Source organism: Triturus cristatus, chromosome 8 (assembly GCF_964204655.1).
Source record: "Triturus cristatus chromosome 8, aTriCri1.1, whole genome shotgun sequence".
NCBI lineage: Eukaryota > Metazoa > Chordata > Amphibia > Caudata > Salamandridae > Triturus > Triturus cristatus.
Genome location: NC_140591.1, coordinates 596,453,822 through 596,525,910, shown reverse-complemented (window position 1 = coordinate 596,525,910; position 72,089 = coordinate 596,453,822).

The window sequence follows — 72,089 nt, the reverse complement described above, 5'->3', positions numbered from 1 at the left end:
TACCATGGTTGTAAGTTTTCAATCTAAATTTCCACTGGCTAGTAAAACTTCACGGGGTCATTTTTACCTTTCTTACGGATCATGATCCTGATGTGGTCTTTTTAACAGAAACCTGACTCAATGAGGCTTCAGGGCCGGAGGTCATCCCCCTTTGCCCCCTTCCTATAGGATCCAGAGAATGATCCGGAAATATAAAAAAGGAGGAGCTATTGCTGTAATGTTTAAAGAATCTTTAGTGGCAAAATAGATAAGCTGACAATCCCTGAGTGTGAACCTCTTCTTTTTTCATTGTTTCTAAATTAGAATTTCACTTTGTTGGGAGCTTTACTTTATCGCCCCCCCCACCCCCTCCCCCCGTCAATGCAGCTAATTGGAGCTCTATCATATCCGAAGTTCTATCATTGCCCATTCTTAAACTTTCTAACTTTACTATATTGGGTGATTTCAGCATCATTTTGATACAGTAGATTGTAGCATGGCTTCGCCTGTTATAGAGGACCTAGCAGCTCTTAATGTTCAACTCATCACAAACTTCCTAACTCATGCCACTGGCCATGTTTTGGATCCTATATTTCCCAACCATAGTGATTTACAGACTGACCATCCTATCCCTTTAACATGGACTGATCATTTTGCAGTCCCGTTCTCCCGGTCCCATCAATCAGAACCCCAAATGAGAGAGATTACAAAGACATCTTGAAAGGTCGTGTTTTTTAATACTGTTTTTAACTTGTTAATTTCTACGTTTTACTGCCTGCTCAAAGTGTTACTTTTATTGTGGGGGGATTTAAAAATTGCTGCTCATTTCTGCACCTTGCACCTTGACTCGGAGTGTGTTATACTCCATTTCCAGTTTAAACTCTTTGGGGGCCTGTTTGATCTAGTGGCCATTGTGCTTGGGCCACGCGCTTTCCCCGGTCAGCGCTCTAGTCGCTGCACGCCCTCCTGACACCAGCCTACTTAATGGCCACAGTTCAGGCACTAAGCGGACGCACTAAGCAGGCGCGCCGATGGCGCACCTAAGGCAAACCCGTCCACGTCTCAGTCGCGGCCGGGACCAGTCATGCTGCCCGTGTGGATTCTGCAGTGAGGGAGACACTCCAGTTTTCTGGCGAGTCTTTAAGATCTCTTTGCACTACTCCCTGCCCCTCACATTGCAGCTGAGACCCGTCCTTTCACCCTGATTTTGTCTGTTCAGTGTATGGCTTAAGGCTTCTTCATGATCCCCTAGCTAGGGAGCGTAGTACTTTATTAGGGTCCCCCTTTACCATTCGGGCCGTCCTCATCAATGCTAGATCTCTCAAGAAGCATCACGCTGATGTGTTCAATCTGGGTCTAGATAACTCTTTGGACTTGTTGTTCATTACAGAAACATGGGTGGATGTGACATCTAGTCCAATTGTCGCGTTGGCCACCCCTGCAGGTTATAAGCTCTCTAGATTGGACCGTTCAGTTGGTAGAGGGGGGTGGAGTAGCCATTTTGTCCAGGGATAAGTGGGCTCTTCACAAGGAAGATACTAGTTCTTGGGGCCATTGCGAAGTCTTGGACTTCAGTATCCTCTTGTCTGCTCATTTTACTCTGGGCGGGTCCCTTATCTACCGACCCCCCGGACTGGCTGGTACCTTTCTCAAATCCTGTGCTGACGCTGTCGTTGGGCGGGCGCTTCGTTTCGCTCATTACTTGGTTTTAGGAGATGTGAACATCCACCTTGATCAGTGAGATGCTAAAGACTCTTGTGACTTTCTAGATTCTCTTCAGCTGGCCCAACTTTCCCAATGGGTTTCTCATCCTACCCATCAAGGAGGCCATATTTTGGATCCTATTTGTTCTAATTTTCCCTTGCAGGTGGCTGAGCCTCTGCCAGTCCCCTGGTCTGATCATGTTCTTACATGCTTCTCTTGGAAGGTTTCACCAGTCAGTCGGCCGGGCTGCTGCAATCGCCCACCGGCTTTTGGAAAAATTAATCCGCTTTGGTTAAAAAATTCCTTGGCAGCTGCTCATCTCCCCCTCCCGCAGGATCTTGAGGGGAGGTTGTTTGGGTTTAACAAGTGGATTTCGATCTCTCTGGCGGCTCTAGCCTCTCCATGTTCACCCAGGCTTGCCAGAGAGTCAAATCCCTGAAACATGAGTGTAAAAAATTGAAACGGGTGTGGTTCTCCGGCAACTACTGTCCTTTGGTGAAGCATGCACTTAGGATCAAACAAAAGAGTTATTATGCTGCCATTACCCTGGCCAAAAGGCAATACTATTCCCTCCGGATTGATCAGGTAAAAAACAATTAAAAAGAAATCTTTTCGATAGACCAGAATTTTTTCTCCCAGAGCAGAGACTTGCGCAGAGCCAGCCTCAGAGGCCTGGTGTAATGCCCTCTCCAAGTTATTTTGGGATAAGATCTGTAAGATTCAGGCGGCTTTCTCTTCTTGCCTAAGCAGCCCTATGGCCTCTGTGCCCCCTGCTCTATTGCCATCTGAGTCTTCCCATGCTTTGATCACGTTTTCCCCTGTGGATCTGACCTACACTCTCAAAATTCTCAGAGGTCTGAAATCAGGCTCGCCTTCTGACCCCTGCGGGGCCAGATTGCTGGCGTCGGCTGCTGAGATCATTAACCCAGAGGTTAATATGATTGTCGAGATGTCTCTCCGGGAAGCCTTTGTCCCGGAGGGATGGAAGAAGGCGAAAATTCTCCCTCTGCTGAAAAAGCCCTCACTGGATCCTTCGATTCTTGGTAATTATCGTCCTATTTCTCTTCTCAGTCTGACTAAGGTGTGTGAGAAGGTTGTGACCAGGCAACTCACTGAGTTTGTCGAGGGTGCTGTCTTATTACACCCGGCCCCGTCAGGGTTTCGTGCATCTTACAGCAGGGAGCCTGCGTTGGTTGAGGTCTCCGAGGCGATTCGGAAGTGTCTGGACGCTGGCCGGAGGGCAGCATTGATTATGCTGGACCTCTCGGCAGCATTCGACACAGTGCCCCACGCCCTGCTTCTGGCTCGGCTCTCTGCGATCGGCATTTCTGGCACTGCCTGGGGCTGGCTCCGATCCTTCCCGGAGGGCAGGATGCAGCAGGTCTGGATGCTGCCGTACTCATCTGCACCTCTTCCAGTGACTACGGGTGTTCCACAGGGTTTATCCCTTAGCCCCCTCCTTTCTAACATCTATGTCACCCCTCTGATTTATTTGGCAGAGGGGTTAGGGGCTAGGGTGATGGCCTATGCAGATGACACCCAACTCCTGTTCACCTGGGGCAGGGAAGATGCCTCGGTCTCTTCTGTCCAACATTGTTTGTCCTCAGTGTTTCATTGGCTTGCTGCGGCACAGCTTAAGTGCAACGAGGAAAAATCTGAGATTCTTCTGTATGGCAAATTCCCGGATAACTTTAGAGAGGTGCTGTGGCCATCTGGTTTTCCCCTACCTACCTCAAAGGGCAACTCTGCTAAGAATCTGGGGGTGTGGTTCAAGGACAACCTACTATTCTCCACCCAGATCAAGAGGCTGGCAGGCACCTGTTTTGCAATGCTGAAAATGCAGAGGAAGTTCCTTCCTCTCCTTCCTAGATCTGCGAAGGAAACGGTTGTCCGTGCTTTGATCCTCTCTCGCCTAGACTACGTCAATGCGTTGTACGTTGGTACTCCGGGCTATCTTCTATATAAGCTTCAAGTCGTAAAATTTGTCCGCTAGGCATCTGCTGGACCTCTCCAGCAGAAGCAGCTTGCGTTCCCACCTGCGAACATTGCACTGGCTTCCTATTGAGGCGTGGGTCAATTTTAAAATTCTCACCATCGCCCACAGTGCCCTCTATGGCCGTGGGCCTATTTATTTACAGAAGAGGTTTTCCTTCTATGTCCCGGATCGTCATTTGCGGTCTTCCTCACAACCTTTGGCCTGGACCCCACGTTTCACTCGCCAGAGGCTGGGAGGGAGTTCCCTTACCCTGAAGGATGCACGGGCTTGAAATGCCCTTCCACTAGCTTTACGCTGTATTCACGATTCTGTGGACTTTAAGAGAAAGTTGAAAACCTTTCTCTTTTAGCTTCAGTTTTTAGAGATTCATAACTCTTTCCTGATCGCGCCGGGACACTCTTTGGAGTAGTTGTGCGCGCTAGAAAAGCAAATAACATAACATAACATCTTTGGGTAGGAGCTGGTCCAAGCTTAATTTACCGGCCCTTAATTCTCTACTAAAAGCCAATTGCCCCACATTTATCATCCAGTAGAATCTCACACTTAAGACTCCTGGATCAGATCCTCACTCAAAGGCTTAGTTCTCACTACTAGCAAAAACGCCATCAAATTCTCCCTCCTGCCCCATGGTACAATGATTTATTGTACCAACTTGAAAAATTGTGTAACGGTTTGGAAAGAGGATGGTGGAAAATCCACAGTCATGAGGACAAACTAAGATAAAAAGTGGCTCTAAAATATTAGTTGAGACATCATTTAGATCATTGCTTGAAGCTAGTAGATCAGGCTCTCTACTTGACTGCGCCCCCCTCAATATAGGGCAAGCATGCTCTACCAGTTACAAAGCATTTTGCGCAACTATTAAATTCCTCCTTGACAGAAGACATTGTTCCTCTAGCATGGAAGCTTGCGCTGGTTACAACTCTATTAAAAAAAACTATTTGGACTCTCTTATGTGGCCAAACTATAGGCCTGTATCACTCATACCAACATTGGCTAAGGTGTTGGAAAAACATGTCAGCCTGCAACTCTCATCCTACATTGAACTAAATGGTCTCCTGCACCCTTCTCAATCAGGCTACAGGTCTGGTCACAGTACTGAATTAGCCGTTTTCGGCATTAAGGAATACCTACACTGTCAGCTAAACAAAGGTGGCAGAGTAGCACTGATCGTTTGACCTTGGTGCTGCATTTGACACTGTGAACCCCTCCACTCTGCTGTCCACACTAGGTGATATGGGGCTGGGGGTGCAGCCTTGGCTTGGCTGAGCTCTTTTTTATATGATTGCACCTTTCAGGTACATTCACATGATCATAGTTCTAAACCACATCACTTAGTGTCCAGGGTGCGGCAGAGTTCTACCTAAAGCCCTCTTCTCTTCAACCTCTATGTGAGACCATAATCTGAGATTGTAGAATCCCAATTGCTTACATTGTTTTTGTACGCAGATGATAACCAAATTATGAATTCCTTATCATCACAGGATAACCACAAGGCAGAATCTCTTAACACCTGTCTTGCCCAAGGTTCATCTTGCATGAATAATAATTCATTAAAATTGAATTGGGACAACATGGAGGTTCTGTTGGTGGGCAGCGAACCCTACCTTTGGGGCCTCAGCTTTGACCACCTATCCTGGGTATCACTCCCTTGCTGGTCCATGTGGTAAAAAATGTGGGGGTATGGTTCGCTGCTACTTGTTTCGTTATCCTTAAGTGGTTAAGGAAAATCCTGATATGCCTTCTGGCCACTGCTCAAAGAACAGTATTACAGACTTTGGTAATCTCCAGACTGGATGATCTCTGCTTAAATGGCTTAAGACTGTACAAAATGCTGCAGCACAGCTCCTCTTTTATCTACTTAGATTCACCACAGTCAGTATGTTACACACTCTTCACTGGTTGTCAATTGAATGTCGGGTTCAATTCAAAGACGTATGCTACATGCATAAGTGTCTTTCCAACACAGGGCTCATGCACCTGTGGTGTCCTGGTATACACCTAAACACCCACTCAGCTCTAGCCTTCAGGAGCTGGCTGTGGTTCCCAGAATTTACACGCCAAGGCATTTCTGGGACCAACATTTGTGGCACACCTCGCCACAATCATTGAGAGCGTGCAAATTACTTCCAGCTTTCCGCTAATTACTTAAAAACATGGGGCCATATCAGCAACGCCCACATCGCTGGCCGTGCTTAGCGATAATTTTATCGCTGGCTATCTCTGCTTTTATCGCCCTGGTAGCGCGTTGTCATCAACGCGCTGCTCCAGGGCGATAAAAATTCCAGAGATAGCGATATTTTCGCAGTTTTGCAGGGAACATCGCTGGTTTTCCAGCGATGTTCCCTGCAATAGGGCGATAACCTTGCTGATACGACCCTGTGGTCGTATCAGCATAATCCACCCCCAATGTTAGAGGTGGCTTAGTTTCTCCAAAAACTAACGTCTGCTAAAATGCAAGGGCATCCTTGCTGATAGCGCAAAGACGTGTTATTGCTCTCCTGACATGTAGTGTATGTCAGGAACGCCCACTTTGCATCTCATTAGAGATACAAAGGTAGGCGTAGTGTAAGAGGGTGCTAACATGCGAATACGCATGTTAGCACCCTCTTGCAGATAGGGCGTTGGTTTTCTCCGCTTTTCTGGCTTTTAAAGCCAGAAAAGCAGAGATAAAGCCCTTGATGATATGCCCCATGGATTTTTTACACCTCTTCTTAATAGTCATCCTTGGCTTCAGTAATACTGATACTGATTGGTTTAGTGAGGAGGCCAGCACGGGGGAACCTTTTTAGGTAGCCATGTTCTTTACAAATCAAGAAAATAAATGTACCAGCACAAATTACACTATGTATTATCTGGCGACATTTGTTCAGGGAACAAAATGCTAGGTCAGCCGAAATGTATCTCCATCTTGTAGTGTCAAGTAGGCTGCATTACTTGACCACTCATCAATGGCCTAAGTCTTCATCAGGGTATGGCGCATGCCAGCTTACTGTCTTTTAAGTGACTGACAATTTTGGATCACTCTTCCCTTTATTGAGAAGTTAACCCATAATCTGCATGACTCTTTCAACTGTTCCCCATTTCCACTCCCAATACAAGGAAACAGGCCAGCCATGTATCTACGTCAACAAGATATATTGTAAATCTACACGTTTTTTTCTGTTCAGGAGACCCATGCAGTTCAGAGATAAGCCAATTTCACAAGCACTGCTTCAGGTCTGTACTTTGTTCCTAGCCTTCATTTCTTTCTGTGAATAATCAAAGCAGGGAAGCGCGAAAACTTTCCCAGAGAATAAAGAAAAGAACTCCTGCGTTTCCATCATTCCAGGAATAAAAAACGAATTAGAGCGTTTCCATATGCCTCTTCACACACTACCACACACTGATGCTATTCATATTTCATGAGTTTTTCATCCCCATTTCTGAGGTTCTGCCAAGCTTTTAAGCTATCCTCTTCATGAATGTTATCAACAAAACTTCAATAAAAGAACTCGAGCATCGGAGCACTGCACGGTGCAGAAATATTACTGCACACCTCCGCACTCCGTAAAAAATTAAATGCCAACACCATGTCCTTGTGCTTCGATTCTTGCGCGAAAAATCTTTATAAAAATGCTGATTTTAACTCATAAAACTGTAAAAGAGACACAAACCAGATGCGCTGTATCTACAGATGAATGTCTAAAATGTGTTAAGAAAATAGCAGAAAAGGGCTGCACTATTCTTCGTAAATCCTTTTGGGTATATTCAAGAATTTTAACTCATCAAATGCCAGGTGGAAGTGACATCATGCATCATGCACTCCCTGATGCCCCCTCATCCCCCGGAAAAATGTATTGTCGAGTTTGAAAAAATCTTTGCAATATTGTAAAATGTACATAACAGGATGCAATACTTTAAACATTCACAAGTTCTAGCCACATTTCACCTATAAAAATACGTACATACATAATATGTTCCTTATGTAAAAACGTTTTAAAAACCAAGCTACCCCATAGCAACATTTCCTGCGTCCAGTATAAAATGATGACCAAAAGCCTTTTCCATAACCCTTATAGCAACTTGTTTGATAAGTGGTTTCAAAAACGTCTTTGAGTTATATATAAGATATGGACATATAACGAGTAAATAAGGAGTAAACACGAAAGGTTATCTTGACATGCATGTTAAAGGTTAGGTTTTCAAACATGTCACTGCTGTGTTGTATTGTATCGTTTAACACTAAGGGGCATATCAGCAGCGAGGCGATATAAAATTATCGCCGCTTTTGCGTCCGTTTTCGGGCGAAAAGCGGCGATAATTTTATCGCCTAATTAGCAAGGTCACGCTATCGCGTGAAACCTTGCATTAGCGCCCAGATTCTTAACGCCCAGCTTCGCATCTCTAATGAGATGCAAAGTGGGCGTTCCTATCCTGACATGACAGGAGAAATGTCGCTAAGCGACATTTCTCCAATCATCAAGCCCCACGCTATGAAGCATAGCGGCAAGAAAAGTAGCGGCAACCCCTGTTATCGCTACTTTCCATACGTCTGCTTCAGGACTGACTTAGCCATGATATCCTATGGAAGGTGGATATCATGGCTAAGTATGTGAGGCCCTATCATCAAGCTAACACCAAACTTCGTGAGATTATCGCTGGGTTTCCAGCGATAATCTCACGTTTGGCAGTTAGCGCTAGGATTTTTATCGCTTTTGAGATAAGCTTTGCTAATAACACGCTATCTCAGCGATAAAAATCCACGTTAACCGGCGATAATTATCCTAGTGCTAAGTGCGCTTAGCGAAAAGTATCGCCGGTTGTTGCTGATATGCCCCTAACTCTCATTAAAAATAAATACATCCTTAGTTCTGGACAGCATACCTCATTTACATTTGTTTTAGCTGTTTTTCATCCACTACTACCCATGAACATGTATAAACTTTAACCTGTGTACTTTGATTTTGAGTCAGCACCTCGATACCCTAGCGGGTGATTGGCAGTGCTTTATAAATCCTGTTTGATTAATTGATTGATGAGTTCATTAAAACCCCAGCATTGTTAGGGCGGTTTTTCCAAAGCACAAACGGTGTTGAAAGGTAGATGATTTTGTCTACAATAGCCACCCAAAGCTTCAATTGTCTCTGTAAGGTTACGTGTTTGACTCAAATGCTGGCTGTATAAAGAAACGAGCTTTTGCAATGCAACAGGTCTTGCATTTGCGAGATTTTGAGCTATTGGTATTGTATATGACAATGCCTTTTATTTATGTGTTTTGAAAACCTGCAAGCAACGACTATAAGTACAAAGTGCACATAAATAATAAGATTTGTCTTTTACAATGCCAATAGGATGTTTCGAAAATGCGCGACCTATTGCAATGCAAATGCTTGTTTGGTTAGGCTATAACTGTTAGATTAAAAAATAAGGTCACTTTTATAAACGGCTCACTTTCAAGCACTGATGACAACTTAAGCTGTGTAGTTACATTTCACACCATATGAAGCAGCAACTGAACAGTAAATTATGAATGGCCTGGCATACGTTTGCCTATAGAGCATTTGCATATATTTGCGTATGTATACGCAAATATTTCAATTCTGTTCAGAAACTGGAAAAGACTTTAGTGAGGAGTGGAAGGCAACAGAGGACAGAGGCTCAAAACCCATGGGACTGAATGTGCGGCAGAAGTCGGGGGCTGGGAACAGAAGTAGGAGTGGAGGGCTGGAGTAGCTGAAGCTAGGAGGCAGAGGCCAGGGTGTTCCAATGAGACCCCGAGGGGTGAAACGCCCCACCTGCTATTAATTCTGAAGGTCTGATTAGCTGGATAGATTCTGCCCTGCTGCTGGGGAAGTAGTCCCCTATCATCATTGGGGCAGCGCTTAGTAGTCAGGCCAAGCACTGGAACCCCGGAGCTGGCATGGCCACTAGGGGCTGTAGACGCTGAATTGGATTCTATATCCCACCCAAAGACCCCTTCCTGCTCTGTTTATAATACTGCTTGGACCCCGCACTCTTCCTGTGACAGTGTAAGAGGAAGGGAGCTCCGGTGTCAAGCAGGCAGCCCCGAGATCCGACCCCATGATGAGTGCGGGCGGACTGCAGAAATGAGGATTTCTGATAAGGGATGACCTGCAAATATAAATAATTGTGTAGCTGGTGTGCTGGGTTCACTGGCACATAATAGCAACACAATGACAATAAAACAAACTGAAGAAAAACAAAGCCATAACAATGGCAGGCGCAATCACACCATGCCACCCACTTGCATCCAGTTGGACGTGGGTGTCACCTCGGAATGCCTGCAAGGAGGAAAGTACCAGGATGCCTATTTGATGTGGGAGGAGGTGTTTTCAAGAACTCCAAGTAATAGAGAGAAAACAAGCCATAAGCAAGATGCAACGCTACTTCAGGCTTGAACTTGTCAGCCAAAGCCAGCATCCCCTCAAAGATGTTCATCAATCACAGGCATAGCTATGATTTGTAGCCGGCCCGTGACAGAAGTGATTTGCTTGGAAGGTGATTAGGTCTGGCTAAAGGCAGACAATGTTATTGATGCGTTGATTACAGAAAATAGACAAAACATCCGCTGTTTTGGGCAAATGAACGGGTCATTCTTCATGACAGCCTCCGACTGCTAAGACGAGCCCTTTATCAAGGTGAGCCACAACGTGGACTACGTAGCTGTCTTTTAGCATTTTTTTAAAGCGAAGAACACCCTTAGTTCAGGTTTCTATATTTATTTACGACTTTCATAAAGCACCGTACTTCACCATGGCGACTCCAGAGCACCAAAAAAGAAAACAATGGGTTAATTGTTTCAGAAAAAGCTCATATAGTGAATAAGTCAAAGACAGAAATGTCTTAAAGATTATGAACAATCACAATCTTATTTGGTGTTGCATGTACCTGACACCTCGGGCCGAGCAGGACGAAGCCAGGTATTCCACGGGAGTGTGCGAGCATGGAAATACTATAGCTCACTACCCCCCTCTCGGACCCATGACGCAAACAATACCATTGTACTGAGCGTTACTAGCCCCTGAATTATAGGATGGCTTTTTGCGGTATAAGAGTAAGTTTTACCGTTTAATAACACCACTGGTTAGGGTGCACCTTAGCGTGTGCATACCGCCGTGGTGTTCCCCATGGTCCTGACGAATGCTTAGCCAACTAGGCATGTTAAGCAGAAACATGTTGACCTACCCGTAATTAGGACGAGCCTTGTCCCACCTAATTGGCCGGCTCTTGTCCGACTCACTTGTTTTTATTCGGTTTTTGGTTTGCCAAGATTAAATTGGTTATTGGTTAAAACCATTTACCTTTTAAATTTTCACTTCCCGTTCTTTCACAACCAGCTCCGCTGTAATTCAGGCGTTGCAGCACACCAGAGAGGCATTCGGCCTCTCTGGTGGGAACCCGATGATGAAGCATGTCACCAACTAGGTTGGTGAGTGAGGGTTCTTTTAAAACACTATTTTGGTTTTTGCCCACGCTGTTTCTCTTAGTTTGCTCCTTACCCAGTTCACTCTTTTGTTGTTGACTTATTATGAACCAGGGGGATCAAGAGTGATTTTCCCTCACCCTCTTGTTGTTATTGTGGTGTTGTGTTGTATGTACCTGACCATGTACAAAATGGTCAACAATCACATGCAGGTTTTGCCCTCTTTAGAATAGATCACATGTTTCTCATTTTGAATTCTTGTTCCAAGCTCCCGTTTTAATGTTTGAATCAAGTTTTACTCATGCAAAACTGGGTGTCACGCACGCACGCATCCTGGGGGTCTCCTGGATTCAGCGTTGTCTATGACCCAGCAAGTAAACGCTGTTGCCTCCTCCTGCTTCAACACCCTCCGCATGCCCTGCAAAATCTATGATGGATCCCCACCTGAACCATAAGGACGGTCACACAGGCTCTCGTCAGCAGCAGGCTGGACTACGGCAATGCTCTCTACGCAGGAACCTCAGCCAAACTCCTGTAACGACTACAACGCATACAGAATGCCTCTGCACGCCTCATCCTCGACATCCCCCTCCACATCACCGCCCACCTGAAAGACCTGCACTGGCTTCCCGTCAACAAGAGGATCACCTTCAAGCTCCTCACCCACGCTCACAAAGCACTCCACAACACCGGACCAGCTTACCTCAATGAACGACTCACCTTCTACACCCAGAACCGCCGCTTCGCTTCGCTGACTTCACCCTCGCTACTTTCCCCCGCATCCGATGAGCAACTGCCGGCAGCAGATCCTTTTCCCACTTCGCCGCAAAAACCAGAAACACCCTGCCCATCTCCCTGCAATAGACCCAGGACCTACTGGCCTTCAGGAGACTCCTCAAGACCTGTCTGTTCGAGCAGTAGCAACACCCCACCCCCTCCAGCGCCTTGAGACCCTCACGGGTGAGTAGTGCGCTCTACAAATGAACTGACTGATTGATTGATTGATTGATTGATTGTCCACTCTACACTGAGAAATAAAAAGGAATAAACAAAGTAAGATTGGTTACTTTTGGTAGAAAATACCCAACTGTTTTAAAGCTAAAATATTGTTGGTTATGGCTTGTATAATTCAGTGAAAAATAATGCTGCTTTGAGATTTTCCTCTTTATGTCACACGTCAATGGGGTAAAGCTTTCGTACTTCAGATAAAAAATAAAACCCTATCACGCTAGCCAGGAGGAAACATATATCTTTTCTTGCTGTTTTCTAGTTTAATTGTGTTGTTATAATGTTCTCAGTTTTACTGCATGCTTTCATTTGCACTACTTTAATTAAAGCCATACTTCGGAACCCAGTGTCACGTGACAATCTAAGTAGTGTGTTTGGGATCTACCTATACATAATTTCGAAATTTAGCGCCCTCGGTTCGAGCAAATTAAAGACAGGAGGGTCCGATAAATATTTTCACGAGAACACAGGATTTGTACATGTGTGCAAGCCGAGTTAGCATGCAAGAGCCACAGGACATAGATTCAGTATTAGATCACGTTTCCTTCTCAAAAGTATCTCTAAAGTTGTGTAAAGCTGCGGGAAGGAAAGTCTGGAGATGTTTCCTGCTGTCGAGCCCTGCGGTGTTATTGTTTCTCCAAGAAAGTCACCATGTTCATTGCTGATGGTCTGTAAAGCAAAAGCCGACCCAGATACCAGCCGAAAAGTGCCACCAGGTACAGATCTACAGAGAGAGGCACCAACTTCCACTTCCCAGTTCACAAACAATTTTTTGGGGTAAAAGCACCAAATGCTCTGCTTTCACTTTAATGGTGTGCACGCCCCTATCTTCACACACGGCTGCTGTAAGCTGAATAAGGCAGCCGTGTCTAAAGAAAGGGATGGGGCCATTATGTAAGTGAAATCATGGGATGGGGGCTTTCACTGAAAGAAAAAAAAGTTGATTTGACTATTTTTTGCAGATTTATATAGCGCGAACTCGACTCAAAGCACTAGTTACATTACATAAGGACACATCTATTTTTTTGGGGTAGGCACAGGGAGATTAAGTGATTTGACCAGAATCTCAGGATAGTGAGTTGACGCCGAGGCTCGAACCCAGTTCCCCAGCTCTAAAGTCAGCAGTTCTTGGTATAAGACCACATGCTCTCTCCGTTGACATTAGAGAATACTGTGCCCTATTAAAAAATGCCCAAAAATATAAAAGCTTTGCCGTGCTTTCACAAAGCGCGGCACCCGTGCACATAAATAAATGGTAGCAGCATGGCGGCCTGTAAAGCGGGTGCCATGGCGAAAAAATAAAAATAAAGTAATCCCAAAGTTAAACTGATGCAGCCCTACAGTGTAACTAAACTGTAGTTGGTCGGTGCTGCTTCCTATGAAACGGAAGTGATGTTTCGGGAGCAAAGCCAATAAGGAGCAAGGAATGCAGAGCAACGAGGGAGGGAACCAATAGCAAGCAGCAGGCGGGATTTTACTCCGTATGCGGATTACTCTAAGTCTTCCAGACAGGGCATGTGCGCTGCCTAAGCTCGACCTAAAAAGGTTTACTTTTTTTGTCCATCGATTTGTGATATTAGCTACTTGCCTTTTTGAATATTTAAAGTAAATACTGCAAAAAAGGGAACAACAGCCTGGCATCAAAGCACCCTTATGTGAGGCCATTAAGAATTTAAAAAAATCAGTTAGCTCAACATTTAGGAAGGTGGGTTTTCGCAGAGGTATTATTGTTCACAGCAATAATCATTGATAGATGACCATCTGGCATAACAAGGCCATCTAGCTTTTTCTATAGTGATGGATGGTCCACAGTGTCAAAAGCTGACTTAAAGTCATCATAACAAACCTAGAGTGGACTGTGGATGGAGGACATTCGTACAATGTACTCTAAGCTAAATAAATGATGTTAGATGCTAATTCAAGTTCTAAAGGCTGCTTGTTCCATCTGAATTGATTTATATTCCTTGGACCACACATCAAGAAGACCATTAACAAGCTTGTAAAGGCTTTGGAGTAAGCATGTAATGAAGGTAATTAGCCTACAAGAAGTTGAATCTTCCAAGTTCCCATATTCATGTATTGGTGTAATTATTGAGTTAAACCATGTTTGTGGGAACTCTAGGCTGACACTAACTGTCACGACCCTTCAGTGAGCACTCCCGCTTGTCCCCCTTATCCTTATCCTCCTCCTAGAGTTAGCTCATGCATGTACGTTTCTACACCGTACCCAGCATGTACTCTAATTGTAGTTCAAACATGCATGTTATTTCTATGTATGTTGCCCTCTGATATTGTAAGCACTCCCTGGTGGTGGCCAAAAGACTGCATTGCCTATTTTCTATGTATCAATCCGTGGTGGTAGTGCTAGCACCATATATTGTTCATTTCTTGTGTATTATCTTTTTTTTCTTGTTTTCCTTTTTCTAAATATGAAAAATGCAAGTCAGGCACTGTTTTCATGTTCGCAATGTAAACACTGGTTATCACATGCAATTACATGTGCATGCATGACTAAACTGACACGTTGCAGAAGCAGGCACCAATAGTAGCACTTTGCCACCACACCCTGCATGTGCGGCTGATCGGACACTCTACTATACTTAGTCACTCAACCCAGGGGGAAGCGATTGGCCTCATCGAGTCTCCACTTACCTGGGCATTCTTGGTTCCTTGTCAGCAACGGCTTCCTGGATTTGGCATCCTGTTGTTTGGCAACATCTCTCCGATGTCCATCTTGGCTGCTGGCTTCATCGTCAGCACTACCTGCCTCACGACGTCCTCATTGGCTGGCGATTCCAGCAGTGGCGGTCGGCCTAGGTAAGAGTGGTGAGGCGGGGCAAGGTTGGGGTCAGGTAAGTCGGCATATGACTGAAGGTGTAAAATTGAATAAAAAAAATAAAACCACTTACTTTGTGCTCACTGCATCACCGACTCAGCAATGCGGCAAGTGCAAGGTAAGGGGTTTTATTATTTTTTAAGTTTAATAAGCCTTATTAAAATAAATTATACCATACAGCATTGGGCAAAACAGAACAATATTTAAGGACAATTAGATTATATGGAATGAAATATGCCATAAAATATAGTAGAAAGCAGTTTACAAAATTTTAGGGTTTATAAGAAAAACAGAAATAGGGGGAGGTAGGGAAAAAGAGGGGAGAATAAAATATATTCTACAACTGAGAATCAAATAACCATAAATATGTATCAATGCAATTGGAATATAGGTTCATATGTGCAAATTGGATTACAACAATAAATATTTTAGAAAAAGAAAAAGAGAAAAATAAATTATGGGATAACTGAACATTGGAGATCTTATTTAAGTAAACAGTTAATGGTAACCAAAATATATCCCTATTACTCCGTGGATTATGATATGATGCGAAAGCAGTATCCAACCTATGATAATGACATAAGTTGTTCCAACAGGATTTGAATGAGAGTTTGTTTCAGCATTTTCAATTAAGTTCAATCTGCTGAAAAGCTAACGCTAACATAAGGTGGAAGAGTCCCCGCTCATGAGATAGCAACCCAAGTGACTCTAATAGACTACCTATGAAAAGAATGGTATTTGACATGTGACTGTGGAGACTAAAAATAGTTGAAACCTTAGACCAAATTTGTGACCAAAATGAGGCTACATGAGGGCAAGAAAAAATGAAGTGATATAAATCAGCAAGGGGATTATCACAGGACCAGCAAGTTTTGTTATTAGTGTGTATAAAAGTAGCAATAGAGAAAGGGGTACAAATACGTAAAGAACATAGGGGCATATTAACAAGGAACAGGGAAAATTAACACTAAGGGCGCTTAGCGTTAATTTTTTTAACGCCCGCTGTCGCTGGATAATATCGCCTGGTTATCGCATTATTAACAACGCTAACCGCCTAGGCGATAAAAAATCCAGCAATAGCGGCATTTTGGGAGGTTATCGCTGGTAATGCAGCAATAAAACTACAAGGATAGGGATATCCTTGTTGATAGCCCATGGTGGATTTAGCCATGTAATCCACCTCCCATTGGATTACATGGCTAAGTCTGAAAATTCGCAGACGTAAAAAAGCAGCGTTAACCGTGGTTAGCGCTGCTTTTTTTGTCTCTAACAGGGTTAGCATGAAGCTTGATAATAGGAGAAATGTTGCTTAGCGACATTTCTCCTATTATTTTGCTCTGGAACGCCCACTTTGCATCTCATTAGAGATGCAAAGGGAAGTGTAGTGAAAAAGGGTGCTAACATACGATTTTGCATGTTAGCACCCTGTTGTTGATAAGGCGATATTTTTATCTCCGCTTCTTTGGCTTTTAAAGCCAAAAAAGCGGAGATAAAGCCCTTGTTAATATGCCCCATAGATTGAGTGATGGAAGCAGATCTGGAGATTTTTAACGATCTGATCCAGATCTTGTTCCAAAAATCAATGCTCCATTCACAACCCAGATCCGTTTCCCATGCAAGCTCCACCTTAGATTTTAGACGTTCTGGATCTGCAGAGTTGAATAACTTATAAATAAGAGAGGACTTAGGAAGTAACTATATGATTTTTATAAGTGGATCTTGCGTATGTAGGGAGTCTTCAAGGGGAAGAGAGTAAAAAATGTCGAAGATGGTTTCCATCAATAATAGAAATTTATGTAAAAAACAAACGAGGACATTGAAAAGTGGATTGAAACTGGGGAAAAGAACAAGGAGAGATACCATCAAAGATATCATGAATCCAAATGATACCCTTAGATTTCGAAGCACTCCAAAATAAAGGTCTGTTATTGATGGTAAGAGAGCGGTTGTGCCAAAGAGGAGAATGTAAAAATATATTCCTGGAAATTAACTTTGATTGTAAGTGGGGTCTTAGCAATGAGTGTATTAAAACAGTGGGAGAGATGTGAGGTTAGTTTTGGTAGTAAAGGGGGGTATCTCTGAAAAAGAGAAAAGGGAAAGGAGGCAATGTTCAATATTGACCCATGAAGGAGCGAGAGAATAAATATCAGTATGAAACCAATAATAAGCTTCCTTAAGACAAAAGGCCTTATTATATAGTCTAAAATTTGAAAAATATACACCTCCAATAGATTTTGACTTTCTGAGATGAGATAAAGAGATTCTATATTTTTTACCATTCCATAGGAAGTTAGAAAGAAAGGAATCTAGCTTTTTGAAATAAAGGGAGGGGATATGAACTGATAGCATTGAAAGAACATATAATACTATAGGGGTAATCATGATCTTAATAGAGTCAAGACGTCCTTACCAGGAAAGAAAAAGAGGGTTCCAGGAAGAGAGTAGTTTGGAAATCCGATCTAGGATATCTTTCATATTTAAATATAGTGATCAAGTCCAGAATAGAGTTAGTAAGCAAATGAAACAGTAGAAAAAAGAAGAGTGTTGTAGAAAAGAGGAGGAAAAGGAAAAAGGAAAGGAAAGAGAGGAGAGTAATAGAAGAGATAGTAAGAGAAGACAGTACATGACATCCAATAGTACCAAATAAGAATGCAAATAAGGAAATAAAAAGGATTGACTACTGTAATACGTACCTTGTAAGAGAAAAACACGAGGAGAGAAGACGGCACGACCAACCGGGGAGGTAGCACCACAGCGGGGAACATATGAAACAAATAGGAAACGGATAAAGAAGTAAGTCAAAGATGATAAATACCTGCAGAGATATAGAGGGAGAGAAGATACAAATGAGAAGTAAAAATAGCATGTTACATGATACTTATTACCAAATACCAGGGAAAAAGCATTAGGTAAAACAAATCAGATCATATCACGTAATGAAAGATAAGAAAGTCAAGGTATGGAGGATGTAGAAGAAAGAGAACCAGAGATCTCCACGATGACGTGGAGTGTGAGTGAATGAATTGCCTCAGTTCTGCCGGATCATAAAAAGTAGAAGTATTGTTCTGGAAAGCCACCTTGAATAAACACGGGTGAATTAATCCATATCTTGCTCCAAGTGTACGTAAAGCTAGCCGGAGATCATGAAATTCTTTTCATCATTTAGCTGTTGATGGAGAAACATCCTGCAAGATAAACAATTTAGAACCTGACCAGACAAGCTATTTTTTTATGTTTAGCTGCATTGAAACTAGTAGCAAGTCTGTAAATTAAAAAAATAGAAAAATCACCCCTCGTGGATTGGAAGGAGCAGATGATGAAGACAAGCAAAGGCCCAGCCAGTGAGCTCTTTGGATATTCATATTGGTAGATGCGGGAAGATCAAGAAGCTTTGTGAGGAAGTTGTTGAAAAAGTAGACAGAATCATCACCCTCCAAACCTTCAGGAAGACCATATAAGCAAAGATTATTGCGCCTATTTCGATTTTCAAGGTTCTCCTCTGATTTCCCTAACGAAAGGACCTCCCTCTCTAAAGCGACCAATTTTGTGGATACATTTTGTAGGTCCTCAACTGTCTAGAGACACCAGAGAATCAGACTTTGGCGGAGAGGGAGGAGCCTGTTTAAGACGCTTGTTAGCAGAGGCTGGAGTCTGTGTTTTGGCTGAAGATGGTGGGGAGATCGTGGATCTTGAAGAGCATACCGCGCCATAATGGTATTTGCTTGAAGCGCAGATTCAGTAGATGAAAAGTCAGACACAGGAGTATGAGCAGTGAATCTCCTATTTGTAAATAATAGCCTCATACTCCTACCCATAAAGCAGGGGGAAAGAGATTACGTTGAGGTAAGAGAAAACACTAGCAAATACCAGAAATACCCTACAGTGTGTGAAGAGGAACTACAGAAGAAAACTGCGCAATCTGCTTTTGTAAAAAAATTATGAATCCTCCTTTAAAGCCAGAAAAAGGCTGCTCAGGCATGAAATAGCAAGCATTGTAGAAAAGTTTGGCAAAAGTCAAGAAAAAAGCTATCTGAGGAGAAGTGCAAAAATACCCTCTCAAAGAAAGTCAAAATGGCGTCTGTAGAGGAGCTGCAGCAGTTTTGTGATGGTTTTAGCTTTAAAGTTGAAGAAAAGCCATAGTAGGCGATGACTGTTACTCAGGGACACCTCCAATGCAGGAAACACTCTGTTTCGATTTGTAAAAACGGGATAGAAGGTCGCAGAATCACAGCGACGTTCCCGCCGCAATGTGGAGCTCCTGGGCTAGGCGGCCATCTTGGTTGCGTCGCGCACGCTCCCCCGGTTTTATTTTTTTTTTTATTTTATTTTACTTCATCTGTCGTATGTTGACTTTCCTGACCAACACCTAACCCCGCCTCACCTCCCTACCATTCCACCGCTCTTACCTGTGCCTTCCGCTACTGGATTCCAGTACTTCCTGTTTCAAGGCCATCGCTCATGTAAGAAAACAAAAAAAGAAATCAGCATCAATCAGGTATTTTAACATTGCGTCTTGTGCGGCCCCAGTTATTGAAAGAAAATACATCAAGATGAGGTAACTTTTATTTGTTTACCACAGCATGTGTGCAGTATTGTTAAGCTACACTGTCACAAACTCTCAGCTGTACAGACTGCCTTATGGAATGTTGTGCTCAGAGGTTGTGAGAGCACAATGAGAACATTGTAAGTACATAGGCTAAGAAAAAATTGACATAGTGCTGAGCATTTATTTGTGTTAAATCAGTACAACTTAGAGATATTACAGCGTTGTTTGATTTGTGTACTTTCTTTAGTATTTTCTAGGTTTTGGATACCATTAGGAGACTACAGATGTGTAATGGTTCTTGAATACAAACTTATACATGATGGTTTACTGAACTGCTCGGAAAAACTACCAACACTCTTTATTTTACAGCTGTCCTTAGATATACATCCTACACTTCTAGACAAAAGATTACTGTATTTGAGTGAAGTGAACTCCTTTGTTTGTAGGATGGCAGGAACTCTATTTGGTATGTTTATTATGCATTATTGTGAGTTATGTTCCATGTATATGTTTAGGAGAGCTAATCATCTCCCGTTTGCTGAATATTACGTTCCACAAGAAACAGAGAATCCTGGCATGTGATACCATTACTCCTGTAACTTTTAGTTCCAGGTCCCGAATATCCAAGAGGTGCTCTCTGGTGATATGCGGTTTGTCTTTCTTTTGTCCACTTCCCATACCCCCAACCCTTTGAGCACTTTCAAGGGTGCTGTGTTCTTAACGATTCACTGCTACCTCTTACATATCTAAACTGGGGATGGGAACACAAACTACTATTTCATTTGAAGATCATATCGATGTGGCATAATAAGCCTAGGTCCAATTTAAGTTGCTGTAATAATGTTTACTATTTCAAGTCTTCATGTATAGATTTGTTTTCACATAAATATTCTATTGATATTATATTAAAACATAAAGCGGACCTCAATCAAATGTAATGGAGTACCATAATTCAAAAATCCACAATGGTACAGTGTTGACATTATTCTTTATTTTCTCACCATATTGAAAAAATCTACAACTCAGCCCCTGCCAATGCATCTTGTGCAATTAAATCAAGAACTTCTTTTGGGCTGTAGGTCATATAAATGTGATATAACAGCACTATATTTCATTAAAACAATTCTATACACACATTTTAAAATCAAACACATAGTTTTAAAAAGTATTTTTATATTATTAATGCATTTTTAAAATATTTGTAATCATATAAGTGGAAAATGTGCAGGACTATTTTTGTATGTACTTTATTGACTATGTAATGAATAGTAAGAAATGAAATTTGGATATGGAGATTGCGTTACTGACATCCAATTGAACATTGAGGCGTTATTTGTATAGGAGCAATGGTTGTAAAAAGTTATCTTTTGTTTTTGGCAGTACATTTGCTTGCTTTAAATACTTTTTTATTCAGAACATCATTGATATCATATGATGTCAGTCAATAATTCAATAGTTTTTATGGGTTTCACCTGGAAAGATAATTGACCCAGGTTACAACACATTGTGATGCAAATATTATCTGTATGCTGTCATAAACAAGTTGCCAATAGAACAAAGGAAGTGAATCCGCCAAAACCTTTTACTATGAATTAACTGAACAATAAGTGAAGCCTCTATTATTCAACACTCTGTTACTACAGTTGTAAAACAGCATGACCAGATGGCTGAAAGAGGAAAATAGGTAGGAGTTCAAGAAAAGGTAAGGGGACATTATATCTGCAATGCAAGTCTCTAAGCCTCGATAAGGCGAATATCTCAGTAAATTGGCGATTCAGTTAACTTTCATTCCATCAGAAATGGACCACATACTCTGACATAAATATGCAGTGGCTCATTAACTTTATATATTAGTCTCTCATGGGCAGTTGTCACTGCAAGGGGCATTAGCCATTAATCAAGGGATTTCCATTAAAAGAATGCAGAGTTTGGCTATTGCCAGGGCATCACGAGCCATCTTTCCTATGATTAATCATGCCTAGTATCTTCACAATATCACAAAGGAATTCCAGGTCTGGCACTGCAATGATTCAAAGATTACTCTTTGTGGTCGTAGTCAACCAGATTTTTGTCCAGTACGGTTTTAATGCTGTGCAGTGCTGAGTAGGTGGACACTGTCACTCTCTGGCTGGCAGCACCTCCAGCAGTGTGATGAGGATATGTTCTTGGCTCTGTGCATTTTATATGGAGACCATTGTCATTCTTGCAGTATTTTTTTTTAAAGTATTTAAGACCTGCCTCCTTGAAACCTCTATCATGAGTTTGCACTCCTCTTCTGTATATTCTTTCTGCAGTTTGATTTGCCATTTGCATATCAGAATGCTCTCTGTGGTTTTGGAATAGCACACGTCTATCATTAGTGCACAAAGGCCAGATATCAACTTTTGTAATTATATTCTTTCTCTAATTATAGGGGATGTTTCGAAGGTGAGTGGTGACAGTTCCATTGAGCTCAACAAACAATGTCTTAGTTGTAAATAGCTGCAAAACTTCCATTTTCCGAATTTAAAGTCTGTCACCAGCTCTGCAAAGGAGTTTAAGCACATCAGTTGCAAGAACAGAACTGAGAGTGTGAACACCCTTAATTTCCATTCTCTCCAATATCATGGTTTATTATCTCTTAGGAGTTCAGCATTGTACCAGAGTGGAACATCAGCACTTAAGAATCTTTTCTTACTTAGTTCACTAACTTCCACACATTATACATTTCCACAAGTATGAGTTCCTGGTGATCTCTAGTATGTTTCAGTTGCTTATAAAATGTACGAGGCTGATTTTTACTATGCTGGAGATATCTTGACAACATGACCCAGTCTGGGGCTTCCAGATCTGGATTGAGGTCATATGCAACTTGAGAGATGCGAAGGGCCTAATCGCACAGTGCCAAATGGGGTAATCGCATATCTGTCGACTAGGTAGTTGCATAACACTTAAACATAATAAGTCTTGGAGCTACCGGAAACCATATGTATTCTGCATTATTTTATTGTATTTTTATTATATTTTATTGTATTATTATATAATCTTGGATGGGAATGGTAACATAGCAAAAGCGTGGTTAAATCTTAGTGCTAGCATCATTTTTACTGTTTGTATTCTGCCCCATATTGAGAGCTGCAACTTCTCCCATTTAGAAATGTTTCTCTTCATTCGTTACAGGTAAAGTACATTTGTGTTGTGTCTCTGTCAATCATTATTCCCAAATATTTAAAATTCTGTAGGCCCATTTAAATGTCAGCCCCATCAATACTCCGTCAATTGTCGCAGGAAACACAGGCATTTCCTCAGTATTGGATGAGCTAATTTCAGGCTGGACAAAGTTGCAATGAGTTCATAATACACTCTATTGTTTTGGAAGGCTCACTAATAGTCACCAAGATGTGGAATGCATATAACATCAATTTGCACTCTACCATGGGCGTCCATGTTCCTTTTATTGCATTGGTCGCTTTGACACCCATTGGTAGAGGTTCGAGAGCAAACAAAAAAGGAGAGGGCACAAATGACATCCTTGTCTGGTGCCTATCATAATACCAATGGTGTTTGACAACAGACCATGCAGGTAATCTTTGGCTTGGGATTTTGAAATATTCTTTAAACCATGGAGCTAAAGGTATCTCCCATTCAAAATCTGGCCGGCCTACAAACAATTAACCTCTCAATCAAATGTTGTGTATTTGTTCTATAGCCTAATTATGCACGTTGTAGGCCGCTTTAGTTTTGCACAAGTTATGAAATATCACGCTTGCTTTTGTGCCACATTGCATTTCTACACAAAACCAGCCCCTGTTTTTGCTATTTATTCTTTTCCTGGGATTTAGTCTGAACAGCCTAGGCAAGGTCAAACACCATTGCCCCTTTTTATTCTCTCTGGTCAGACACTAGCACCTAGACATATGAGTAAATGCAGCTGCTGTTTTGAATACACATATATTGTCATATAACTAAGGACAGGGGTTCTGAAAAAACAGTGACACAGAGTGAAGGTCCTGAGACACGAGTGCTGCATCAGCTGAGATGTAGAACATCCACCTACATATGCTAAGGTATGGGTTCCACTACTAAATGCAGTGATCTATATTTTAAAACTGCTTAGCTTCAGTACTGCGGGAGAGTTTAGGCGGATCTGTCAGATACCATGCTAGGGCTCTTTCTTGTATATGGTTTATTAGCCATGCTGATGACATTATTGACATGTATTTGTTTTCAAATTGTGGCACAATTATTGCATCTTAGAACACAATAGTTTAAATAAACATTGTAAACTTCCTTCATGTCTCTTTTTGTTTTATTGTCAACAAGTACGAGTGAGAGAGCAAAAGAGCGTTTCTTGTTACAGTGATCCCAGAGAGGGTCGAGAGTGTAATGTTGTAGGGTGCCAAATCACTTGTCTCTCTGGAAAGGTTAAGAGGGCAAGTGGGACACTATACCTAGTTGAACTCTGGCTCATAGATACTGGTATGGAGTGGTATGGTGACTCAGTCCCGTACATACTGATGTTCTATGGTCCCATGCATAGTTCTGTTCCTGAGCAGAATTCCAGTAACATTTGTTCAGACAATATTGGATCCACCTGATGACTGGCAGTCTATAAACATTTAGCACAGCATGGAGTCCCTAATGGGGGAGCTCCTGTAATGTTTATACTAGAAGTGGATACTGCATACCGCTTTGATGTTTTTTTTATTCTTGGGGCACTTTTCCAGCTGTGGATACTAACACTAACACTTTTCATGAATACCCTGTCCCACAGGCACCTGCTGCATACAGACCTCTGCACTTGTTGAACTTCCTGTTACTGTCTAGGAACATCACACTTAGTTTAATGGTGCCCTTCACCATGTGCCTGGGCCCATTCGAAATGGCCCCTCAGTAATGAGGGGGGTTTCTTGGCCAGCATTAGCTGGACATAAGCCATACCCTGATTTAGGCAATTCTTGTGCATACATAAGTTTTGTACAATGTTCTCTGCATGTTATACTCATTGTATTTCATGTACATTGTTAGCTGGTTCAGCTAGAATTGGACTGCAAGCACAAGCCCAGTTGCATGCAGCACCTAATTGTTCATTCAGTTATGGGCAAAAGGCCCACTATTTATGAGGAAATTCTATTTTGGATTGCCCAAACAATTGATCAACTTGAAGCTGTGTTTCCCCTTATGGGACCACAAGACAAGCACAGAACTTTAATGATGTGCTTACACACTGGGATGGTTCCCGCTCTTGAAGACTGTAACAGCTGATGGGCAAATTTTGCCCCAGTCTATACTATCTGTCATAGCACTCTCTTGATGGCCATTTTATCAAATGTTCTCAAACAGATACAGAATGAGCATGGGACTGGTCCTGCCCTTGATTTGGGGATGAAGGTAATGGGTAATGTTCCCAAAGTCTTTGAAGTGATTCTTTCAAATGGTAAAGATGAAGCAGAATCTCTGGACTATATGCCAGTGACTTACTGGGGTGACAGTATCCAATTACAAACGTGAGTTTCCTATAATCATTGCTAATGTATATATATCTTTGAGACACAATATTTTTGGAATCAGACCTGCTGTCCCACCACTTGGCAAGCCTAGCACTGACAAGGATGTCAGACCAGCCCGTGAGTTTGTTAAAAAAAAATGGGATAAATCTAAACAACAACAAAAAGGGAAGCCTCAGGAGGTTCTCCACTTCCGGAGTCCTCTGAGAGGAGATTTGATTTTCATGATCGCACTAAAATCAAGACTCCAGACAGGTACCAGGTTCATGATACACATTCTCCTTGTTCCTTTCAGGAATCATCTGATCAACGGTACGACAGAGGAAAATGAATTGAATGTAGACAGGCAGAGTACCTGAATCCAAAAAGGGAGATGCAATGCTCATCTGACATGAAGATAAAGAAGGAGGACAATATGGAGCCTCATTTCAGAAAAAAGAAAGTTGGGGCTTTGACTGCTAAATATGCTTAGACAGTGAGAACCCTCCTCCTGAGCAGAAGCTGGGCAGTGACTCTCCTCGACAGCGCAGCAGAAGTCACCATAGCACGTCGGAATCTCCAGGAGTTTCTGGTAGTGAAAGAAGCTAACCTTTCTTATAGTTTAAACAGTGGATACATGCGTAGCCCCTCCAGACAGATTATATCACTTAGATATTCAAACTGTAAGTGATGTTAAACACATCATTACAGCAATATTCTGGGAAAATGTAACTTTGTCCTAGATATCCTCTTGGCGTAAGTCGATTGACCCCCACCATTTCTGCTCGCTTCCCCTCAAGGAGAGGATGTGATTCTTCCTTCCTTTTCTGCCCTTGTCACTGATGAAGTCAAACAAGCTTAAGCAACTGAGTGGGCACTGGCATTAGCCCCTGAACTTTATCGCAATCATGACGGATGAGATAAGGATTCTCCTTATCAAAGTCAAAGTCAAAGTCAACTTTATTCAGTTAATTAAAACCATCAAAGTGCAAAACACAAAACAAAACCATTCAAAACAGCATACATTAGGTCCCTGAATGTAGACTCATTCGATTTCCCCCTACTTATAAAAGAGTGACAGACATCAACAAATTTTAACAAAGGACATTAAAAACAGTTATTACACTTCATGCAATCTTACTCTGTTCAGAGTCATTATCAACAATGAATTAAAATACATTTCGCTAGATTGCACAAAAACTTCATGCGACAAAATAAACATCCCAACAATCAATGGCGGCAGGAATAAAAATACAGCACTCCAACCCAAAATAATTAGTCCTGGGAATTAATAAATAAATAAGATAACATTTAGCCCATCTTGTTCTTATCCAATGTCATATGAGGAGGTCGTTAAAAATAAATAACTAAATAGAATGATTTAAAACAGAGACCACAATGTGGATCAATGGTAACCTGTTCCTATGCCTGATTGCTCCTGTTAGAAAACTTGCTACCCCAAAACACACCACAGGTGACACTAGCATTTGCAAATATGCCAGCGCTGGCCTAACTTGTTGAAAGTTACAGCCTCTGAGTAGAGGAATAATACATTTCCTGCATAGTGAATTGTAATAAGCACAGAAAAATATTCAATGGAAGGTGTTCTGTTCCGAGAAGTTGTCACTTGGGCAAGGATTTTAATGCTCCTTCTTTAAAGAACCTTTCGGAAACGCTAAGAGCCAGGGGACCATTTTATGCCTAAATCTTATTAAAACAAACAGGTGGCATGGTTTGTTTATATAGGATAAATATGGTTGCAACTGTCTACCCAGGCTCAATGTGACTAAACTTCTCACTGTGGGTTTGGCGAGTTCCTTCTCCTCCCTTACTGACATACATCTATCCAAAAACTGGTGCTTGAAATCCCTTATGGCAGATTTGCCCAATGCTGTAGGGCTCAAAAATAAATCAGGGCAGCCAAGGATTTCCATCTGGACCTTAATATATCGGATCCATGGGATAGCTAACACCTTGTCTAAGGAGAGGCAATCTTGGATAATCAGTTGATTGAGATTTGGTGTGGTTTGTGCCCAAATTCTCAGCCAACACAGTAAAGGGGTGGCCGCAATCTGGTCGGAAATAAAACCTGCTCCTAGCTCCTCATGTATGTTAAAAACTGGCATGGAAGCCGGGACTGACAGCAATCTACGCAACAAAGTATTTTCGGCCCCCTAGATTTCTCTGACCTCTATATATCCCCAAATGTCGCTCCCATAAGTCGCCATGGGGAGACACTTGGCGTCATAGATCTTCATGAGTGCCGGGAGTGGTTTAGAACCAATTCTTTTTGCAAAGTCTAGAATAGCCCCCGAGGCTCTAGCTAATGTGTTCTTTTTGTGTGTGCGCTGCGTGGACCATGAACGAATCAAAAAGAACCCCTAAATATGGAAAAGCGGGGATTTTTACTAATTTTAGATCCTTGCAATAGAATTTGGCCTTCATTGCCCACCGTGAACCTCTGGACATGGCATGTGACTTTTTAAGATTGGTAATTAAGTTCAGGGACTCCATAAAATCTATAAAACAATTTAAAAGCATTTGAAGTCCCCTTGCAGTCCTTGCCACCAGAACCGCATCAACGGCGTACAGAAGTGCGGTAATCATTTTAGTGCCAGCTCTAGGGATGTCTTTACAATAAGAGGTCAGGGCGTCCCCTAACTTGTTAATATAGAGTGTGAACAGCAAGGGGGCTAAAATGCACCCCTGCCGGACCCTCTTTTAACTGCCCAAGAATCTGTTAGGCTACCATTTTCATTAAAGCGCACTGCCACTGTTGTATTTTCATGGATGGTCACCAAAAAAGAGCTCAAGTTAACATCTAGCCCTAAATCTTGGAGGGTCGCCAGAGCTTTGATCTATTGACAAGGTCAAAAGCCGAGGTAAGTTCCATTAAGGCCAGATGGAGGTCCCCGTGCCTAGCGACTGGCTACTTCCCTGTTAGAATCCGGGTTCTCTGGTTGGCACACGTAGGTACTTGTGACAAGCAGGGAACCTTTCCTCTAGTCAGGGTAAGGGGTTACACTGCTAAAATAACCCCTGCTCACCCTCTAGGTAGCTTGGCGCGAGCAGAAAAGGCTTATCTCAGAGCGTTATAGGTTAAGCATTTGTGAACACATACAGTAACCAAGTGACAACACTACAAATGGACACCACACAGGTATTTATATTAAAAATAAGGATTCTTTATATAGAGTTACCACAAGACCATTAAACGACAAAAATACACAATACTGTTACTTAGATGGTAGAAGGTTGCTTAGTTCTCTTAAGTTCTTAAATGCGACACTTTAAGTCAATGTACCTTAGATGCGATACGCAGGGCAACGAAAGTGTTGCAGCGATGCAGATGCGTTGAAGTTCTTGGTGCAAAAGAAATAAAGACGGGATCTTCCAGATGCGTTACGCTTCTCCGATGTTGCGAGAAGACTCGACTCGATGCGTCAGCTACAGCGGCGTCACCCTTGACGAGGTGCGACAACAGCGGCCTTGGCAGCGGCACTCTTCTCCGACGTTGCGAGATGCTTCCGCTCAATGCGATGCCACAGCGGCGACACCCCTTCTGCGAGATGTGACGACAGCGGCTCCGACGGCGGTACGCTTCTCCGTGGGTGCAAGGCGCTTTTCTTGAAGCGGTGCAATGCGACAACTACGATGGCTGCGATGGCGACACGCTTCTTCCTCGATGCGAGACTCTTCTCTTGATGCGGTGCAATGCGTCAGCTATGATGGCTGCGATGGCAACACGCTTCTTCGGCGTTGCGAGGCACTTCTGGATGATGCGAGACGCTTCCGCTCGATGCGATGCTGCAGCGACGACACCCTTTGCGAGATGCGACGACAGTGGCTCCGACGGCGGCACGCTTCTCCTCCTTGCTTCGCGCTTCCAGCTCCTTGCGACACGCAGTCCCTCAGAAGGCCCAACAACAGCAGCAGGCACTTCCAAAGAACTCTGGGGAGCTGGGGGTGAAGTCCACTGGTCCTGGGACTTCGTTCAGGGGGCAAGCTCAGCACAAGCCCTTGGAGATCTTTTAAGCACAAGTTGAAATAAAGTCTTTGTAGTCTTTCTCCTCTCCTTTCAGCAGCAAGGCAACCACTGCAGGCCAATCCCTCAGGTCAGGGACAGTACTCCTCCTTACAGCTTTCCCAGTTCCTTCTCCTCAGGCAGAGGTTCTTCTTGTCAAGCAGGATCTAATTTCTTGGGAGCAGGGTCCCAATACTTATACCCCTAATTCCTTTGTTCCTCTGGGGTAGAGGGGCCTTTGCCCAGTCCAAACCAGTTCTTGAGCACTCTGTTGACATGACTCTGCCTTTTCATTCAGGGTGCAGGGCAGAGACATCAGCCGCTCCACAGGAGGTGGAGCCAGCATTGTGGTGGCAGAGCACAGCCCTATTCAGAGTCCAGGTGTACTCCTCCCACCCATCTGGCTGTCAATCTCTCTATTCACCACCAGGCTACCTAGCCCTGCCCCTCTGGGTTTCCCCAGCCCTGTCACTCACACAAACCAGACAGGCAGATACACATCATAGCAGAGGAGGGCTGAAATGGTCAGGCAAGCAAATACTAACTTTCTAAAAGTGGTATTTGCAAACACAGAATATTAAAATAAACTTTACTAAAATATGTATTTTATTATTCTGAGTTCAGGCATACTAAACTCGAATTTCTACCATGTTCCCTGGGTCTGTTAGGATCATAGAATGTAACAATTCTGACAGCCCATTCTGGCCTATGGAGAACAGGTAACTTTACAATAGTGAAAAACGAAAATGGCTGTAATTCACTATTAGGACATGCCACCCACATCAGGGCTTGTTCTACCTTATGCTTACAATGCACCCTGCCCTTGGGCCTACCATAGGTGTGAATAATATGAAGTTAAGGGAAGGTTTAGGGACTGGGAAGGGGGTGCACTTGCCCAGTCAGCATGACAGTACCAGACTGCACGCAGGTTCTGCAATGGCAGACCTTACATACATTTTACCAGGCCGCTTCTGTGGGTGGCACAACCAGTGCTGCAAGCCCACCAGCAGCATTTGTATTTACAAGCCCTGGGCACTCCTGGTGCACTTTACTGGGGTCTGACAGTAAACCAAATAAGCCAATCATGGAACCCAACCAACATATATATTTTAAATAAGGAGCATTGCACTGTGGCACTGGTTGGCAGTGGCACAGTGCTCTGAGCGGCCAACACCATAAAAACACATGAGGCACAGCGGCAAAAAGTGGAAGGGAGACTCACGCCAAGGTGCCAGGTCTAACATTCCCTATCACCAGATGAAGGCTAAGGCATTGGCCCAGCGTGCCTTTCCCTTGCCTGAAGCCATATTGAAGGTCAGAAACTATGCTTGCTTGATAAAGCTACTCTGTTAGGGGTGCAAGGAAAACTTTCCCCATAATTTTAGCCGCGGAATCAAGAAGCGAAATAGGCCTATAACACGCCGGATCGTCTCTGGCTCCCTTATTAAAAACCCGTATAATAACCGCCTTGGCCCAAGACAGGGGAAAACCAGACTGGGTCGCTGCATTAAAAACATGAGTTAAAATTTTAGCCCATAGCTTAGGATCTGCTTTATAAAGATCGGCCGGTACTCCGTCAGGACCCAGGGCTTTCCCCCCTGACGTTGATATAATCGCCTTGATAACTTTGTAAAGGCTAAGGGATGTGAAGCACGGATGCTACCAACTGTCCATACTGGTGTTACGGTGATCTCATCACTATACACTTTCCCAAAGTGTTGGACCCACCTCTCAGCAGGGATTAAACTGTCTTTCTCGGACACACAGAGCGAAGGTCCTGAGACAAGAGTGCTGCGTCAGCTGACATACACTAAAACCAGAGATCTATATTTTATAATCGCTTAAATTCAGTAGTGCGGCAGGGTTTAGGCAGATCTGTCAGATAACATAAAAGGGCTCTTTATTGTCCATGGCTTATTAACCATGCTGATTACATTATTGACATGTATTTGTTAAGTAATTGAGGTGCAATTATTGCATCTTATAACACAATTATTTAAATAAACATTGTAAACTTCCTTCTTGTCTCTTTTTTTTTTATTGTGGACAAGTATGAGTGAGAGAACGAAAGGGTGTGTCCTGTACCACGATCCCTGAGTGGGTCAAGAATATTATGTTCTGGGGTGCCAAATCATTTGTCTCTCTGGAAAGATTTGGCGCTATAGCTAGTCAGACCCAGGCTCATAGATACTGATGTGGTATGGTGACTCATTCACCTACATACTGAGGATCTATGGTCCCAAGTGTAGTTCTGTTCCTGAGCAGAATCCCTGCAACAATATGCTTTCTCAACATAAAGGGAGAGGGCCACTTTCTCGTCTTTATCTCTGGGTGTCTGTCATTGCCTATGTAGGAGTATACAAATGTGATTTTCTGCTGAACATTGTGGCACACACCCCACCTGGCTCTGATGTATTAACGAAGGGGTGACTGCCCTCACCCTCCTCACCAGCACTTTTGAGATTTTCATGTCACTAATAGGAAGGGGTGTAGTTCTCACAATGTTAGGCATCTTTCTAAGGTTTCAGTATCAAGTATAGGATTGCTTTATTGAATTCTAGTCATAGGTTTTCTGTCTCCATCACTTTTGAAAAGACTCTTACTAAAAGAAGTTCACTTGTTTGATTGTCTCTTTTATAAATCTCTAATTCAAAGTCATTCTTCTCCGAAGCCTTTCCACAAGCCATTGATTTGATAGCATTTGCAACCTACGAGCCTGACATTTCCAATTAGAGTTGTTTGTGCAAATCATAAAACTGCAATGGAATATGTATCTTGGCCATAGAGTCCTTCTCTGCTGAAGCATTTACGTCAGGCGAGTATCATCCTGCGTAAAAGGAGGTGAACTCCTAGTTCATCTCAGTAGGTTGAGTCAACTGTTTCATCCTTTTTCTAAAATGCAAGTATGTTCAACTGTGCCTCTTTCTGCATAGGTTGCAAAGCCAGTAAACAGCCCACCTGCTTGCCAAGACCAGTGTGCCCTATGAGGAAGAGGAGAGTGTTTTAGGGAGCAAAGTCTTGTGGGGAGTCCTGTCAAGTGAACTCCCTCTGCAAAGTGTGAGGAAATGGCTGCTGCACCGATCAGGGCATTGTACATGTACAGGATAGAGTCAGTGAGACCTGTATGACAGGAGAGGGTCTCCCTGACTAGAGCTGTCTGCTATGCTGCACCAATTGAGCTTATGTCCGAAAGGGTCACCAGGAGAACCAAAGGCTCTGAGCTGTTTGGCCCTCCTGGAGAAGTGTGGATATCATGAAAGCACCTGCACACCATCACCCGGTGAGGGATCAAAACAGGATTGTCATAGTCACCCTCCCACTGGGAGATGAACTGAACACTTATCCTGCAGGAGAAGCTGCAGAGAGCTACCGGTTGCTTCAGGAGCGCGACCGCAAATGAAAAATATTCTGCAATCGCTGAGTGCAGCTGTCTGGGCAAAATGCAGACGACTCACTTGAACCCAGCTGCAACCACTGCAAGCACCTGTGCCCAGGGCGCACTAAGGAACTCCTAACGCTTCACACCTGTCGGAGCAGCTAAGATTGGTTTCGGCCTGTCAGCACCAGGGGAACTTGCTGTTAAATTAGTGCAGTAGTGCTGGAACACTATTGACAATTGAAAGAGTCATAGTGGACTCTTGAGGCTAGGACAGCGAGTGGGGCATACCCTAGATGCTACCAATAGTGAATGACGAATAACCACGATCGCTAATGTCACGGTGTCAGGGGCAAAGGGAACAGCCAAAGAAACACTATAGCCCCGACCTCAGGAGAAATTGTGTTTGTGTATGTCGTATTTCTCATTGGTTTTGGCAAGAGTTAAAAATAAAATACTTCTCTTTTTTCATAAAAGTGAGTATTTGGCTGGACAATGATTTTTTGCTGCTGCTGTGCGCATTTTGATTTGTGAGCCTGTGTTCACTATCCTAATTCCACACCTCCCCCTGAGGGAGCCTTGGACTGCTAGGACCATGCATACCCTGAGAGCCACGTGCAGAAAGGATACTTGGCCCAGTTACTCAGAATCCATAGTATGTCGGGTTGTGGAACATCAGGAGTAAAAGGCCGCAACTCCCACGATTGGACCCAGTAGCACCTGTGTGCCCTGTTGCCCTCTGAAAGGGCTCTGACATGGCTCATCAGCTCCATTCCCCTTCCAGAGCAAAGGCCAGCCTGACACTCATCATTTCAGGGTCAGACAGTCAGGTGCTTTAGATGCACTATTGAGCAGGTAGCCAAGGTTTACCAGACTGAAGTTCTCACAAGCCTGAGGTCAGTGACATCATCAGCCCAGCAAGGCCCTGTTTGGATACCCCCTGACGAAGAGGGGAATATCCTAATAGAGTCAACCCCATGTGCTTTAGGTGTCAGCCCTGAAGTGCGAGGGCTTATTGTCCATCATCGAATCTACATTAGCACTCGAACTTGCAGCTGCACATTAATAAACTAGGCAATGTAGCACAATTCCAACTGAGACTGATCAGGTGCATCAAATGATTCATTCAAGAGAACGACTTGGTCCAGATTAGGGCAACTTGTATTAGTAGGAATCCCCATACTACATCTAGCTCCTAGTTTCCTGCAAGGCAGTCATTCATGTGGCCAATAGAATGGTTGCAAAGTTATTTTTTAGCATAAAGTATTTTTTAATTTAATCCATTATCCACAGATATGGATGCTGTGTGTTTTCCTTCAAACAGGTTAGTCAATGAAACTTTGGAGTGCCTTTCCCATAAAGGAAAGCTCCTAGGTATTACCGGACAAGAAAATGAATCATCTACTACATGCATAAATCCGGGCATTTTGAATTTCTGCTGCTCTCTTTATACAAGTTGGTCACTCTACTATAGAGGAACATTTGTTTTTCCTCCGATGACAACTGTAATTTGAGTGCAGAATAAGGCTGTGTAATTCATGAGGCATGGATAGCACTTGGAGCTAATGTGGCGAGGCTTGGGTGTTAGGGTGGGAGTTCGAATCCCAACCATAATCTCATACTTTAGATTATTTTCTGAAATCTCTCTATTAGAAAATCAGAGACTATGGGGTGATTATGATGGTGGATGCACTTCAGTGGGAGAGTGGGACCGCCCGCCTACAGGGTGGCGGTCCCACCGGGGGTATTACGATGCCAATGCCACCGTGGCAGTTGCATCTGCCATCTTTAACATTGAGGCAGGTGCTGCTAGCTGCATCACCCGCCGCAATGTTACAAGCGCACATTTTATATTTCCCTGCACTACGTGGCAGGCACCATGCGGTGCCTGCCACTTGGTGCAGGGAAATGTAGGGGGTACCCCCCAGTGCATACCCACCTCCCTTGACACAAGGGGGGCCGCAACGGGCCCCTAAATGTAACCCCCGCCAGCCTGTGAATTGCCATACACAGGCTGGCGGAGATGCAGCATCCTAATCTGGTGGTCGGTGCCTGCTAGGCACCACCCCCATTTTAGAGATGCTTTGTAGGTCTGCCAGGCAATCGTAATGACTGCCTGTTGCGGACCCGTGGCGGACTGACTTTCCATCCACCAACACACCGCCTGCCATCATAATCTGGCGGGCGGAAAAGTGCTTTGCGATGGCGGTAAATCCACCACCGGCAAGCTGCCGGTGGTGGGTTCACCGCCATCATAATGACCCGCTATGTGATTTATTTTGTTAAGTTATGTATTGCCAAATACAGATTTGCGACAGCTTTACTAGGTGTTAAGGAATTGATGAGACTCATGTAGTGAACTTCGAAATGTATTCTTGTATTTTATTCAATAATGTTGTGCTCTTGCAATCTATAGCTTTGGGTGAAATATTTTGAACTTAATTGCTTAATTTGTATCTAACGGTTGGTATCGGTTTCAACTCCAAGGGTATTTAAGGACGACATGATTTGCATTGTCTTGCGATCGCGAAGAATCTATCATTAATGGCGACAGCCGCTGAAAGGTAAGCGTTGTGCTATGGACGTTTGAGAATATGTTGTAATCTCTAATAGTAGCATACTTTGGTAAATTATTTTTGTGCAATATGAGGGCGTTTGAGGGGAGATTAGTGGCTTTGGATGTTAAAGCCATAGCACATGTTGCTGGGGCTTGGTTCTAAAGATGGTTCATGTGGGTGGGAATTGTTACCCGTGCTGTTATTTGTATTCCCATGAATCGTAGAATTTGAGCAGAGATATGTGGTATAGCTTACAATATATAACTCCAATATGGCTTAGTTGTGGTGCGATTCTTCCGTACATAATCATGGCAATAATAACACAGATTGGGGAAGGAAGGTTCTCTCTCTTTTTAATAATTCTTGGACGGGTTTTCTTCATATTAGTTGTTCCTGTGGTGTACATACAGTCTGGGATCTGTCTCTCATAGGACTGGAGGTGTCTTTAATAGTATCTTTAATATAATCTCAGTTACTATATATACTATATATTTCATTTATAGATATGAGACGAAAGTTCCGGAAAGTTGATTGAAATGCACACGATATGTCAGAAAATTGGAATCGTAAAACAGAAAGGATAAGGTTCACAAGTACACTGAATGAAGGTATATGAAATGACTTATAATTAACATAGGTATCAGTTCCTTTTTGAAATGTTATGTCAAAATACTTTAAGGTCTTAATTTGAGATCATGACTTGAGGTCTATGTACAATGTAAGATGAGACCAATTAATTCATGACAGATTTTGATGAATATAGGAATGTTTGAAAAATTCTCATCAACAAATACCCTCAGAAACTTATTGAAGTGTGAGATGAAAACTAATCATATTAATGAGATATTGGAGTATTTTATTGCAGAAATGAACCTAATGAATACTGAATTGATTTGAGACCTTGGCAAAAAATGTTTTGCTTACCAGGAAGTTTGAATTAGGTACTTGAAGATGAATTCCCCTCATGCCCATATGTTCCTTTTTGCTGTTATGAGTATATGTATATTTTGGTAACAGTGTCAAGAACTAATCTTCTTACTGTACCTCCTTTTAGTACATTGTCTCATGCAGTTTAAACATACTAGGGAGATTGTATTTTTGTATTTTTTTGTGTTTTTCTTCACGAAACAAGTGTTGGCTGGTTGTGCTTAACCATAAAGTAGATGTTTATATAAATTTACACACCAAAACAAAGTCAATCGGATAAGTATACCTGAGTTATGGATTTTAGATCCAATATTAAAACAGTGCAAAACAGTACTACAAAACCTTATCATTCTGGTCAATGGTAAAAAGCACTAATGACAATCAGTCAGTGCAGGTCGAGTTGCATGGAACCCAAAGAGGGTAAAGGTGCTGCAAGTGTCAGGACCAAGCCAAAATAGTCAGTTCGATTTTACCTGGCTCGAGAAGCCCGGGTGAAAAGTTGTCCTGGCTGTCCTTGGTGTTGAAGCGGGATTTGCTGGGAGCTGGTTTTAGCGCTTGCATAGTGCTGATGGGCAACCGGGTGCAAAAAGTCAGTAACAAAGCCACTGTTGGCATCAGATGAAGGTTTTGCAGAATTCCTTTGAGGTGCAGGCAACCAGCAATCCTTGGCAGCAGTAAGGCCAGCAGGAAGCTATTTTGACATCAAGATGTCTGTTGGTTAACAGTAGCCACCTGAAACTTGCTGCAGGTCAGGACTGTTTCCCACAATGCACTGGACCATCTACTTTTGGGGGATCCCCCAGAGGGCCCGATGGTTAGCAATTCTTTGGTTGCGGTAGATTGATTTTACCTGCCGTCTGATGGGGACTAGTGTCACTAGTCCGGGGGATTTTGAAGTTGGCTTTGTCTGTTAAAGGGGTCCGTCTGTCTGGGGGAACTGAGCTTTGGTCCAGGACCAGTTGTGCAGTTCCGGGAAGGTTGCCACAGGTGTAGCATATCGCATCTTTGATTTGTACAGCTCCTGTTCTCACAGACTCAGGTCTTTTCTTGTGTCCTTTGTTGCAAGTCAGATCCGAACTGAGTTTTTGGTGTCAGGAGTAGCCCTTAAATCCTGGATATAGGGGTGATAGGGGTGTGGGTCCAAGTGTCCAACGGGCTACTAGCCCTAGTTGCTAATCCATCCCTGAGGTGACCACATCTGGGGTTGTGTGCCACCTTTTCTACCCAGAACTCTCTATTCTACCACTTTTAGAAATGGCAGAAGTCTTCTTCAGCTGTACAGACAGGTAGCCTACCCTAGATATGCGTTTAGCCGTCTGGGGAGTGCACCTCCTGAATACCTAATTTTTTTACCTGCCCAGGTGCAAATGTGACTAGGTCTCGTTGAGGGCAGTTTCTTCATTTGGGAGGCAGCCTGGGCGCAGATCACAAGTGGCGAAGTCTTTGAAGCTCACTGCCTTGATGTGCTACTTCCCTAGCCATTCTGCCAGAGAGGGAGGTATAACCTCCTTCCAATCTAGGACAACCTGTAAGATAGCCATCTGGGTGCATGCTGCTTAACTCTCAACATGAGATTCATGTCAGTGTGATGAGGCACATTGTTTGGATACCAGACATGATATATTTTTGTGGTACCATAATGGAGCTGGTGACCTTGAATTTGCCCGGGGGCCATCCCCTGTTATCCGTTGGACTCTCTATCACTTATAGTAGCCTTTAATTTAAAGGGCCACTATAGTGACACATGAGTTTGCACTTACATGTCCACACCTTTAATATAATGCACCCTTCCTCCTGGGATCAGGAGGCCTTCCTTAGCTGTGACTGGCATATATGAAAGTAGTCCATTGATTTTGATGCACATTTTGAGGGCAAAGTTGAGTTTTAGCAGTTTTCACTGTTTCTGCAGTCTGCAATGGCAGGTCTGCCGTTGGTAGTTTACTTGGGTCACTCAGGGTGGTGCAAAGAGTGCTTCAGGTCCTGGTGACCTCTTTAACACCCATGTCCTGGGTACTTATAAGGGCGTTAAATTCCTTGCCAATTGGGGTTACCCATTCACACATATCAGTTTTAAGGAGAGAGCACGGGCACTGGGGGCCTGGGAAGCAGGTTCCAGTGCACTTTCAGAGTCATAACAATCAGCTTTGAAGCAAAAATGGGGAGAGGGGTGACCGTCCAAAAAAGGCACTTTCCTACACCATTTGTTTCAAAGTAAAAATCTGGACCCACGCAGATTCCTTTTGAAGTCTATAGGGGAGAAAAGAGTGCAACATGGTTTATGAAGATTGAGAAAGGCAATTTCCATATGCATGCACAGAGTACAAGAGTTAGTAATATTTGTATGGGTGACAAATCAGCAAAACAATAGCATACAAAAAGTTACAAATGAAAACATTTCCAGCTTAACCAAAAATGCTACATTTTTGGCACGTTAGCTCATTTTACTCATCTAAAATTCAGTTGGGGAAAAGAAGTCTTCCTATTCCTGTTGTGGATGTCTGGTTTTGGGTTATTTCATGCATGCATAATTTTATATACGCCCTCAAGCACACAGGCACAACCCATAATGCTCTTCAACGCACACATCTACAGATGGCTCCTGCAGGCACAATTAAAGACCTGCTTCTGCTTCCATCTTCCCAAGCAGCTCTTGCAGGCAAACATCCATGTTCTTTCTGCACACACGCAGTTTCCAGGCAACATCTGGATCTAAACCTCCTGAACTGCTGAATTCAAGATAAAAGAGAGCTTTTGATCGCTCTCTGTCTCTCTTATATATACACACACGCGCACACACACACACACGTTTGACGATTAAGAGGAGCCCATTTCAGATCAATGCTTAGGGCCTCCTAAATATCCGGCTGCATACAATTGTCAGTGGGCTACAAAAATAATAAGAAAACAACATAGTATAACATTAAAACAAGTAAATATTGCAGATGAGAGGAAGAAACAAACCAATATTTAGAAGCACAGTGCGAAAACCTCCTATGAGGAACAAAGTATTACATGAATGCTCCTAGCCTTTGCTGGAGCTGCAGACTTCCAGGTTTCTCCAACATGAAAAAGCCTTCCTCCTTCCCCTCAGAACCCCATCGGGAGCTGAGGCCCCTTTCCGTTAAAATGCCCTGATGACTGCACAAAGACTGTACATTCTAATCATTTTACTAATTAGCAAATCCAAGCCTACACTCATACTTCGCTCTTTCATTCATCAATTCAATCACTGAGCAATTGACTCATCCGTGCATTCATCTATTAATCCAGCTCACAAGTCATGCATTAACTTACCCATTCATCTGTACTCACACAATCATGCAGGAACTCATTGATTCATTCGTCCGGGGACCACTCACTCACACATTAATCCATCTGTACACTCATTCATAAAGTCTTTCCCTCCTTGACAAATTTTTTAATTCACCCATTCCCCCATACACACAAAGGCACACACCAATCAATAAAGAGGCACATTCAGGTACAAAAAAAGTCAATACAAATTGCTTAATAGGTGTATGGTAAATATATTTTAAAGATGAGAACTAACAATCCAGCTGAGAGAAGATATTAGAGTCTCTCTTTGCCCAGTGTCTGATTTAGTATTCCTCTGTCCTCAACCACAAATACCATGCTCAAACAAGCATGCAAAGCCAGTATATCTGTTCTTGGCAAAGTGATGCGAAGGTTACAAGGTTACATTTTAATGGTTTTTAATCTATGTCACAAGAATGGCAGCCATATGCTTGCAATGAAACATGGCAGCCATATGCTTGCTATAAAAATTATAAAATTAAATAAACATTTCATATCATTTTATTTTTCGGTACAGGCGCCTACTGACAGTCAGGTGTGCGTAGAACAGATTTAGAACCCTTTTTAGTTTTAATGCATATCTCTGCAAAATATGATTCTTACTGGTACAAATAAAAGGCTTTATCGGTGTTGAAATACTGTAACCTGAAGTCATAGTTTATACCCACACCGACGACTAAAAAATAAAAAAAGAGTTTAGTAAATGGAAAGAAACAATGCATCAGCAAAATAATGCGTTGCACCATGCAAAGAACTGCATTTTCAGGCGGCTGAGCAAACAGGACCAGGCAAAATGCCATTACTCACAGGGGAAGACATTTGCTGATTTGAGATCACACATTGCACCATGAAATATGATGTGGTGGGTAAAAGCAAAATGTGAATGACATTTGAACAGATCAATGATTAAAGAGGGCTAACCTAAACACCCTCTGTGTATGTTTAAATGTATGCATTTATATGTATAATTTAATTTGATTATAAAAGGATGGTGCAAAAACTAAATATGGTGATGGCCAAACCTATTACAGGGCAGCAGAAACTGGTAGTCCTACGGATATGTGGACCTCTTCAACCAATGTAATCAGGAAAGTTCCAACAATGTGGCTTCTTGAAATGCAATATTACTAGAAATAAATGACTTAAATTGAATTACGCAGAGGTGAAAAGATTGAATTATATTGTCGGGCATTATTTGATTTTTAACCGATTCTTCATGGACAACATTGAAACACAGCAGACATTGAAAAGCATTCACTAAGGCTCCCACTATCAAGATGCTGATTCTGGAAACTGCATATCAATCTGCAACCACATTGACCAGTTCACGTCACGCTTTCATATTTATGTGTTCTCATGAATAAACTGTACCCCCCTAACAACAAGCGCTTTCTCATGGTATATTAACGTATTTTATATCAGTAAAGATGTAAAAGAGAATAGAGTACATAATTATTTTTTGTTTATTTTTTCCCAATGTGCTTTATTATTATTATTGTGAAAAGGTTATCCTTTTTTCCCTGATCACCCCCATTTTTTCACTGATACTGGTGGTTACTAACTCTGATTGTGTCCTGGGCTCTTCTAACCAGGCCCGGGGCCAGTGCTCTGTTTAAAAGAAATAAGGTAATTAGGTGTAATTAAATTTGGTGTGGCAACCTACCTGTAAGCCCCTGGTATATGATAGGGCATGTAGGTTTACAGGGTCAGCAGTTGTAATGCACTAAGGGGCATATTCACAAGAAACTATCGCCGAGTCAACGGCACTTTATCGCAGCCAAAGTTGCGATAAAAATGCCTCCCCATTCACAAGCTGCAAAAAACATCGCCACAGAGGACCTGCGCAACTATCGCTAATGAGATGCAGAGTGGGCGTTCCCGTGCCAAAAGACGTGACAACATCACACCTCAACATTCTCAACGACCAGACAGAACTGGGATAAAAACACAAAACAGGCGATAAGGCGCGTTAGCACCAGGAAATCTACACCTGCTCTGAACTGGTGTAAAGTCGGACAGCAGCCTGCACAACAAAAGGGGGCACAGCCCACAGCCCCATCGGAAGGGCAATAGATGCCATGGAGCCACCCATCATGCAGCCCAGACACCCAAGAGGGCCACAACACCCGCCAACACCACCCCAGGACCACAACCCACACCCGGAACACCCCCTCCCTGACCACTACAGACACAGCGTAGACAAAGACAGTGGACCCCCAGTAAGGCACCAGCCTCACAGACCCAACCCCTGACAATGTCACCGTCCACCACAGGCTGAAAGGGACACCATCCTACGCATCCCGACCAACAACGCCCAACAGGCCGATGGCACCAACACAGCAGACAACCAACATCCCACCCCACACCAAGTTGCTGGCTTGGATGCACCTGATGGCCCCAGGCACCCCCCAACCAACACCCGCCACAGTCAGAGGAGTCACTCAGCCAGCCTCACCCAAGGCCCTCACACCTGACTTGGACAACACCATCAGCCTGTCACCCCAGACCCATACATCCAATACAATGAGCAGGATCCGCTGGACACCAAGCAAGGACCATACGCCATAGCTGGATGCACACACGTGTTGTGGGCAATCCACAGCACACATTTCATACCCGTGCCCCCTGCCGACACAGCACATAATCACCGCAAAGGAAAGCACACGTCTCACAGCAATGTGCAGACAACAACCAAACACCATGGAACCACCACCAATCTAGCCTCCAAATACCCAGCAAGTGTGCAAGAGTCCGTCATCCTCCGACAGCCCATCAGCAACCAACGTCCCCAGGATGGCACCAAGGGAAATGCACAGGTCCCTGGCAAGTTCAAAAGTAACACACCACTCATATCAACCCCACAACCATGCAAACGTCACAAAATCAAAACCAACATGCCAAACAACATGCCCACCCACCAGACACGGCAGAACAACTCACAATGGTAACCTGGGCAAGCCCTGCACATGAGCCATCAACTGCATGGCACCTCAGCCACACACTAGCCCAATGAGGGGAGAGGTCGCAACCAGGCATGTGTGAAGGAGACAGGAGAACCATGATTGGGAAAGCACACAATGCTAAGAGTGGCAGAGATGTGCTAGACAGACTGCAGTATGCAGAATACACCCATGTCCATGTCGACACACACCACTGGTGTATGGAGTGTGGTGGACAGTGGAAGCAACCAAGTCCTCCCAGCCAGTGGGGGAGTTGGCGCAAATGTTGCCTGTCACGTCCCCCCGTAAGAGTGAGCAGAGTGGGATTGCCCGGCGTAAGCCAGGCCAGCTTAGGGGTGTGAATAAAAAGCACGTGATCCTGGCCGTGGTCCTCTTCCGGAATGCCCAACATCTCTGCCAGAGCGGTGCCTCTCACCATGCCACGAGCCCGATGCCGTCCTCGTGAGCATAGTTGCCTGCGATCCTGCGTGCCTGCCAGACCCCGGCACGCTGGACTACGAACCCGTCAGGCCCGTCCCTACGCAGCCAGGCCACACTGATCACCTGCCGACACCGGCGTGTGTCAAGGAGGGTCCACTACGTGCCGGTGCAAGTTCCAAGCACCAGTTGCGTGACTTCTGCGGCCTCCGCAGTCCATCCTTGGCCCCCGACGCTGGCCCGCATTACTCCTTCCACAAACACATACTACAGCGGCGTCCTCTTCAGCCAAGTAGGTCCCATATGTGAAACTGTGTCCTGAGTCCTGAATGGCAGTGACCCCAAAGCCTGGGCAGCGGCCACAGCACCAGACCCCCCCCCCCGATCAGTGAGGCATAGTTCCATATGGGCATCTTGCGACATGCGGTGCCACTAACCCTGTTCAACGCCAGCCGGCGACAAGTGGTCCCACCAACCCTGTTCAACTCCAGCTGGCGACACGTGGATGAGGGCTCAGGGCTACCCTGCGGACCAGTAGGTCTCACATCCAGCACCTAGTCGTGAATCACGAATGGCAGACTGCACACCAGTGAACACACGGAGAGGAGTAAGAGGAAGATGCGGCTCAGTCCGGAGGAAACCCAGACCCGAGTCACGGAGATGATCGCACACTATCAACAACTGACCTGGTGCCATCAACCCTGTTCACCGCAAGTCCGCGAGCTGTGGTGCCACCGAACCTGTGGCGGCAGGCCCGTGCAGGACGATTTGCATCCGGGCCACTAACTCTTTGCAGCACAAAACATGGGGCCTTTAACGTTGTATGGTTGTGTCCTTTACATTGTACACTGTTGTCAATTTCTGACTGCACCAGGCAGGCCTTGCCAGCTGGTGTGCACACACCCCACACATATCCAACACCGGTGTCACTCGCTAGGTGTGCCTGCTAATAAATGTGGCCATGCGCACGCACCCGTAGCCATTCACACCATCTGAGCAAGTGTGTCCATGTGTTCATTGTGTCAGCTTGATGTGCACGGGCCCTGCAACATCACAGTGTGCAGTCATCTGCGGACGTTACCATGTCACCTCAGCGTTGGCAGTGACCCTGGACATGTAGCCCTGCACCTGCTCCCCTGCATGTGCTGTTTCGGCGGGGGGGCAGGCCGTGTTCCGGACCTGGTCAAGTGCAGGAAGTGCGGTAAGTGTGTCTCTGTATTGGGGTGTTGTCTCCACCAAGGCCACAGTACATGATGTTGCAATGTGGCATGATCCAGGAGGGTGGGCCCACAGGTACGGGGACATATCGGAGCACTGGAACGCTCAGGCTCTTGGCACATGCATGCCAGGTGTGATGTGTATCGGTATTGCGGATGCATGAGTCTGTTGACTGTCCTCTTTTGCTGTGCGGTCCCTGCCAGCCATGGGCTGGACACCTGTGTCCACCCTGCCCGGACCATTGGCCTATACCCAAGGTGGCACACACCTTCGAAGGCCAGCATCATGGGGTTGTTGGCATGGCCCTGGACATGCGCGGACAGGCATTGGAATGGTGTCCTGTAGGAGTGCACGTGATGCAACTGTGCAGCACACACATGTGTGGGTGCCCGTAGCAGGACGGAGCAGCTGTGTGTCACGTGAGTCAGCTCATGTGCATCGTGCTGGGCAAATCATCCATGATTCCCAGGGTCACAGACATCCCACTGCACCCATGACCGGCCTCTGTACGTCTCCTGTATGCATGCAGCTGGCAAAGTTTACGTAGGGATGAAAGGTGCTTTGTCTGTACTATCAGGCAGTAGCCCATCTGCAGCTCCGAGCAGGAACTTGCATGTGCCCAGCACCCCCTGAAAGGGACGTGGGCATTTGATTGCGACTCCCACACTACACACTGCCCGGCATGAGACCGGCGTGTATACATCCCACATGCAGTGGTCCTTGGTCATAGTTGGCGTGCGTGATATGGCCTTCGCACATAATGCCACCCCACCCAAGGCCTGCACCCGTTGTACACAGACACTGCTCATTGCACCGAGCGGTGCCATTTCACCCTTCGGACTGTCTCAGGGCAGGCCAGTCCTGCTTCAAGCAGAGACACTGACGCCACTGACCATTCCGGACACATGGTCTACTCCAGTCATGTGGAGCTGTACCGTGCACGTCTGCTGCATGTACTGGGGGTTGGCAGTGCTGCAGATCAGTTACTGTCTGAGCTTCCACCTTGCGCATGTCACCTGTGTGCAGCCTGTGTTGCATTGTCGCTCGTGCATATTCGAGTGGTCCATGGATGTCTGCCTCTTCAACGTAACGGTAGCTGACCTGGATTTCAACGTGTGTTTGTGTCCCCTGTTGGACCACGACCAGGGGTGTCACCAGGATGACCGCTTATAGCATGAATGGATTTTCGGCATGCAGGCTGGAAACTGGACCTGGGAGATTGCACGAGTCGTTGTGTGCAGTGAGCACATTGAGGCACTAACCGATTGGGCTTTGGTGCACATTGGGTCCACTGATTGGAGTCAGCAAATCTGTCCTGGTCAGCTGATGGATTACGTCGCTGACATGTCAGATGTGGTGGACAACGATCGCTCATTGGAGATGTTGGCCTACACAGCTGCACTCGCGTTCATGGACGAGTGACAAGGTACCTGCTGCCACAACTGGAAGTGAGTCATTGCACTTGTCACGACACATGGTTGCGTGTTGTGGATGTGGTCATCAGTCCAGAGACATTAGTGGACATGGCTACATTGGCCAAGACTCATGTTCCAGGCGCGGACAACCACTGACTTGTGTTGGTGAGGGACTCCCCCGAGATGGACCTGGGTGCTTTCCTCCGTTCCTCATTCGGACATGCTGCTGCATTGGCCTGCATGTCATGGCACTTCTCTTGTCCTTACTGATTCGCACTTGTTGATAAAGTTTCCGCACTTTCACTTGTCTCCAGATGTGTTGTGTCTTGATTTGCATGCCAATGTGTGTCACAGACTCTCTGGCTCCCTGCCATCCGTGCATTGCTACCCCATCAGGACTGTGGGTTTGTACTTGTGCATTATCATGTCCCTGTTTCGTGCTTTACCTGATGCGTATGGCCTTTTACCGGCCACAGGCGGGTGCCCTTGTGTCCTGTGTTTGGTTGTGTGCAAGTTGGTGTTTGTCCCACATTGTGTTGGGTGTTGGGGTGCTCTGCTTCCTGTGTGTGTGTGCTGCATTGTGTGTGAGATGTCCCTTCAGCTCCGATTTGGCTCACCCTTCTCCCTTTCAGGCGGTGTTGTGTTCACTTCGGGGCCTGTCCAGTGGTGTGACATTGCCGAGTTGTGTGACTTGTGCACCTGGTTGGTGTTGTTGCTCGTGGGCATGGTTTGTGCCCATCTCCCCCCGTCCCCCAGTCCCTGCTGGTTTCTCTCCCTGTTGTGTCTGTTGTTTGGTGCATTTTGCGGTCCCCGAGTCCTGCTACCATCTCTGGACTGATGTGGTGGACCCTATTTCCTCCATGTCATCCAGCTCCTGGTGTGGCGCTGGACTACCACCTCCGGGGTGCATTGCTGCCTTCTTGTTGTTGGTGTGCTTCTGCTTGTTTGTGTCTTTCGCATCATTGCTGGGATTCTGGTTTTGGGCCATTGACCTCCTCCGCTCTCAGGATGCAATCATCTTGTCCACGTTGGGCTGCCATGTACGATGTTTTGTTGCTGATGGGTTTGGTGGGGTTATCTGCTGGCTCGGGGGCCTCCATTGTGGTTGGCTGTTGTTTTCTGTTTGGTCTGTCTTACTTTTTCAGGCTTTAGTTGTGCTTATTCCCACCTGCCGTGTGTTTTGCAGTCCGGGCAAGGCTTATCCCTGCTTTCCTTCTCGCGGATGGGCTCATCGCGTGTTTTCTGGTGTTGTGGTTTGTGTTTTTATCTCCATCGGGGTGGTTGTATCGCGGACATTGGCTGCGTTGTCGGCGGACTATCGCATGCTACCTCCGTGTTATGAATTCCACGTTGACACGGAGTTATTTTCCAGCGATGGGATGCGATATTGAAAGTTGCATTCCGCTACTCTTGCGGTAGTTATCACACGTTCTTGTGAATATCCCCCTAAGTGTGCACTGCTGTGTGGCCTGTAGTTATCTTAGTATTAAATCTGCTTTTATAAGCAGAACACATTCAGAGGAACATAAGCAGAGCGCCTACAACCCAGCGGGCCGGCTAGCTGCAAATGGCATACACTGGCAAGGCCATGATCAACATAGACTACTCGATATTTGACACAGCAAGCCGCCTACAACCCAACCGGGCCGGCCGCATCAAACAGGGAGTACTACCTGATAAGGAGTGTCACGTGTGGGCGAATAGGCTTATAAAGAAGCCGGGAGTTCATGACAGTGAGAGTGGGATTCACTGAAGTCCGTAGGCTCTAGGAATTGTTCCGAATTTGAACAATAAACACAACAAAACAATAACATAGAAACTATTTTAAAAAAAACCCTTATAGCCTATCACACCTCCACCCCTTCTCCTCAGTGAGCTTAAAAGGGAGATTGACGCGTGTGTCTTCCCTCAGGCCCGAGATATTGTAATGGGGTCAGTGCATCACAGGGGAATAAAGAGCCGACAATGCTCAGTGTTATGGGGTAGCTGCAGTGGCATCCGGCACTAGTTTCAGGATACGAAGGTAGCGTGGACCATCAGTTCGCGGAATTCAGTGGATAGAAGAATTAGAAAAGGGGCCCAGGTTTTAGTATAATCTTTATCCTTCCCTGCTGCTACCATAGAAAGCCTCTCCATGGCAAGCAGATTCCATAGTTGGAGTAACCAGTGTGTGTGATCGGGGATTTTATCGGATTTCCATCTAGCCAATATTACCCTATGTGCAGCGTTCAGTGCAAGCGCCATCTGTCGCCCCCTGGTCGAGCGTAAGGGAAACGTTATTGCGTTAGGGAGGCCTATGATTGTGTAAGCGGGGAGCCGAGGTATAGAAGTGTTGAAGGCCAGGTCAATGTAATCTAGGATCTGTTCCCAATAGCCGGTTAGTTTTGGGCAATGCCAGAGCAGATGAATAAGTGTCCCGGGGTTACCGCACCCCCTCCAGCAGAGGCCATCACATTGGGATTGCCATTTGGAGAGTCTATCGGGGGTATAGAACCAATACGTGGCAATTTTAAAAGCTGTTTCAGAATGGCTCGAGGAGTACGTAGTGTGGTGTGCCCGATAGAAAACATCTTCCCACTCCTTATCAGATAGTGTGCGCTCTAATTCCGCGCTTCTGTCCAGCAGTGTGGGTCCCCGGGAGGCCAGGGGTAAGGAGGGAGTAGATTTCAGAGATGAGATTTTTATAATTTTTTTTGTTAACTAACCATTTCTCAAATGGCTTTATGGGTCGAAAGGCCAATGGACGGGTCCTGGGTTCCAAAATCCAGTGCACCATCTGGGAGTGTAAATACATATCAGTGCCAGGCAAGTTGTAATCCGAGTGCAATTCTTTAAAGGGAATAAGGCCCTTAATGTCAAATAGATGCCCCAAGCGTTTACAACCCACCTTCACCCATCGCGCTGCAGATTTGGTAATTTCTCCTGGCGGGAAGGCGGGGTTCGAGAAAAGCGGGGTCAGGGGAGATGGCAAAGAAGTCAGGTTGGCCATTTGAGAGACCCTATCCCAAGCAAGCATTGTGGGTCGTGTGACTGGCGAAGAATATAGACCCCAAGCGCGAGCTGCCCGCAGCAACCAGACTTCCCGCCAAATGTGATGACCCGCAACCGTTTGGTCCATGAAGACCCAATATTTCTCCGTCATGGGACGGTTCCTTTCTACTAAATAGCATAGAAGGGAAGCGTGGAAGTATCTAGTGATGTTAGGGAACGCTAAACCCCCAGTCTTCTTGGGCCTTTGGAGCTGGGCCTTACATAAGCGCAGCGAGACCAGGCCCCAGACGAAGCCCTCAAACGCCACCTGTATTTGTCGTAGGGTGTGAGGCGGGGGCTCCAGCGGTAGTGTTTGGAATAGGTAGAGGGCACGTGTTAGGGCGCTCATTTTAACCGCGGCTAGTCTCCCAAACCATGTCAGGGGAAGGCGGCGCCAGCGGTGGAGATCCGCTCTAATTCGGGATATAAGAGCAGAGTAATTTGCCTCCGCAGTTTTTGCCAGGCTTTTGTGGAGGGTCAAGCCGTCAAAGTGAGGGCAAAGCCTGAGAGTCTCTTCCATGTGTTGGCTAGTGGTAAGGTTGAGTACTTGGGATTTCTGTATATTAATTTTAAAGCCAGAAAACTGACTGAATGTCTGGAGGTCCTGCATGATGGCGGGCAGGGAGGCTCGTGGGTGCGCAACGGAAAAAATTATGTCATCCGCATATAGGCTGATGAGGTGATGATCTAAACCGAAGGGGATGCCCTGCACGAGGGGTTTGTTACGGAGCCGTTGAGCCAGAGGCTCCATGTACAGAGCAAAAAGCAGGGGAGAAAGGGGACAGCCCTGCCACGTTCCTCAGCCCACCTCAAAGTGATCTGAAAGTAAGCCATTGACTCGAACTGCAGCTTGAGGGGCACTATAGATGCTCGCAATCCAGCGTCGGAACCGGGGTCCCATCTCGAAGCACTCTAGAGTGACAAATAGATAAGGCCAGTGCACACGGTCAAAAGCTTTTTCGGGGTCAATCGCCAGAAGAAGGGCCTCCTCTTTGGACCGTTGTACCTTATCTATTAGATGACAAATACCTTTGGTGTTGTCTCCACACTGTCGTCCCGGAATAAAACCGGACTGGTCCGGATCAACTAGGCCCGGCATGTGAGGATTTAACCTATGTGCTAAGATACTGGAGAACAGCTTTGCGTCTATGTTCAATAAGGAAATCGGCCGGTAGGAACCACAGGATTCAGGGTCCTTACCCGGCTTGAGGATGACTGAGATAGAGGGATCCCGAGTCTGCAAACGAATTAAACAGGCAGGTAAGTAGAGGGGCAAGGTAAGTACAGTACGTTTTGTAAAATAGAGCACTGAAGCCATCCGGCCCGGGGGTCTTTTGCAACTTCAGCCGAGAGATCGCGGAAATAACTTCTTCAATGCGGATGGGCGCCTCCAGGGCGGTAGCCGTGCCCTCGGGTAGAGGCCTCACCACAGGGTCCTTCAGGTAGACAGTTGGTTCAGGTAATAAGGAGGGATCGGTCTCGTAAAGGGAATGGTAAAAGGATCGAAAGGCCGAGACGACTTGGGTGTCACCATTTAGGAGTCGACCAGACTCCTCACGCAGCGACCTGACAGAATGAGCTTCTTGCTGGCTACATAGGCAGTGTGCCAACATGCGTCCCTCTTATTAGAGCAAACAAAATATTTGTGCTTCAGGCAGATCACAGCATGCTCGGCCCTATCGAGATCTAAACGGTGGAGCTGAAGGCGTTGTTTTTCCAGCTGTCACCATATGCGGGGGGCACCGGTGCGCTTATGTATAGCTTCTAATTGCTTAACGGTGGTCTGAAGCTCCGCGTGCTTCGTCCGTCTGGTCCGATTCTCAAAGGCGGCCTTAGCAATAAGTGCTCCTCAAACTACCAGCTTAAGTGCCTCCCATATCGAAGAAAGTGGTGTGTCATCTCTATCATTAGTTGCTATATAGTCAGTGATGCACTGTCTAATATCAGTAACCACATCCGGGGACTGGAGCAGGGAATCGCGCGGGCGCCAGCGCGGTGTGAAAGCAGAACACGCAGCAGAGAAGTGTAGAGCTAGGGTAATGTGTGCATGGTCAGAGAGGGCACGTGATTTAATGGTAGACTCCGTAACAAGTGCCCAGGCAGCTGGGGTTACGAGGAAGTGGTCTAGACGGGCGTACGTTTTATGTGCGGCTGAGTAATATGTAAAATCCGACTTGTTTGGGTGTAGACCGCGCCAAGCGTCCCTGATCCCGGCGTCGCGCAGCCATTCCCCCCCTTTTGCTGACAGTGCGCTGGCGTCACAAGAGCGGGAGCCAGAACAATCCTGTCCGCTATTCATCACGAGGTTAAGGTCACCCCCCACTATCACAGCAGAGTCTGGGGAGCGTAGTACTTCTGCACAGGCCTCCAACAAAAACTTCTCTGGGCGGTCGTTGGGGGAATAAATGGAAGCCATGGTGCAGGAGGAGGAACCCACCTGTAGCCATAGCGCTAAAAGGCGGCCCTTAATTTCTGAGATTGGCCCCACTACAGAACCCCTAAGGTGTTTGGCTACTAGGACGGCCACACCACCCCTTTTACTACAGGCTGAGGACCAAAACCGGTGAGGGAAGTGGCTATGGCGCATGCGGTGGGTGTCAGACTGCAACAGATGGGTTTCTTGGATGAGGCATATGTCCCCCTCAGAGTGTACTAAGAAAGACAAAACTGCCCTCTGCTTAACTGGATTGTTGAGACCCCGGACATTGAGGCTGACTATTTTAAGATCCAGAGGGTAAGTAAGGTGAGGGAAAAGCTATGTGGGATTGCCTGCTTCCCTGTGATAGAGGGAAGGTAACAGAGGGCCACAGATGTGCAGCTGCTGCGCGTGGTATCAATAAGAGGGCCCACTGAGGAGAAAACCTACCCAAACCCACAGAAAAAAGGGGAAAACATCAAAATCAGCAAAAATGGAGAAATATCAAAAAGGGAGGGATTATCAAAAAATTAGACATGACTAGAGTCTGTCAGAGTGAGGGAAGTCCAGGGGGACAAGGCCGGCACCACAACCCAGCTCGGGGCAGATCCAGAACTGAGTTGCCTTCCTGCAGGGAGACTGTCTGTAAGTTTCATGGGACAGTCCGAGTCGTTCCCCGGCACCCCTCTAGGTACCCATTCCAAAGCCATCAAATTCACAACTCATGGAGAAGCTGCACGAGCTGATGTTTGCGACAGGGTGGAAAGCACTCCCTCCCGCTCTCTGTCTTGTGTGACCTGATCGGGCTTTGTGACGGGTGCTGCCCTTCCCACTCGCTGCCATCCTCCTGGGCGGCGGGCGCGAGATGTGCTAGATTGCTCTACCTCATCCGTCGTGTCACTGCGATCCAGGCCAAGAATCTTCAGGTCCTCGGCAAGAGAGCGAATCTGTAGTAGCTTGCCTCCGTGTTTAAAGATAAGGCGAAAGACGTGACCCCATGCTTAGGGAATATTTTGCTCACAAAGATGATTGGTCACCACCCTGAAGTCACGGCGTTTGGTGATAGTGGAAGCTGCTAAATTTTGGAAAATTGCAGGAGTGTGCCCTCAGAAGCGTATGGGCTGGCTATCCCTTGCTTTCCTTATGATGTCCCCTTTAATTGAAAATCGTGTACACACACGAGTATGTCTGGCGGGGGTGCTTTGTTACCTCGAGGGAGGCCTACTCTGTGGACTCTATCCATCTGTATGTCCGCCGTGCCGTCCTCCCCCAAAATGTGCTGGAACAGAGCCCCGACATAGGCCCGGAGGTCATCCCCCTCTCCTGCCATGATATGCCTCTAATCCTTTAGGGGTGGGCGTAATTTGCGAAATTCACTTACGCAAATTATCGCGAAAATTTAAAAAATCCCCGCAAACATCGGAAATATCACGAAGATGTGGAAGTTTTTTTCCCGCCCGTTCGCAGTATTTTCTGCGTGGTCCCGGCTCGCCAACTTACCCATGTGGTTGTTTGTGGGTGCGGCAATCTTGTTTTCACTTGTCTCGTGGTGCATGATCGCGAGAAGAAAGACGTGATCGCGCGACGAATGACGTTACTGCGGGCGCGAACTGTCGCGAGACAGCGCAAATGGCTACCAACAATCCAACATCTCGTGGAGAACGCGACCGGATCGGGAAAACTTGTCGGCAAACGCAAGGATTCAGGTAAGGCGATCGCGCGCACGCGAGAATGTATTATTTTACAGCGCGAGCAAGCAAAAAATTTCCGGTAAAATGCGGATTGCGGAAATGTTGACATTTTCGCGCTCTCCGCGGAATGCGAAAATGTCAAATTATAGCAATTTCCGCGAGCGGAATGGAATTTTAGCCCAGGCCTATAATCCTTACATTGTTCCGATGGGAACGATTTTCTAAATCTTCGGCGTGGGTCTGTAAATCGATGTTCTGCTCCTGGAGGCGCAGCATATCTTGTTGCAGGTGGTGGAGCTCTTCATCCCTACTGACGTCATGTTCCTCGAGGGTCGCTACCCTCTCCCCAATTTCATCTACATTGCGGCGCATTTCTTTCAGATCTGCTGTGAGCTGGCTCTTGAGGTCTTGGATGTCGTCCTTTATGGCCGTAAAAAGTTCCACCATTAATGCCTTGGTAGCCGGGGAGTCGTCACCGTCCATTGCCCCGAAAGTTTTCTCACCTGATGCTGAGGACTGTCCTGGCTGTTTCAGGAGGAGTTCCTTCAGCGATTTCTCCCTCCTAGCACGTGCAGCTGCCATGGTACTCACCTCCAGCAGGTAGTCTGTCCTGGCCCACCCCCGCGTTAAACAAAGGCCTGGCGGTAGGTAAGTTGCGCTGTATGGAGGGGTGCTATGGAATCGGGGACAGCACCTTTCACGGTTCCTCGTGGTGGCAGGCAGTGAGAGTCAGGCGGTGCCGAGGTCTCCCCAGCCCCAGACAGGCATGGGGATCCACAAGAATAAAGCGCGCACTGACTGCCGAATTGCCGACCAAGGGTGTCACGCGTCCGGCCCGCTCACCGCGCCATCGGCCACAGCTCCGAGGGACAGCAGAGTAAGTCACATTTCAATCTTGCCGGTCCGAAGGAGCCCGGGCACTGCTTTTCAGGATCACCCTGGGGGGGCCGCAGGACTCGCCACCGCACACCGGCCAGGCGCAGGCTCTGCAGTGCAGCTATGCGATGTTGGACAATGTTGGCACCTCAGTCCGTCCCCCACCGCACGTCAATCACCAGCCCTCCTGAGGAATACACCGTCCACCGAACTGCAGACCGCCAAGGCCCCCAAGTCAGGCCTGCCACACCAGCGCGGGCCGCAACACACTCCGCCACTCACTGCCAGCCGATGGTAAGGGTCGCAGGAGGCTCCACTTGGTTTGTTCGGCAGTGGTAACTCAGTCGCTTCCGTCCTGCCACCCTTGCAGGGGTCCTCTCTGGTGCTGGAGGATTGCTGGGTATACTCCGCCATCCAAAGGCAGCGCGGCGAGCGCCCCTGAAGACCCACACTCCCAGTGCAGGCTGCTTCTGCAGCCACCCACGAGGCCGCCAAGGCCCGTGCCACACAGAGGCTCCGAGACCCGCGTCTACAGCTGTGTGGAGGGGTGCTATGGATTCGGGAACAGCACCCTACACGGTTCCTCGTGGTGGCAGGCAGTGAGAGTCAGGTGGTGCTGAGGTCTCCCCAGCCCCAGACAGGCATGGGGAACCACAGGAACAAAGTACGCACCCACCGCCGAATTGTGGACCTTGGGTGTCACGCATCCGGCCCGCTCACCGCGCCATCGGCCGCAGCTCCCAGGGACGGCAGTACAAGTCACAGTTCAACCGTGGCGGTCCAAAGGAGCCTGGGCACCGCTTCTCAGGGTCAGCTTGGGGGGGGCCGCGGGCCTCGCCACCACGCACCGGACAGGTTCAGGCTCTGCAGCGCAGCTATGCGATGTCGGCCAACGTTGGCGCCTCAGTCCATCCCCCACCGCACATCAATCACCGGCCCACCTGAGGAATACACCGTCCACCGAACTGCGGACCGCCAAGGCACCCAAGACAGGCCCGCCACACCAGCGAGGGCCGCAACGCATTCCGCCACTCACCGCCAGCCAATGGTAAGGGTCGCGGGGGGCTCCACTCGGTTCATCCGGCGGTGGGGACTCTGTCGCTTCCGTCCTGCCGCCCTTGCAGGGGTCCTCTCTGGTGCTGGAGGATTGCTGGGTATACTCCGCTGCTCCAAGGCAGCGCGGCGAGCGACCCCGAAGACCCGCACTCCCAGTGCAGGCCACTGCTGCAGCCACCCACGAGGCCGCCGAGGCCCGTACTGCACAGAGGCTCCGAGACCCGCATCTACAGCGTCTGCGGGAGCGTCATTCACTCCGGAGGGGCTCTACAGTCCACCGATGGCCCTCCGATTAAGTGCGGGGTCCGATGGCAGCAGGAACAGGCGATATTGCAAGGCTAAAGCTTGGCGGTGCCGGAGGGACACGATCCTGTGTCCTACCATGCCGCCATCTTGGCCACGGCCCCCTATAGTTATTTTAAAAGTCATTCCTGCTTTGCAGGCTGGTTTTAAATTAATATTATGTGAAAATCCGACTTTGGTATTAAAGGTACTTCCAAAGTTCTCTGCTACCTTATTTTTACATATAAGGGACCTCTAAGGTCTACCCTAGGTACCCTAGGGGTGGGGTGGCTTGTAACTATAAGCAGGGACAATATAAAATATGTTTTATATACCCTGGTGAGGTAAAAACTCCCTATTTCGTTTTTCCCCAATGTAGTACATTAGCTCCGTAGGCTAACTTGAGAAGGTTTTATTAAACTTTAATAAATTCAACTGTTGACAGGAGTGAGCTAAAATTATACTTCAGAGTGTCTGCATAATAGTTAGAATAAATCCAACAGCTTGCCAAGGTTGGATTTACTATAACTATGACAGAGAATAAGTTACAGAACTTGCTTTTCTGATGTGCCGAAATCCAGCTCTAGAGTAGCCTCACCTGATTGGGTAGTCTTCGACAGGATGAGCTTAGCTGCTCTGATGAGGTGTTAAGTGGTCTGAAAGGAAGCAAAGACACCTCTGGTGGGAAGGAATCTGAAAGCTGCCGAGCAAAAGGCAGGAAGGGGGCTGGGTAGCCAAACTGGTCTTCAAAGGGGGAAAGACACTTAGGACAGGACTCAGACTCACCCCCACCTCCTTCACCCACAGCCAGATGGTAGTCCCTTTAATTGAATTAACAGAGAGGCTAGAAGAGGAGTGTTAGAGAAAGTTAGCTAAACCTGTAAGTTTCGTTAGCCAGACATTAAGCTCCAGGAGAGATTTTTTTTCCATTTTGGTTTTTGATGAACAGTTCTTTCTGGGACAAGAAAATCTGTCACACTTCAGGCGAAATGGTAATCAATGAGGGTGGCACCCTACACCTCATTGGTCAGAGGGACTCCCTGCTTGCCAGGCCAGAAGTCTGGATAAATATGGGAGAGCTGCCCAGCAACTCAGATGCCTGATTGAAAGAAACAAGAAAAAGCGTGACTGCCTTGCTGAGCCCCTTGCCAGCGCCAAGAGGACTGCACTCTGAAGGACTGTACCTGTTGCACACTCTTGGGTTTAGCAAAAGAATGGCTTTGCCTGACTCAAAAGGTTTGAGGAGTGGACTTCCTGAAAGCAACAGGTTAAAAGAGCTCTGCCTGGATCATCTCCACCAAGAAGAACCCAGCTGGACAGCATTCAGTGGACTTTTAAGGATTTGGCCGGGTGCATTGTGAGTCTTGGAGTCCCAACTTCCCAAGGAGCAACTCAGAGATTCTGGAACATGGGATTGGTGTTGTGGACCCTTAAAGAGAAAAAAGGACCTTCTGGAAGAAGATTCAGAAATTTGAGATCGTTTGGAGAATTTTTGTCAAAAAGTTCCATAAGTTGACCGGCCCATTGTCGACATTCATGCCTGCAACGTTGAACCGCAACTCGGCCTGATATCCATTCCAGATTTGCCCAGTTGAAGCTCCGGAGCTTTTCGTCATTGAGGAAACTCTCAGGAATTGGCAGAGACATTGCGCTGAGCCAAGATGCTGTCGTTGAACTGCAAGATGCCTGACAGAGGAGACCCACTTGACGTCAAGAGAAAAAGCTCCAAAAAAGTGAAAAAATCCGAAAGTAAAAACGTGACCGGAACCTACCACTCACTGTATCTGACCCGCGGTGTAGCACGGTCAGCCTGAAACATTGACTTTGTCCGAGTCAAGCACAACCAGATGTCCCAAGTTGGCACTGTTAGGCACTGGAAAGTGGTTATTCTTTAAAAATTCATATCTCAGGCTCCCTATGTTTGATTTTTGTCGTTTTGGTGTCATGTTAATCATAAAAATACTTCCTATGTTTATAAATTGGTGTTGGATTTTTATTGTGAGGTGTGTTTAACTTATTTAATGTACTGGTGTTTTTAAATGCTTTACACACCTGTCTCCTAAGTTAAGCCTGTCTGCTCACAACCAAGCTACCAAGAGTTGAGCCAGGATTAATTTATTGTGATCTTGACTGGACCTAATTTGTTATTGTGATGTCATTAGTAAGGTTAGGTACCTACCTGCCTTTACTAATAAACCACCTTTCAAAAATATTTCAAAGTCATTATTTGAACAAGAAGACCTGTTGTTGCTTCTCCACGCTAACTGGAAGTCTACTCATTTATAGGTACATTCTGAATTGAGAGGTTTCCCAGATTTCTCTGAACTTTTTGAGTTTGACTATATTTAAGATGGTCATGTAATCCTATAGCACCTAAAAACAAACCAAAAAACACATAAAAGAATAATGGTGTGCACTGCGAAGAATGACACAGAATATTGATGGGACACAGTATTGAGGACTAAATATTGAAAATAAGATATTGACGGATAAATCTAGATTTTCTTTCCCTTTCGCAATATATTCGTACCCAAGCGGTTTATATTTCTTCAAGGTACATAGATGTGGAGTCGGGAATAATAAATATTTTATTTTCAAATGCACGTACCTGTTTTTGCCCTTCAATACTCCATCCTTAATATTCTTGTAACATGATGTTCTGTGGGAGGGGGTGAGAGGGGGTGGGCTCGCTATTTAGTAGTACACCCATGAATACCATAGACACCTATTTGTTGAATGGCATAAGATGAAAATGAAGTGTGTCAGTCACTCGGCTCGTTGGGATTGACCAAAGGTAAAATCACAGCCTGAATGCTGGTTATATATGCTACAACTCATCATACACCTACGTTACTGGGCATCGTACTTTTGCCAGTGTCTAGGGTCCCCTAATTACTTAGGTGCAGATTTATGAGGGACTTGCGCCCCTTTAACGCCGCCGTTGCGTCACTTTTGTGACGCAGCGGCGGCGTAAACCCTGCGCCACGTTGCGCCCCATTTACATCGTGACGCATCTATGGAGATGCGTCACGGTGTAAAGCCCTGCGCCACGTGAAACCTGCATCAGGTTTCACGTGGGCGTTTCGACAAAGGGGGGGGGGCGTTCCGTCGCAGGAATGCCCCTGAAAAGTGACTCAGTGAAATCTATAAGATTTGAAGCAGGCGTAAGGCTTGACGCACCATGTTAAGATAGGTTAGGTTGGAACAGTGCTGGAGTTGCGTCGCGCTTGCGATGCAACTTCAGCACTGCACCAACCTTACGCCGGCAGATGCGTCACGTATCTGCTTGTCCTTGTGCCACAGTGCACCGCATTGTAAATGCGGAGCATCTGCGGTGGCGCAAGAGCAAACTTGCGTGACGCATCTTCCCTGGCGCATCCATGCTGATTTGCAGGGATGCGCCAGGGAACATAAATCTGCCCCTCAGTGTAGAAATACCAGAGCCAGCAATCCCAGGCCTGAATACTGAAGACCCAGAAACATATGCAATGCTGAGGCCCCACAGTCACACCACATTCCATTCAAATATCCAACACATTCATACACCGTCTGCGTGTTAATCCCAATTCTGGGGACTAAAATTTATGATCCTCATATATTGTGGCAAGGATATCAGTTGGAATGGGTAACGCGTACCCTGGTATTCTCATACCACAATAAGGGGAATTCGTAATGAGACCCAATTAGGGCTACTTAAGATATTGCTCATTCCTTCGCTCTTGGTCAGTTTTACACAGTACATTGTACGAACAATTTGCTTCAATGTGCAGCAAGGTCAGGGCTGCACCACATAAGTATCTTGTCAACTCACAAAGAGCGAATAAAAAAACATGCATTGATACAAACAGACGGACCCTTACACAAGCCATCTAATGTATGCACATCTGATCATCGTTCACATGTCATAGCAGAGGTGTAGCTATCAATGGTGAAGCAGGAGCAGTGGCTCCCAGGCCAACATTGTAACAAAACTTGAGGGGGTCCCCCTGCAAACTGCATGAAGGGGCCCGCCTCTGGACACAGTCAGGAGCTCTCAGTCCAATGTACTGTGGTGAGGGGGGCCCCTAAAGCTCGGTCCCCCCAGCACCGCGGGGGTTGCAGGGGCCTAGGCTCGTGCAGGTAAGAGAAGTGGGGCGGTGGGGCTGGGTAGTGGGAGATTTCGACGGACGATGACAAGAGAGAATTAATTATTTATTTAATTTTCCCTCGTCATCGTCCGTCGAAATCCCCCCTCACCCGGCCCACCGCCTCACCACTCTTACCTTTACACGGCGCGGCTGGGCCTATGTTATGCCACTACCCAACTGTAACCAGAGCCATTTTCCTGGGTTGCACTTGAGCGGATAGAACCCGTACTCCACCACGGTTTCAGAGTAACACTGTCTTACAGCGCCACAGCATGAAACCTGAGAGTTCACACCACGTGAAAGCTTTACTCTAATGTTTCCAAACATTGACTGGCACGCGAGTGCTTTCAATCCATGGCCTCTTACTGGAGGCAACAGCCAAATGCCCTCTAAGGCCGTCTTCCCACAGCATCTCTCTGATCATCCGGGGGCGGCTCTCGTCTGGGGCGCGCGCACGGAGACCTTTGTGGAAATCTTCTCTACCCTCTGCAACAAGAAACCCTTTGTGGAGCCTAGAGGCTAACAGCGCGGAGCAAAGCCTTGTTGTATTGGATGAATAGTAAACAGGGTTGAAAAAGGCACGGCAGGAGTGTGTTGAGAATGCGAAACATGGTATTCCAATGTGGGAAATGCACATTTAATATAAAATAAATAGCGTAATCCCTGAGTCGGTATCAGCAAATTGCACCTGGACTGCTCCCGACACCAGTCGAATAATACAACTGATTTCATGCTTGATATGCGATCAAAAAAACGGAGAGATTTCTTTTTTGTATCTGACAGATTAAGATAGTGCCAGAGCAATTTCGTATCAGCACTGAGTTCATTCGAGCTTCTCAGAATGAAGCCCCTCATCAAAATGTATTGTAGAAATTCCATCATGAATTAAATGAACTTTCCAGCGAGGCTTAGGTCGATATGCACCGCGCGCGCCATTGTTTGTCAGCAGCCCCGGAGCACAATGCTGTCTCTATTAATGTGCTTCATAAGTAGGAGCGCAAAAGATGCACCGGAAATCACAAGGGCGTGGAGCTTTCTGTACATTTGTATGAACATGTGTTTTTGCATATCTCTGCAAAACACATGTATTTACATAATGACTAACAATAAACCCCAGCAAACTGTGTTCTTTAAATAAAATTTGCAATTCGTCTGGTAATTAAATGAAATTATTTTTAGAAAGAGTCTGACAAAAATGAGCCATACTCCAGTAGACAGTACAATATCAGAAATAAGAAGAGGGTTGATTTTAATTTCATAAACTATTGTCTCAATAATGTGATGGTAAACCGTCTATTAAGACATGTAGAGTTCTATTTTCAAAAATATGATGCCACACAATTTGATATAATTTTTTAAAAAAATAAACTTTCTTATAGTTCCCTGTTTTTCCTATAGTGAAACCTCAACTCCTGTGGCAAAGATCGCTATAAACAGGTGAAAATCTACTAATTGTAACATTATACTCGTTAATTCAGTGGTAGGGTCTCCACCCCCTCATTTGAAGGGATAGGCAACTCTTAAGTATACATTTATGTGTACATCTCAACTTAGCAGTGGTTAATAGTCAAAACGTGATTATTTACCCCTAGTGTAGGAGTAAATCTACACATGCAAACTTACCTTTGTGAATTGGGCCCACAGTTTTGCTTGACTAACTTTCTTGACAGTCCACCATCTTTTCTCCGTATTCATCTAAAATACCTTTTTCAAGTCTTCCAATTTACTGGTGTGGCATGTTTTAGTCTGCTGTCTCCTATATAGCAGTTTGCTGATCTTGTTTCTTGTCTGTAGGGGGGCATTTGCATGCAGGGCCTACCTGGGTGAGGAATATTGTGAAACAAGTAAAGGAATTTCAACAATCTTGGCAAGGTCATTACAGTTAGTAGGAACCCGTGCTGCTTTCAGGGCAAATCAGTTATAGGTGACTGGTGTGCATGCTTACCCTTTGGGTCTACTTTTTTTGAGTTTGTGATTCACGTATGGACTTTGCAGTGTGCTGTAAGAGAACCTGCAGCAGCTGGTATCCTCTGCTTTCAGCATCTTTGGCTTGTGGTCGGGGGTTGCAAATGGCTTGAGGGTAGGAGAAAGCAACCACTAAAGTTGCAGCTGTTGAACGTAAGGTCTGGAACCCAAGATTAATGGGAAAGGCAAGTTTTGTAGGTGCAAAGCCATGTCGCCTAAACAGGTTTAGCCATCTCCGCTGTGTTCTCTACCCCATCCTCTGATTGTGCTCAGTCACTAACCACTACTCTAGCGGCATCCAGAGAGTGTATATCAAGAATTTGTGGTGGTGGGCCTGTTATGGAGAGGACTATGTGAGGAAGGCTTTTTGGAACACGAGGGGGCAGTGAGACTTGACCAAGTATCAAAGTAGTGTTCCATTACCAACATCCAGGAAGATGTATTCAGCCATCACAACCAGAGGCAGAAACAGAAAGACATTCTATAATGCATTATAAAGTCAACAGACAGAGAAGCTAACATATCTAAGAATACATGGTGCAGCTATCTCCTGAAGCTGTTAAAAACATTTGCAACAGACTGGCTGCTGCAGGGATTTATCAGCTGTGTAATGCATCTGTGATGTGACGGTTGTTAGGAGGTGGGGGTTGGAAGGCAAATATTCAAAATGGTGTATGAGTAGGAAGTGGCTGGGTTCAAACCGTGATGGGTGTAAAAAATAAATACAGGACGGAATATTGGCAATGTAGGATAGCATGTAAACGGGATAGGCAATCAAAAGGCAAATATACAATAGCAAATTAAAATCCAAACAAAAGAGAGCAAATTAAAGTCCCTTTGGGGAATTACTCCTCCAGACTCTTAACAGAGTTCCTAGTCATCTTTCATCATAGGTGACCACATCCATATCAGAAGATAATGAGTGGTGAAGGGAGGGACAATTCCCTGAGGGACGATCAGGTCTCATGATGTCAATGGGTGGGGGAATGATGGGGTTTTTTGAAAGATAGATCAGCAGTTCAGAAGGCCAGCAGACAGGCTGCTCATACTGGCAAGCAAAGCATTCTATTGCAATCCAGACCAGTTCTGTTTGGGACTTTTAGGAGACTATTGAAGACTCAAATCACCACTAATCTAGTAGATCCAAATGTTGCTGTGGAACAACGTGGAACACTTCAGCCCGTTACCCATTGACTGACCCATTGACACGTCTAAGACTGTGCTCGATGCTGATGGCGAAAAGGGGTGAAGAAGAATAGGGATACGAGAGAAGGCTCAAGCAAAATAGTAGGTTTGTCCTTACACTTTCTTTTGCTAAACATAACACAAGACTACAAGCCCAACAGGAGTTCCACAACCCAATCAAGGAATACCTAACTCTGCCTAGCTATCACTAATCTGAGACTGGTGAAAACAGCTCTGGGAGGGGTCAAATAATTCCAAGTATCTAAGGAAAGTTTTGAAACAATGCTGCAGAAGGAATTTCAAGAGGAACAGCAAGCAGAACATCTCTTGGAAGATGTTCTCAAAATCTAGATTGATGATAATTTTGATTGGAGAGACAGAAGCACAGCTGAAGAGAAGAACTGAAGCAGAAGCTTGCTCTCACCAACAGGGAGGAAAGCCAAGCACCTGGGGCCCGATTCACAAAAGTAATCTGAGACAAAATCCTAACTTAACGACTTTCGGTATTCACAAAAGGCATTCAGGAGGAGTAAAGTTAGGAATCCTAACTTTAGTACTCCTAAATGCCTTTTGTGAATACCGAAAGTCATAAAGTTAGGATTTTGTCTCAGATTACTTTTGTGAATCGGGCCCCTGGTTATTTTCTGGGTGTGACTTTTTTAGACTGCAGTATGATTGATGCCTACAGTAGATCCTTGGGTCTCAGAATCCTTGAATACTGGTGTAGATCCTGCAATCCTGCAGTAGAGCATCAAATCCAGGTGTTGCTGTCGCTCAGATGAGGCAAACTGTCACGGCTTTCGTGTCCAAAAGGGGGGTGACTGCATTAGTGATGGGGAGTAAAAACTGGACCATACATGTGACAGCCACAATCCCGAGTGGCACAACTCCTGTGCCGACGAAATCCTCAGCAGAAATGCCCTGAATAAGGGGTGGAAGGAGAGGTCAGTATTTCCATGGACCAGAAGTGGATGGGAGTGGGGGGAGTACCTGTAACAAGTTATGACAAGCATGATGCCTTGCCTGTATTTGGCTGCTGACTTACTGGAATTCGTTGATGACTGGAGAAGCAGAGGAGGATCCTGGAGTGAGGGGTAACAATTACTGTTTTCCTATACCTGTTGCATGGTAGATAATTAGAGTGAAGTTGGGTCAGTAGAGCTGTGAACTGGTTGAAGTATGTTGGAGCTTTTTAGTGTCTTCTGACTAAGGATGTTTCTCCTTGAGATTTCCTTCTGTGCTGTGAGGGTTTCATGCATCACAGCCTCTCACTCTCTTCCTGGGTCATTCAGTCACTGCATTGATAGTCAAGATTAACTCAGGGGCTGAGTGTAGTCTTCTCCTCCTTCAACTAATGTACTCCTTTCTTCTCTGAAGTATCAGTTGCTTCTCCTTTTCCAGCATTGGCCTCCTCCTCTTCCTTGGTGTTCCAGCCTATGCCCCCATCTGACATGTGCCTGCTGAGAATAAAATCCATGTAAACAAATGTAAGTCAAAATGGCATAGTGTTCAGGTGCTGTTCTACTGTACAACATCATCATTGGAGCAGTTCCCCTGCAAATAAATAACACTGCACTAGATCATTTATATATGATTCATCTTTTCTTTTTGGTTCTTTGAGAAATCCCATATGCAGGTAACATGTCAGAACACATTGCATAGGGCTCTGGGATGATGCAGTGAGGAAGTATTTTCTTGGAGAGCTGTTGTGATATCATCATTGCACTAGACTGCAGTAGAGCCCTGCTGGAGAGCTAGACATTTCAACTGTGCTGCAACCTAATGTGAACATTCACACGCATAGGTGTAGCCTAACTTAGACACTATGACGACTGGCTGGATGCTACCATACACCACTTTTTAAAATTATAGCCACTTCTATAACTGTGTGTGGCACCTGCTTAGTCTCATTGGCAAAAAGAGCTGCTGATGACATAATTAATCATGGTCATGCATCCGTTATGTGGAAGAATGCTCAATTAATGATGGCACAATATGACTGTTTTTCAGAATAATGTGACAAATGATGTTTCATAAATGATGCTTAAATAAACTGTCATCGTTATAACAGTGTTACTCTTCTGGACAGACATTCCTCAATTATCAATTTGTGATGCTTTAATTTGTTATTCAACATTGATATGTAGTGTACATGGACTGTGAGTTAATAGAGGTCCTCACACAGAGCTCAGTAATACATGGTGAGAACAATTAAAGAAAAGTAAGAGTAGACAAGAACAGAAGGAAAATAAGAGCAGCAGTAAAACAGATCAGTTTCTGCATCAATTAGACTTGGTAAAGGGTAGTTTGGGAGTTGATAAAGAAGGTGGGGTTGAATGTGACTTGTCAAGGTCAGGGTGGTGGTTTACTTCAGTATTCGAGGGGAAGGAGCTTCAGGCTGTAGTGCAGGAACCAGGGAACGATTCCTTTAGGAAACATGACCGCCTCAATTTGGATACCATAGGTTTGAGCATATTTCAACATCTGAGCTCTATCATAACATCAGAAATGCTATGTAGGCAAGATTGTTATGGTTGATTACTTTCTAGGCCAGAAAACAGACCTTGAATTAAATACTAGCCACGAGGAGAAATCAGTGGATATTATGTGGTATGGGGTGATGGGCTTGAATTTGCCTTGAGTAGTGACACACCTGGCCATTGAATATAGAGCTGTTTTGAATGATATGTTGAATGACTGGTGAAAGCCTACAAGTGTAGCACATTCAAAATCCAGTTTTGAGCTAACTACGGTGTGTATTGCAGTGTATTGCAGTCTTCAGTTGATAAAAGGGAATTAGGTGCCTGATTTTTGTTTGGGCATGGAGATTGAAATTTGCCAATGTTGCAAATTTGTTTATTTGAGGGATAGGAGAGAGGGCAGGATCAAAAATGAATCAAAGATATGTTACTGTAGGTGACACTAAATTAGAACCATCTAAGTGTCCAGAAAAGAGAGAGAGAGAGAGAGAGAGAGAGAGAGAGAGAGAGAGAGAGAGAAAGAGAGAGAGATCAAGTTTACTTCTGCAAGCGATTGTTACAAGGAGGAACCGTGATTGCTAGGGTGTAGCCGGGGGATGGTCTGGCAGTCAATATTCAGTTTAGTGAGACAGGTACTTAGAGTGACAATATCTTCAATTGTTAATGTTTTTAGATATAGTTCTGCATTATTAGCATATTTGTGTACCACGATGCCTGTAATCTTGGGGGCAAGTCCAAGATGGAAATGATATAAGTCACACTACTGATAAACTCTGGGCAACTCTCAGTGCGCATTGGGGGCCCGATTCACAGAACAAACTTGAGACTAAATCCTAAACTTACTACCATTCTGGTATTCACAGAATGCACCTACTACTACTGGTATTCACAGAATGAACTTACTACTTTTGCTATTCACAGAAAGAACTTAGGATTTTTGCTATTCACAGAATCCATTTACGACCACTAAACTTACGTCCGCACTCGGACCGGAATTTACGCCACCGGGGCGGACTTTCCGCCACCGGAGCGGAATGCCCGCATCCGGAGCGGAATGTCCGCTTACGGGCCGGAAAGTCCGCCTACGGGCCGGAAAGTCCGCATACGGGCCGGAAAGTCCGCATACAGGCCGGAAAGTCCGCTCTCGGACCGGAACTTCCGATTTGGGCAAGACTACATTAACTGTGGCCATTGCTCATTTGAGCCAAGGGTAAACACCTGTCCAAGTCCCTACCATCCCCCATCGTGCATCAGCTGACACACTCCAGCCAATCCTAGGTCGGCAGCACGTATAACTGCAGAGCAGACACACACACAAACCCTTACAACATGTCACTGAATGTGTTTGTTGCACTGCCCCTTGCCATGCGGCGAAACCACTTGAGGAGGAGGAGGAGAGCAGAGAGGATCTTCAGGCAGAGGATCAACCTATTTGGAATATCCAGCCAAGATGTAAGGGCCAGGTACCGTTTCCCTCCAGAAGTCATCTTGGATATGGTATGTGAGTGGGAGCAGGAACTTGACTCTGTGACCTGCTGCTCCCATGCAATCCCAGCATATCTCAAGATCCTCTCTGCGCTCCAATTCTTTGCCACTGGCTCTTTCCAAAGGGTCTCCAGGGATCATGTGGGCATATCCCAGGCGAGCCAGTCGCGGTGCCTGCATCAGGTACTGAGATGCATCACTGCAAGATCCCACAACCACATACAAATGCCACCTACACTGGCCCTGAGACAAAGGGCAGCACAAGATTTCTATCTCATTGCACAATTCCCACGTGTGCTGGGTGCAATTGATTGTACCCATGTGGCCCTTCAGCCACCCCGCCACATTGCACACATCTTCTGAAACAGACACCGATGGCCTTCCATCAACGTGCAAGCTGTCTGTGATGCCAGGGGGAGGTTCATTAATGTGCATGCGGTGTTCCCGGGCAGTACCCATGACAGCTTCATATTCCGCATGTCACCTCTTGCCCGGCGGATGGCTGCGGGAGAATTTGACAACATGTGGCTACTGGGTAAGTACCAAGCGTTAGAAATGATGGAAATGTGTTTTGCAAATGTATGAATGCTCCCCAACATTAACCATTGTACAATAAGAATCATAAAGCTACATACATGGCCCAACAGATACTGCATGTAATACAGTACAGATCATGTCCTGTGCAAGTCAAAGAGGGAAATGTACCCAACTGCCCTTTCCCCTCTCCTCAGGTGACACTGGGTATGCACTCACCCCACATCTCCTCACCCCTTACAGGCGTGCAAACACTGTACCACAGCGTAGGTGCAATCGGGCACACATACGGACTCGAGCCATCATAGAGCGCACTTTTGGTCTGTTGAAGTCGCGATTCAGATGTCTCGACCGTACAGGGGGGGTGCTGCAGTACTCCCCAGAAGTCGTGTGCAAGATCATATTAGCCTGTTGTGTCTTGCACAACATTGCCTTAACGCATGGCTTACACATACCGCTGCAACCTCGGCTAGCTCTGAATCTGGGAAACCGGGCCATGGCACATAACCGAGGTCAGGGCATGCAAGTCCGTGAGCAGCTCGTTGCCACATTTTTCACATGAGCAACCTGTAGTGGAATGGACTAAATGTGGATTGCTGTCTGTTGCCAATGATGAAACTTGGATATACACGACTGTGTCAATAAATTCCTTCCTGAGACAACTTTGCAAGCCACACTAACTGCATGTTCATCACAGCTGGTGACAGTAGTCACAAGGTTGAGCGTGCTGCAGCTCATGTGCCCATGTCAGCGATCAGTGTAGTGGATGTCCCGAAAGAATAAATTGACGCTGATGGAAAATGATCCATGTACTGAGAGACACAGCCGGACCTCATGAGGATGGGTCACTGAATCAGAAAAGGCCATAACCATAGCATTGGCGTGCCTGTGCCATCAACAGATGTGACTCACCCACAAAAGATGCGCCTACAACGTGAGTGATGTCATGGGTGAATCAGACACCATGGGGCAGATGAATACGCCCCGTGCACCACTTCAGCGCCCCAGTTGCGTCACTTTAGTGACGCAGCGGTGGCGCCGACCCAGCGCCATGCTGCGTGCTATTTACAACGTGACGCATCTAGGGAGATGCGTCACGTTGTCAAGCTTGCACCACATGTGGGCCTACCTGCACAGGGGGGGGCCTTCTGGCACAGGAATGCCTCCGAAAAGTGGCTGATTGAAATCCACACGATTTCACTCAGACACTTTTCAGGCCATGCTGCGTCAAAGCCCTGCGCCTGCTTGAAGGAGGCTTAAGGATTGACGCAGCATGTCAGGGATAGGGGCACCCCGAGCCGTGCTGGAGCTGTGTGGCAGTTGTGACGCAACTCCAGCAATGCGCCAACCTTACGCCGGCCAGATGCGTCACGCATCTGCTTGTCCTTGCGCCACGATGCACGGCATTGTGAATGCGGCGCTTCTGCGGTGGTGCAAGGGCAAACTTGCGTGACGCATGAACTCCCTGACGCATCTCTGCTGATCTGCAGGGATTTGCCAGGGAACAGAAATCTGCCCCCATGTGTCTGTGATATATCCACACTTCTCCACCCCAATGTTACGTAACACATCACACAACTCTGCTACTGAGCACCCAATATGGACTACATGTACCATGATGCAAAGCATGAGAAAGTGAAACATGGGTTTCATGTTGTGTCAGCCCCCCCGCCCATTAGTGCAGAAATGTCTTTAAATGGTCTCTTCCCCCTCTTGTTACATTTTAATAATTCACACATGCACTGTCTTTTCTTTTTCATCCACAACAGAACAGCAGGATGGCAGTAGATTACATTCATGATTGTGGATGGATCTGGATGAATACAAAATGGCTGCCAACTATTTCCTTTGATGTATTTCCTGCCTCCCACTCCCTGTCAAACATATCCTGTATAAAAAAATCTGTTCCGGGTCATTTTCGGAGTTTACGGCACAAAAGCGGAAGTCCCAATTACGGAGCGTACGGCGCGTGTGCGGACCCTCCGCTCCGTAACCGGAAACTGCGCTCGCGGGCCGTAAACTCCGAAAATGACCCGGAACACTTTATTTCATTCAGGAAATGTTTTACAGGAAGTTGGAGGCAGGAAATACATCACAGGAAATACTTGGCAGCCATTTTGTGTTCATTCTGAGTCATCCTCACTCACAGGTCAGATCCTCTGACAGCCTGCTGCTCTCATCATACTTATTATCCCCATAATGGCTGAGGGTTATGAAGAGAAGGCACCCCCTTTCACTGAAAGGGAGTTAAACATCTTGGCTGAGAGGGTGCTGGCCAAATATCCTCAGCTATATGGGGACCCTGAACACCAGCTGAGCAATGCAGCCCGGCCCAGGCTGTGGGCCAACATCGGGGAGCTCTGCAGTGCAGTGGGAGTCCACACCAGGAGTGCGAGGGCATGCCGCAAGCGCTGGGAGGACCTGAAATGGTGGTCCCGGCACAAGGCCGAGGAGATGGTGGGCCAGTCCTCCCAGCACCATGTGCATCGTCCTTGCCTATCCCCACTGTACAGGAGGGTCCTGCGAGCAGCTTGGCCGACTCTCCATGCTCAGCTGGAGGAGCATTAGCAGCAGGGACATGGTAAGTGCATCATATGCTAAATGTGTCTGGGAGTATGATGTGAGTGAAACAGTGCTGTACCATTGTGTGTCCGATGCTTCCATTCACTGATTCTGTGTTCATGCAGCAGTCACCAAGTATAAAAAGGCACACTGTACAGTACAGTGGACTGTACAGGGCCGAGTGCATTTTGGGAGTTGTAGTTTCGTCATGAGAACTGGCTAAATGAATCTGATAGCTAGGGGCATACCCAACTATTACACCATCCATTACCTGGGTAAAGTGAACACAATATATGAAGAAACGTGGTATGGAGGAAAAGATATAACTATATTTGTGAACAAGGACACATTTCATGATCCTTTCACATGTGATTAAATTCACTTCTCATTTTCTTTGTATTTGTGCTGATCATATACAAAAACATATATTTACAAAACATAACCTCTGCACATATAACACAAGTACGCTACTGTCCTAAACATTATTTTACAATTGTGGGTCCCCCCTTCAATAGTGTGGACAACCCCAGAGGGCATATACATTGCAGGAGAAGTATCAATGTCCCCATAAATTCTAAGGCAATGCAATGCTAAGGCTACGCAAGTTTGTTCAGGAGAGCACTATCTGCAGCATACGCTGCAGATAGTGCTCTCCTGAACAAACTCGCGTAGCGAGAGTTAGCACCGATAGATGCGGAAGAGCTATCAAGGAGAGGCTAGAGAAGCAAGCGTGTAATCACGACGGAAGAAATCTTGACTTTAGAACACGAACAGGGGGCCCAGCTGACTTTTCAATAAAGAGATGGAATAGGGCGTGGATCCCCTGCGTCCCACTCCTGGCTATTGTACAGTACTTACGCTTGGTATGCTGAGTAGAGGGACCAGCCTAAGAATGCTGCGGTTTTCCTTGCCCTGAAGAGGCCAAAAGGAATTGATTGGCTGAAACGCGACCGCGTCGACATTTTGGTTTCACAGAGGGACCCTAAATAATTTGATTGTGTTGGGATTCAACAACCTTGCATAGCCTTAGAATTTATTGGGACATTGATACTTCTCATGCAATGTATATGCCCTCTGTGGTTGTCCACACTATTGAAGGGTGGACCCACAATTGAAAATTAATGTTTAGGACAGTAGCGTAGTTTTGTTATATGTACAGAGGTTTTGTTTTGTAAATATATGTTTTTGTATATGCTCAGCACAAATACAAAGAAAATGAGAAGTGAATGTAATCACATGTGAATGGATAATTAAAAGTGTCCTTGTTCGAATATATTTGTATATCCTTTCCTCTATACCACGTATCTTTATAAACTGGCAAAATGAGCCATAATAGTGCATTAATACTGAAATCTGCTCCTCACGCACCACTACAATTGGCACTAGGAAATCATGTATGCATTGGATGAGCAATGGTACAGACACTGTCCAGTGTGAGCATGGCAGGCCAAAGGGCATTGGATGCTATGACTTGCATTGCATTTGTAGAGTTTGGGTTCCAATTGTGACAAATCATCATGTGCCATGGAGTCAAGACAGACTTTGACATCCTTGCATCACTCCTAAGCGCTTGTAAATTTGCAAGGGGTGTCCACTGACAGACGTCTCACCCTCAGTGGGCTGTTTGACATTTCACATGTACAGGTAGCTGTCACAACAATCCCCCACTGTTCAGCGGTGTACTGCATTACCATATCAGTCACCAAAGCCAATATGTGCCACTGGATAGTCAGATCATGTGTGGGGACAGCCCAAGGCTAGACTCACAATGTAGCTACACAAATAGCCCAGAGCATCAGTGGATGTGTGACCCCCATTCGCCACTTGTCTTGTCCCATACAATGACACAAAGCCGATGACACTTGTCCAGACCTTAAATAGCTGCGACTCCCTATGAATGGCCAAAAATCCGAGAAATCAGGACTCTTCATGTTCTCCATTGGTGGACTGATTTTGGAACCTGCACATGTAGCAGTGACAGGACACACAGATCACCAGAATGCCAGATTGAGGGTTGGCCAATACAGTTGTGTAAGCCACAACCATCCACGTGAGATGGCCATGTCAGACTAAATCCAGTAAAAGACAGTGAACATACACGTAATGTCAGCTCATAGACGCTGACAACTATAGAGTGTGATCAGAGGAAAATAAGTCTGAGCTTGGCTCCTCTATGTATGTGTCTCGTCCTGCATGACACAACCATAACATTAGGATTTTGCTTACATTTCTGCAGGCACAGCTGGCGAAACGGAAGGGCAGCAGGACCAGGTCCGGAGCAAGAGGCCACCAGTGCGGCGGCGGCTACACCCTCTTTCCACCAGCGAGGAAGAGGAGGATGAGGAGGGACCCTCAACATTAAGAGGCAAGGGGATTGCGCCCACCCGGACTGACAAGGGACACCCTGATGCTGGTGCTACATCCCGGGTGGAGGCTGAAGACATTGAGGGGGGGAGGGTGAACCCGACACCTCGGACCATGATGTGTTGGACAGCTACTCTCCCCATGACTCTTCACCTGTGGGCCCTGAAGAGGTGTCCTCGGGGCAGGCCAACACACAACCTGGGCCTGCCATCAGCCCCTCCCTACCTCTAGAGTCCCCCATGCCATCGGGGGCTCCAGCTGAATCCCCTGCAACAAGTCCCCCTCATCGTCGCCACCAGCCCCACAACATCATTGGCTCCGGACCTCAGGCACCACATCCCTCCTGTCCCCCCCAGGCCCCTCCCGGTGTTGTTCCTCCTGTGGCTGTGCCAGTGGACTTGATGTGGATGTGTGAGGGTCAGCCAGACATGTCCGCTCGCATCATGCTACAAGTGTGTATGGAGGTACGCATGATGCGAGAGGACATGCTCCGAACTGTGGCCTCCCTCGCCACCAGCATCAATTCACTGACCACAGCCATGTCGTCTGTTGTCTCCCAAATCCCTTCCCATACCACCGTCAATGTCTCCCCCTGTCCGTTGCCCCACACTGTTTCCCCCCGTACTCCTCGTGTGTCACGAACACATGTGGTGCCTGTTACTGCACCTTCCAGACGTGTGCCTGCATCAGACTCAGAGGATCTGGACATTGTGGTCCGAGAGGATGACCAGAAGGACACTTGACTTTTGACGGAGACATTGACGTGAACAATTATTTCAGTTTCCCCTTGTAAATAAACTGTTTTCCCTGACGCTCCCTGACGTGTTATATTTTTGTTGCCCCACCCCAATCCAGGTTCCCTTCTC